The 72,089-nt window shown below is 36.8% G+C and overlaps 2 protein-coding genes and 2 pseudogenes across 14 annotated transcripts; 3 read left to right on the top strand and 1 right to left on the bottom strand.

Annotated features, from left to right (window-relative positions):
* The first annotated feature begins 25,979 nt into the window (after positions 1-25,979).
* On the top strand, positions 25,980-34,435 carry LOC121745030 (peroxisome biogenesis protein 1-like). Of its 13 annotated transcripts, XM_042138784.1 has the most exons (13): positions 25,980-26,168; positions 26,610-26,667; positions 27,001-27,147; positions 29,136-29,201; positions 29,299-29,419; positions 30,989-31,062; positions 31,166-31,361; positions 31,826-31,919; positions 32,016-32,272; positions 33,090-33,290; positions 33,734-33,879; positions 34,072-34,181; positions 34,294-34,435. In XM_042138784.1, exons 5-12 carry the CDS (start codon positions 29,405-29,407, stop codon positions 34,163-34,165), a joined length of 1,077 nt encoding a protein of 358 aa, XP_041994718.1. In that variant the 5' UTR covers positions 25,980-26,168; positions 26,610-26,667; positions 27,001-27,147; positions 29,136-29,201; positions 29,299-29,404; the 3' UTR covers positions 34,166-34,181; positions 34,294-34,435. The 13 variants fall into 13 exon arrangements, 9 of the variants coding, with proteins under 9 accessions (XP_041994718.1, XP_041994716.1, XP_041994715.1 ...); XM_042138782.1 differs by lacking the exon at positions 26,610-26,667; XM_042138781.1 differs by lacking the exons at positions 25,980-26,168; positions 26,610-26,667; positions 27,001-27,147 and adding an exon at positions 28,740-28,857 and having other exon boundaries at positions 28,926-29,201.
* On the top strand, positions 34,377-38,889 carry LOC121745029 (annotated as a pseudogene).
* A 2,918-nt stretch (positions 38,890-41,807) lies between these two features.
* LOC121745909 (metal transporter Nramp5-like) lies at positions 41,808-56,504 on the top strand. Its single transcript, XM_042139853.1, has 10 exons — positions 41,808-42,001; positions 42,103-42,181; positions 43,130-43,170; positions 44,000-44,032; positions 53,909-53,954; positions 54,098-54,202; positions 54,469-54,578; positions 55,406-55,587; positions 55,930-55,999; positions 56,310-56,504. The coding sequence occupies exons 1-10, from the start codon at positions 41,876-41,878 to the stop codon at positions 56,502-56,504; spliced, it is 987 nt and encodes a 328-aa protein (XP_041995787.1). The 5' UTR covers positions 41,808-41,875.
* Positions 56,505-67,655: 11,151 nt separating this feature from the next.
* Positions 67,656-70,560, bottom strand: LOC121742963 (annotated as a pseudogene).
* Positions 70,561-72,089: the final 1,529 nt, after the last annotated feature.

Below are 72,089 nucleotides of genomic sequence, written 5' to 3'. Positions count from 1 at the left end.
GCTCCGACATTTCAAGATTTGATTTGGTTCAACTTTCTTCATTCCCAAGATTAATTTTTTTTATTGTTTTGTTGTAATATTCTTCCACTATGCTCCGCCCGCAGTTCGGCTGCTATGCCGGCGTCGACAGTACTTAATTCAAGTATTTTGATCTTGTGTTTTTGTATAGATTTTGTTAAGTTCATGTTCTTTTTTCTTCGGTATTTATAGAGGAGAGAAATTTGGTATTGGAGTATTTGGGAAGCATTGCATTGTGTATTGAAGTATTTGGGAAGTTTTGCTTTGATTCTCGTCCATATGCAGCAGCTTTTTGATACTCCATTTTTATGACTTTTGCTTTTGTTTACAAATTAATTAATTAATTTAATCAATAAATGGTTTCCCTCCAAAAAGGGCAAAAGTGTCATTTCACCCAACTGGCACTTTAGATTAGTATAGATTATTGTTATTAAAGATCTATATATAGGTTGAGTCGTATGAATTATCAATACTTTTGGTAAATTGAATGTATTAATATTTTGTTTTGTATTTAATTCTTATTTAATGTTTTAATTTAAATGAATCGTTTACCTAACTGTTTTATAAATTATTGATCCATGTCAATATTTTAAATTTATTGTTATTAAATGTATAGAATATATAAAAAGTAGTAATAAGTTCATCTAAATTTGTCTAACATTGATTTGAAACCTATTTATTTATATTATAGAATTTGTATATAGAAAATATTTCATGAGATGTTATATTTCCACCTCTAGTATACTCTCTTTGAAATTATCTTATCTGTGGATAACATGAGTTTTAACGAGAAATTGGTAAAGTACGAGAGATTAGATAATGGAGAAAAAGAGAGTAAGAAACGAAGGATAAAAAATAGATAAAATATGAGTAAAAGTTTAAATTTTTTCAATGGTAATACTCCCTCCGTCCCATTAGAAATGAAACGTTTTCCTTTTTAGTTTGTCCCTTTAAAAATGAAACGTTTCCTAAAATTGAAACATCTCTATCTCTACTTATTCATCTCTCTTACTTTACTCTCTCTTCATTAACTCACAAAACAACACTACATAAAAACCCGTGCCGATTCCCAAATGTTGCATATTTAATGGGACGGAGGGAGTACTATTTTTTATTTTTTTGCACATCTTAAAATAATAAAATATGACTATTTTTCGTGAAGAGTAGTATTTTTTAATTATTATGATATGTTTGTTTGAGCATTAAATAATGATGTAATCTATCGATACATATATAAAGGGGGAGTTTTGGGGATATTTATGTAAATGTCATTTTAGTTAAAAAATACTACGAATAAAGATAAAATGTGTGATTAAAGGGTCTCTAAACATGATTAAATGTTAAAACGTATGATTATGAGAATTCTAATAACTAATAACGTATTTTTTTAATCAATGGAAGACAATGACCATTGGAATTATATTTAATTCAATAAAACCTATAATTGAGAACGGTTAAAAATTCCAATGCAATTTATTACTACTTTAATTTATAATAAATTAAATTAGGATCACTAAGAGTCAATAGAGGAGAATATAAAAGGGATTAGAATGCCAAAAGCTACTAAATTTTTTATAAATACCAATTCTCTTAATTAAAATTGTAATGACCATGGTGGGAAAAAAAGTGTTGTGATTCTCATGTGTTGCTGCATAAGACGTGCTATTGTCGTCATGAACTGAAAGGTTTCACGGCGAAAGTCCAGCAAATGCGTTGTTAAAGGAAGAAAGAAAATGAACATTATGTCTTAGAAGATTGAGCAGTTATCGAAAATAACAGATGAAGCATGGAGGAGTTGCTGGAAATTGCAGGCGATGAAATATAGAGAAGAAGATTGAGGAGGCAATGAAGGGTAGAGAAGATGATGGAGGGGGCGTCGCGATCGTGAGAAAGAGGGAGGCTATCAATATTTAACTAAATTAAGTAACTCATAATAGATATAGGTCAATTTTATAATTATTTTGCAATGGTAATTATTTTTAGCCCAGTTTATTTAATTTACATTTTTTAAATTTATTTTTGTTCAATTATTTGATTTTAAGAAGTTATTTATCGGGGCCTTCAGGGTTTAGCTATTTTATAATTTTTGGTTTCTTTTATCATATTTGGCTCAATATTCAATTTTTTAATTTGGAAAAAATAATTAATTTCTGTTTATAATAAATTGGTTTGGCACAATCTATCCCTATAATTATATATGGATTAATTATATTAAATATCATGTGTTATTGAGTATTTTAGTAGAGATAATTCAGTTGCAATCTATCCCTATAACTATCGAGTTCAAATACTCTGTACGTATTTGAATTTACAAAAAAAATGCTTCTATTCTTTACAATTTAATCACAAATTTTAAAATCGTATTCATGAATTCATTTAAAAACTATAAGTAATTATAGAATGATTACTTCATGAGTTGCGTTAATTGATTTTCTGGTACAATAATATTAATGAAAATTATAGTACTAATTTAAAATGATCAAATAAAAAATAAGCATGTGTCGAACAATAAATTTTAGAAAAAGAATCACATGTAATCAATACATATTTTTGGGAATTAGCTTGATCCGTCATTAATTTTGTCTCATTTATTCTCATATTTATAATAGTTACATATTGGGCTCAGTGAGGGATCTATGGAAGGTTTTGGATATGGGCTCCCCCGATTAGCTTTTTACTAATTAAATTGAACCCACAATTTAATACAAGCTTATATTGGAATATTACGAGCAGCCACTATAGAAGTAATATTGCACTCCCCATCCAAATCCGAAATTATAAGTAATCCGGGCTTCCTTTATGTTTGTCGTTTATTTCCCGCTCTTAAGATAGAAATGTCCATTAATTAATTAATGTCTGCTATGGACTTAAATAACTAACATCTTATTAATTCCAAGAGTGGACTTAGCAAGAAACACTTATTTATTATTCATGGAATAATTAAATTCCAACTGGTCAGTTTCAGAATAATAAAACCTTTTTCGAGCTCCTCTTGAGGACATTATCAAACCAGACTCACAGGGCGCGCGATTCAACATAATAGCAATCCCAGCACCGCTAGATATTAATTACCACTATCCAATATATTAAGATTATTGGGTTGCGAAAAGCCCGCACCATTTGATAAGTCAAAGTAGTGCATAATCAATAACGTATGTTGATTAAGAAATAGTTGTTTATCAAGACCTAGTCTTCCAGTAGATAGCATGAAGACATGTCTTGCTGTTAGATCCGTTCAGTGCTATACCACACTAATGTCATCTTATTTCAGTAAGCCTTAGAAAAATCGGACTGACATTGCAACCTTTCACAATAGGTAGCCAAAGCATATCTGGGTTGTGAAATTCTTATTTTTCTTTGTTCAGAACTGACCGTGTTACCCTAAAGTGGACAACGCACGCAACCGGTCTACTAAAACAAAGACATAGACTTTGTTTGCTTCTTATGCATTTAAATGTTTATAAAACATCTTATAAATGCACAAGCAAACACAATGTAATAATATTAGTGATTCTATTCGTGCGAGACTGCTCGAATAATACTGAATCGGGTTAAAAGTGGTTTGTAGAGTTTTTCGTATACAAGCAAGATTCTATTCGTGCTCATACGTGCTCGAAACATGCTTTTCAATATACTAAACCAAACAGGCTGCTACGGTGGATTCCGGGCAGCATCAAGTCGACACCGCAGCAGCGGTGGGAATACCGGAGCGGCAATCGGCGGCAGCGTGCACAGGGTTGCAGCCGCTGCGAAGCCGGCGTCGCAGCAGCAGCGACGATGACGCAGCAGCAGTGACGGGTGCGACGATGCAGCGACAGCAGCGTCGACATCGTGCAGTGCAGCGCCTGCGGAGTGACGTCGACGCAGCAGCGTCAGAGGCGTCAGGCTCGGCAGCTCGCGAGATGAGTGGGAGCCCAGCGGCGGCTGCGGTTCAGTGGGAGTACGATGACGCAAGATTAGGGTTTCCCTATGCGTGACGTTGTTTTGTCTAGTCTCGTGACTTCGCTTTCCAAATTTGATTAGGATTTTCAAAACCTTGGATTCAATTTTGGAAGTAATTCAAGATAAATTTGGAAATAAGATTTGAACATATCTTTTGTAGATTTTATATATTATATGAGATTTAATTATAATTTAAATCATGGATTAAATAGATTCTTTTCTTCTTTAATGGATTTATATGGATTTTATTCCTAGATGAATCCTAGTTATATTTGGAAAATAATAATCTAATTTTTTTTATCTATATCCTATGGATTTATTCCTAGACAAATCCTAGTTGGATTTAGATAATGAAAATATTATTTTATTCTTATCCTATGAATTTATATGAATTTATTCATTATTAAACTCTAGATGGATTTGGAGAGTAATAAAATAGTATTTTATTCTTATCCTATGAATTTATATAAATTTATTCATATATGAGTTCTAGATGAATGTGAATAAGTGATAATATAATATTATCTAATTCTATGGATTTATATGGATTTACTCCAATTAAATCCTAGATGGATTAGGAATAATATTAATATTAATTTGTTTTTATTCTATGGATTTGAATAGATTTAATTCTATTCAGACAGATCCTAGATGGATTAAAATAAACATTAATCCAAGTTATCCTTATCTTTTGGATTTATATCCTAGATAGATTAGGATATTAATTAATATATAAGAAAATCCTTATTTAATTGGATTTAGATAAATTTATTTATCTAAGAAATCCTAAGCAATGTTTGATATATTCTAGTTGTCTATTCTAAATATATTTGAGATTGATATAAATCTTGGTTGATAGGATTTTGTTTTTATCTTATGGATTATGATGGAATTGTTCCTATCTAGTAATATCTTAGTACGATTTAAATAATGATAATCCTAGATCAACATTATCTTGAATTGTAGGATTTGATTTTATCGAAATAAAATCTAGAATAATCCTAAATGGATTTAGATAGTTAACTCTATCTTGATAAAGTCCTAAATGAATTTGGATAATTATTATCCAAGATAAAAATTTAATTGTTTAATTGAATTTCTCTTGACTAGATTATATAATTGTCTATAATTATCATGTGAGTTTAAATGTCATGCATTAAATGAAATTATCTGTTTATTTAGTGTTTATCTATTTTAAGTTGATTATCCGCTTTATCTGCTTATGTGATAATTGTGCAAAAACCATATAAAATATCTAAGCCATAATTACAACAAGTGTGTTGTTGTCACGACCGCACTTTCTAAGGATAGGAAGCCCGGTTGATCGCGACTAGGGGAGGATGAAAGAAGCGGGGAAGAAAGGGGAAAACTGTGGCACAACTGAACTTGAACTGAAATGACTCGAATTTATCTATATTAGAGTGCGTGATACAAGAGAATATAATCTCGACTTTTACATTGCAACGGAAGAGTCAAGAGTAGATGACATCGTGTATGGAGACACGACGCATCCAAGTACTATTCAATTGAAGGATCTTCATTTGTCTATGCTCAACACCGCCGCCATCATCACTGCTCAACCTGCATATTTTTAAAACATATGCAGGGCTGAGTACTTGGTGTACTCAGTGGACACGTGCCGAAATATATTCTAACTGAAAAGAAACTGGTTTTGTCAAGCCACTACTGAGTGAGCTCGGGGTTTTAAGAAAAGTCCGAGAACACTAAATCATTTCCTTTTCCTTTATCAAAAGCAGTCTATTTTCCTGGAACATATGCCATATCTGAAACTGTGTGAACTGAGAATGTATGAGCTCATCCCCTTTACTAACCCGCATTCACTAACTCCTGGTGAACCGAAATTCACATAAACTCCTGGTGAACCGAAATTCACGAACTCCTGGTCTAGTAGGGACATCGCCCTCGCTAGACAATCAGATAGGCAACGTTCAAAACAAAACATGGCTTGACATAATTTTCAGAACTTCATTTTTCTCGTAAACATATTTGGAACAGAACTCATTTCTATCAGTCAAAACCGAACACGGATATCAACAAAGGTTACAGTTCATAAGCACCCGTAAAGCAACACATAATATCGCATACTATAAATCGCATCACTTTTCACTTTGTGTAAATAGCACTCATCACAAAGTACTGTTCATAAAAACTGTATGGTAACTGAAAGCCCACATAATCATATAGGATAGAAAGCCCATGTAAAACACTTCTCATAAAAACTGTATGGTAACTGAAAGCCCACGTAAATACTTTTCGTAAGAACTGTACAGTAAACAGAAAGCCCACCTCATTCGCTTAAAACTCCTTAACTTGAATTTTCCTGACTCCACCTTTAACTCGCGGAGATAGCCTTTTGAAAACAAACAACATACTAATAAGACTCAAGAAATTCTTATACTTATAGGAATGCATGCCCTAATTAATTTCTTTTATCCTTCGTTCATTTCTAAGAAAATTCTGGAACTTGCATATTAGTTAAATCAGGAAATTTATTTAATAGCATTTCTTTCTTAAACTTAATTATTTCTATGACTTGAGAATGTCGTTCTCCTTTTTCTTTCGGTTTCTTTTGCACCCCGTTCGCGTCCTCAAATTCCAACATTTTCTCTCTTTGGAAATTTAATACTCCCTCCCTCCTCCGTCCACAAAAAATAGATCGTTTTGTGTATGGCACGAGTTTTAATGTAGAATTGGTAAAGTAAAAGAGAAGGAAAAAAAAGTAAGAGAGAAGGAGAAAAAGTAAGAGAGAAGTGATATTAGTGGAATGTGGGGTAAAAAAGGAGGAGAAAAAAGTAAGAGAGAAGGATAAAAAGTAAGAGAGGATCTTTCCATAAATGATTGTAATTTATTTTTTGTGGACGGCCAAAAAAGGAAACTGTGATCTATTTTTTTTGGACGGAGGGAGTACTTTATTTGGAAATTAGATGATTAACCTTCAAGCTCGACTCCTCATTTAATTTCGTCCCAAACTGTATTTAAATAAATTCTGGCCCAAAGATGATTAATCTGAGATAACAAAATTAATCTGGCCCAATCATCTAATTACAACGCTGGGCAGCAGCCCACTCCTTAAATTAAATAAGCTCAAATACTAATATGTTTTTCATTTATCTCCTTGACCCAACTAGCAAATACAATCAGCCCAATGCTCCCTCCACTATCGATGCCTCTCAGGGGTGTCGAAACGGGTACCCGCGGGTACCCGCACCCGATTTTGCAGGTACCCAAACCCGAAAAATCCAATTTTTACCTACCCGAACCCAACCCGCAAGGGTAAACGGGTACCCCGAATACCCGCATCGGATACCCGAACCCGCAGTTGCAGCTACTCGTACCCGCTGAGTGCATGTTCGATATAATGAACCACTACAATATTTATATAGATTTTGTCTAATTAATTCTCACAACATGACGGATGTGGGATGAGCATTGTGGGAGTCACATTCATTCCATACAAGTTCACATTAATATTTAATTTAATATTGTACTATGATAAAAGTTTAGCTTTACTTATTTTCTTATTTCTTATTTCTTATTTCTTATTTCTTATTTCAATATGAATTAATTAATTAATTAATATATGGACAAATAATGGTGTAAATATGAACAAATAATGGTGTAAATAATTTCTTTATTTTAGGCTTTTTAGCACTATACTCCAGTAATAATAATACCAAGTAGAAACCATTCAATAAAAATAATTGTAAATATTCTATGCAAAAGAAAATTTCATTAAAATATTGCCAAATTGATATATAAATTTTTAGCAAATTTTAAAGCTTAATAAGAAATATTCTTAATTAATTTGGTTTACTATACCGAATTATTTTTGTTTATTTTATAATTCATATTAATGTTGGTTGATTGCTTGTATGATTTTTATCACAAAAATATGTATACGTATATGTATATATGTATGTAATCATAGAAGTGCACAATGTTTGTGGTTAGAAAATTCAACCATCAATTTCTCTCGGAAACATTGTGCTTATAATCATCTCTTCCAAAGATATCTCTTCCAAACATATTTCATTTTTGCATGAATTTTCAGTTGTCCCACATTGGAGGTGGAATGGATGGTTGTTTGAGTTTGTGTACTATAAGTATTATAGGGTGAGTGAATGCTAGGCTATTGGGTAAATAAAAGGTTCAAACAATAATGAGGTCGGGTATTGCGGGTTACTTGGGTATATACCCACTCGGGTGACGGGTATGCCTAATACCCGATATTTTCATGCATAGAGTACCCAATCCCAAACCCATACCCGATTTTTTCGGGTAGCGGGTGTTGATTTCTGGGGATTACAAGAGATAAAAGTCAGGCGTAATACAACCCAAAAGAAGGAATACAAAAGAGGAAACTGAACTAGAATGAGATTACAAATGTAAAAACGAAACAGTAACCGTGAATAGTGTTTGAGCCGAGTCGAGGAGGCCTCTTCCCGCAAGACGAGATACGCCCCGGTAGTGCTCTTCGGTTTGGCGTGTCGTCCCCAAAGGTAAAACGGCTACGTCTCTATTGATGCAGCACCGCAATCAGTAGAGCTCCGGCGAACTGGATGTAGGAGAGGGCAGAGCTTCGACAGAAAGACAATGCAGAGAGGGAGAGAGCTTATGCTGTAATGCTTGTGAATGATATATTGTAATGCATGGAGTGGCTAGCGTATTTATAGGCTCAGTCCACTGCTGTGGGTCAACAGCCATGAAGGCTCATCATGGCAGATTTGTAACCGCCGACGGTTACGAGCATGTGGCAGGAGTGTGCCATCCGTGTGTGGAGCGTGTGGATTTCTCACGTGGCAGCTGTGACTGTGCCTCGCTTGACGACATGTCAAGCCACTTGGATTGCTGACTCGGCGGTGGTCCAAAAAGAATAGTTTGGGCCAAGCCCAAGATCAAGATCAAGATCGAGATCGGGATCGGGCCCGGGCCCGGGCCCGAGGCCCGCGGCCCGCGAGCGCGAGCGCGAGCACGAGCACGTGCACGAGCACGTGCACGAGCACGGGCACGGGCACGGGCACGGGCTCGGGCTCGGGCGGGCGGCGGCGCGCGCGTGTGCGCGCGTGTGGGCTCTTTCACCCATCTTGGTCCACTATAATTATTAAGTAACATAAAGTCACTTAATTTATACACATTAAAAGATGTGTTAATCCTCCAATGTGGGATAATTAACACTAGTTAATTATTCCCTAAGCTCCAACTCCAAGCTTTAATAAAAGCTGATTATGCCCAACTTTAATCCACTATTTCTCACTCACCGGAAATCGGATTTGAGAAAGTGAATATACTACATTTATCTACGTAAAATGTAGATCGACGCTATGTCATTTAATTTCACAAAATTAAATGTCTCGTCACATTTATTATTTGGTCAAAATCCATTGACCGGGCATATTTAATACCATGATTTCTACAATCCCCCACATGAGTGGAAATAGCCGAATGCATATGCATGCAGACACAAGCTCAACCCTCGAGAGGTATATAAGCATAAGGATAGGTAGTTGTTGACTTTGAACCCTCCATAGTCGACACCATCGGATACACAGGCGGCTTAGTAGCGCGATGCTTTGAACTAATCCCCCACGTCGTGCACCGAGACAATGGTGTTAACGCTTAAACACCTCAACCTCATCCGTTCTCACGTTTTGTGTCCATTGCGGTCTTGGACACCACTTTGGATTCATAAGTGCATTTTTAATGAAGCGACCACACTTCGCACTTACATAGGTGATTCTTAGTCAAGTACCTTGCCATACTTGGTCTCTTTGAGAATTCCATCTCTTTGAGATCCTTAAGAACCATTAAAAGTCATAGACTTAGCCTTTACCACTAGGCAAGTTCTCTAACACTCTATTGCTCTCTAGGGAATAGATATAGTTGAGTGTTTCTCATGAACTCTCATAGCTTAGTTGTCCCTTTGAACCAAGTTCTTGGGATCTCCAGTCATCATGATTGGGTTACCACTATGATAATTCTTTAGTTTGTGGATTTCAAACCCATTCCCTCTAGCAACTTATTCATTTGATCACGGTTTAACCATTTGGTTAGCGGATCAGCTAGATTATCTATTGACTTCACATAGTCAATTGTAATCACCCCTGTTGTGATCAAATGTCTCACGGTGTTATGTCGTCGACGTATATGTCGAGACTTACCGTTATAGAAGCCATTGTTTGCCCTTCCAATAGCTGCTTGGCTATCGCAGTGGATCAACACTGGTGGCACTGGCTTAGACCAACATGGAATGTCTTCAAGGAAGTTCTTAAGCCACTCGGCTTCCTCACCAGCCTTATCCAAGGCAATGAACTCCGATTCCATTGTTGATCGGGCTATACAGGTCTGTTTTGTGGATTTCCACGATACAGCACCACCCCCAATAGTAAAGACATATCCACTTGTTGAAAGTGAGTCTCTATTATCGGATATCCAATTGGCATCACAGTACCCTTCAAGTACCGGGGGGTATCTCGAGAAGTGTAGCCTAAGATTTTGAGTGTGTTTTAAATATCTCAAAACCCTCACAAGAGCTCTCCAATGCTCTTTGCTTGGATTGCTCGTGTAACGACTCAACTTGTTCACGGCACAAGCAATGTCAGGTCGAGTGCAATTAGTCAAGTACATAATGCACCCGATGACCCGTGCATACTCTTCTTGTGCAACGGGCTCGCCTTTGTTTTTGCTCAAGTGAACGTCGAGTTCAATTGGAGTCTTAACCGGCGCGCCATCATAGGCTTTGAATTTATTCAATATCTTCTCAACATAATGTGATTGTGTTAAGATGATTCCATCATTCGTTCTTAGAATCTTCATTCCAAGAATTACATCGGCTAGACCCATGTCTTTCATGTCAAAATTTCTCTTTAACATGGCCTTTGTATCGTTAATTACTTGAGTGTTGCTACCCAAGATTAACATATCATCAACGTAGAGACACACTATAACATGACCGTTATTAGTGCTCTTGATGTAGACACATTTGTCGCACTCGTTGATTTTAAACCCATTTGATAACATCACATTATCAAACTTCAAGTGCCATTGCAATGGCGCTTGTTTCAATCCATATAGGGACTTTACGAGCTTGCATACCTTTTTCTCTTGTCCAGGTACTACAAACCCTTCGGGTTGTTCCATATAGATTTCATCTTCTAGTTCACCATTTAGAAACGCGGTCTTTACATCCATTTGATGAATCTCAAGATTGTGCAATGCAGCAATAGCGAGAAGCACTTGTATAGATGTAATCCTTGTTACAGGTGAATAGGTATCGAAGAAGTCATGTCCTTCCTTTTGTTTAAAACTCTTTACTACTAATCGGGCTTTATACTTATCAACTGTTCCATCGGCCTTAAACTTTCTTTTAAGAACCCATTTGCATCCTAAAGGTTTAGCACCTTCGAGCAAATCAACCAACACCCATGTGTGGTTTAGCAAAATTGAATCAATTTTGCTTTGAACAGCTTCTCTCTAATGCAGCCCGTCTGGGCCAGCAAAGGCTACTTTTATCGATGTTGGTTCTTCATCCAACATGAAAGCAATGTAGTCAGGACCAAAAGTTTTTGGTGTTCTGACTCTATTACCACGTCTTAGTACTGTATCTTTTGGATCGGGCCTTGCACGCTTGCGCGATTCAGGTTCCGCATCTACTGATTTAGAACTAGTGGCTTCTTCTTCCACTTGTTTAGAACTAGTGGCTTCTTCAATTCTTGTCTCAGAATTGGTTGAGACTTTTTCCTTGTCTTTGCAAGGAAATGTATTTTCGAGAAATACAGCATTCCTCGACTCAATTGTTGTTCCTACTGTGATAGTCGATATTTCAGACTTGTGAACAACAAATCGATATGCACTACTGTTAAGTGCATATCCAATGAAGATGCAATCAACCGTCTTAGGTCCGATTGTAACTTCTTTGGGCGGAGGAACCATCACCTTTGCCAAACACCCCCACACTTTGAGGTATTTGTAGGATGGCTTCCTTCCCTTCCACAACTCATAAGGAGTGACATCTTTTCCTTTGAGAGGGATCTTATTCAAGATATAGTTGGCTGTCAAAACAGCTTCCCCCCACATGTTATGTGGTAATCCTGAAGTTAGAAGCAGTGCATTCATCATCTCTTTTAGAGTTCAATTTTTGCGTTCTGCAACACCATTAGATTGTGGTGAATATGGAGCAGTTGTTTGATGAATTATACCACTTGCGTTGCATAACTCCTCAAACGGGGCTACATATTCGCCTCCTCTATCGCTTCGAATCATTTTGATTTTACAACCAAGTTGATTCTCAACTTCGTTCTTATAATTTTTGAACGCTTCTATTGCTTCATCTTTACTTCTTAAAAGATAAATGTAGCAATACCTTGTGCAATCATCTATGAAAGTGATAAAGTACTTTTTACCACCTCTTGTTTGCACCATCTTTAAATCACATACGTCCGTGTGAATTAATTCAAGGGGTTTTGTGCTTCGTTTAACCGAGTGAAACGGCAACTTAGTCATTTTTGCTTCAAGACAAATTTCACATTTATCTTGGGTATCCAATTCATTAGCCTTTAGTAAATCTAAATTCACTAATCTTTTAATAGCTTTTGAATTCACATGTCCCAATCTACAATGCCACAAATTTGAAGACTCAATCAAATAAGAGGAAGTAGATGCTTTATTCTTATTAGCCAGTGGCTTCGGAACACGCAGTGTTGCTACACTAAGCTTGAAAAGTCCGTCGGTTACATAACCTTTTCCGAGGGACTTCCCAAACTTATACAATGCAAACCTATCGGATTCAAATACAAGTTTAAAACCCTTATTCACTAGTATTGATCCTGAAACTAGGTTCTTCCGGATGTCCGGAACGTGCAGCGCATCCTTCAAGGTGATTGAGACGCCAGACGTCATCTTGAGGATTACATCACCAACTCCGAGGATTTCAGACGAGGCTTGATTCCCCATGTTTATCTTTCTCCCTTCAACGTTGTTGTAGGTGGAGAACATACTCCTATCTGCGCAAACATGTGCAGTAGCGCCGGTATCAATATACCAGCCACCCTTGTTGTTGTTAACAAGGTTGACCTCTTCAGTGACCACAGCAATGAGGTCGTTCTCATCCCAGTCCTTGAACTCCTTCTCAACGACGTGGGCAGACGGCTTCTTCTTCTTGCTGCGGCAGTCTTTAGCAAAGTGGCCTGGTTTGCCACACTTGTAGCAGTCGCTAGACATGCCCACCGGTTCCGGTTAACCGCCGAACCGGAACCGGCGGTTCCGGAACCGGAACCGGAACCGGCGCAATATTCCCGAACCGGAACCGGCGCAATTCGGTTCGCGGTCCGGTTCAGGTTCAAGATATTTCGAACCGGAACCGTCACCGAACCGGCGGTTCGGGACGGTTCGGAACCGGCGGTTAACCGTGGAACCGCCGGTTCCGGCGCTTAAATCGAGGCAGGGGGATGGGGGCCGGTGGTGATCTTCAAAAACGGTCGAAACCGCCGGTTTTTCGGCGGTTAACCGGAAAAACCGGCGGTTAACCGCCGGTTTAGTGGCTTTCGAGGCGGCGCGGAGCACGAGGCGACAATGGAGCAGCTTTTGCAGACGGTTCGTTGACCGAACCGGCGGTTTTATTTCGGAAACCGGCGGTTTTGGCCCGGAAACCGGCGGTTCCGCCGGTTCCGGCGGTTTTCCGCCAAAACCGCCGGTTTTGTGAAAATTCAAATTTTTTTTTTTTTTTTTAATTTCAAATTCGAATTCTTCCATTTTCCCCCTCATTTTTTTCTATAAATACCCCCCTCTATCCTCATTTACATTCACCCCACTCTTGTGTTAATAAGAGTTTCTCTCTTCAATCTCTCAATTCTCTCTCTTTGTCTCCAATTTCTCATTTGTGCTATTGTGCTTCCATTTAATTACGCAATTGCTACTCTTATTACGCATTGTTATACACTTATACAGTTATACTTGTTCCCGTAGTTCTATAAGTTGTCTTTCTTTCTCAATTACTAAAACAAAAAAAAATATATTATTCCATATTTCTACATTTCTACATACCATTCCAATATGTCTTCATCCCGAGAAGGTCGTGTTGATAAGGGAAAGGGAAAGGCCAAGAGGCCATCTCGGAGATCCGTTATTGATGAAATTTCTCAAATGAACATGGATGAGTGGCAGGTTAATATTTATTATCTACTAATTTCATTAATTTTGAATTACATTTCATTATTGTTCATAATTTTATTTTGTATTTACAATACAAATATTATTTTGTAGGCTCGAGAAGAGCAAGATGTGGCACATGCTATTGCTCTCTCTCGCTCTCAATACCAAGGCGATGCTTATGTTGGTACCGGTAGTGGTGCTCCCGGTCGCGGTGCCTATTCCCAACAAAGTCCAACCCCCGTGAATGTTGATGAAGACGATGATGATGATGATGATGACGACGAGGAGGAGGGGGAGGAGGTAGAAGAGGTTCAAGAAATGCCACCCCCACCACCACCAAGGAGTCGGCGTGGTCGTGGTCGTGGACGTGGACAACCTCCTCAACCTCCTAGACCAGCTGAAAGGTCTTTAACCTCAAACATCTTCGTGAAACATTTCAAGAGGGTACAAGATAGTAACGATCCAAACACTTATAATGTGTATTGCAACTATTGCGAAAACGTATACACATTCCGAAAGGGTGGAGGGTACGGTACATTTACCCGTCACCTGGAGAAAGCGCATCCGGTCGAGTTTGGTATCGCTCCAACCCAAACTCAACTCAACTTTCAACATGGAGTCGGAAGTGGGACGACGGGTTCATCCCAAACATCAGGTATGTGTAGCAATACTCTTTTGAAATATGATCACAAAAATGCTCTTAATGTGATGTCTAGATTTGCCGTTATGAAACATTTTCCATTCAATGCTTTTGATAACGATGCTTTTGAGTCGAGTATGCGGCAAGTATATAATGCCGCTGCAAGAAAATTGAGTCGAACTTCAATGACGCGAGCCGTTGTTCGACAATGCATGGAAAAGAAGGCGCAATTAGGTACGTTTATTATTAACTTAGGGCATAAAGTTTCTATTTGTTCTGATGTGTGGACTGATTGTTTTTGTAAAAATTCGTATATGGGCATCACGGTGCATTTCGTTGATCACAGTTGGACTTTAAACAAACGTTTGATTGCATTTCGGGAATTTCCCGCACCACACACTGCACAAGCAATTGCTCAATTGATCATTCAAGTTTTGAATGAATTTCAATTGATCAATAAAATTTTTTCTATTGGTTTTGACAATGCTAGCGCTAACACTGCTAGCATAGATGATTTAATCAGTGCATGTTCTCCTGTTATTGATGGTAAATATTTCCATGTGCGATGTATTGCCCATATTTTGAATTTGTGTGTTCAAGATGCCATCGATTTGTGGCAAAAGTATGTTGATCCTATTAGAACTGCTGTGAAGTTGATTCATAACAAAGCTCCTATTGGTAGAGCTTGGAAGAGATATTGTCATGGTAAGCAATGCAGGTACACCAACTTTCGTTTGGATGTTTCAACTCGGTGGAACTCGACATATGATATGTTGGAGTCGACTTTGAACCACATTGAGTATTTATGTGATTTTTTTAGAAGTTGTCCTCATGTTCCTTCTGATTTGATTTTGATACCCGCTTGTTGGGACCACAGCATGGATTTATTTCGATTATTCCGCGCTTTCAAAAATGCCACTGTTGAGTTATCCGGTGTTTATTATCCTACTTCTGTGCGCGTTTTGGAGCATTGCATGTATGTGGCAATTGGTTTTAAAACTTGTGTGAAAAATACTCAATTCGTTGAGTTGAAGGCTATTTTGTTTTACATGGTTGAAAAATGGTTAAAATATTTTTCACGTATTCCAAATGTGTTTTTGATTGCAAAATGCTTGGATCCAAAGTGGAAGTTGCATGGTGTTTATAAAATTTTAGACATGTACTATGGTTGTTTGCACGCTTTGGATTTTTCTCAACTCCGCGAAATGGGCTTGACAAGAGGAGAATGCTTCGAACTAAGTATTCCGGATGTTGATGAAATCAAACATAGGTTAGATAGTGCACTTCGTTCTCTCTACGGGGAATATGAAATGCGGTATAACACCGCTCACCAGGTACGTGCTCCTCCTAGTCCTTCTACATTTGATTTTGGTGGAGGGGATTTTTCCAATGTCATGATCGATCCCGACGTAGTATCACAATTGCAAGATCTATACGGTACTACAACCAATAGGACTAGAGCGACTAGTGAATTAGATATATATTTGGAATCGCGCTCTATTTTTCAAGATGCAGGTCCTCCTACTCAACAAATTGACGTCCTTAATTGGTGGGGAACACATGACAAAGAGTTTCCGATACTCTCCATCATGGCTAAGGAGATATTCGCCGTTCCCGCTTCCACCGTCGCCGTTGAACAAGCTTTTAGTGTCGGCGGTTGTGTCCTAGACGACAAAAGGAGCAATCTCTCCGCCAAGAACATGGAAGCCACTATGTTACTTGACGATTGGGCAAAGGCGGACATGAGAGCACAAGAGCCGGATTTCGACTTCCGTGTAGAGAGTGATGGTGAAGAATTTTCTTCCGATGGCGATGACGAGGTCAGAAGCGATAGCACTCAACATTAGCAATGAGTCGACGGGGGCGGTGAACGGCGAGCACTGCCGACCAAAAAGGTAAGCAAGGTAAGAGAACTACGTGGGCTTTGATTCCTCAATAAAATTGTGGATACGTAGGCACCTCAACTTAAATTTGAAAAGTTTAACTTCGAAAGTTTAAGTTGAGCTCAAGCCCTTTTCAATTTTTTTTTTCCCCCCTATTTCATAGATCATTCAGGATGCGGCTATGTTGTACTTGAAGATCATTAAAATATATTCCCCATTTGATAAATATCAAATGCGGAATATATTTTAATGATCTTCAAGTACAACTTAGCCGCATCCTGAATGATCTATGAAATCTTACCTTGGAATCAACCTTTTTTTCTTGCAAAATGTTGCCCATTTTCTAAGCAAACACATATCAGCACGCTATATACACATTGCTGCATTTCTAATAGGGGCAATTTGATCTTCCAAAACAATCAATGCATCTCGAACACACATAGTCAGAACATTATTCAAGCATCTAGCATGGAAAAAATCAGAACAAACTATCTATTAGTACTAATTTTTTCCATGCTAGATGCTTGAATAATATTCTGACTATGTGTGTTCGAGATGCATTGATTGCTTTGGAAGATCAAATTGCCCCTATTAGAAATGCAGCAATGTGTATATAGCGTGTTGATATGTGTTTGCTTAGAAAATGGGCAACATTTTGCAAGAAAAAAGGGTTGATCCCAAGGTAAGAGAACTACGTGGGCTTTGATTCCTCAATAAAATTGTGGATACGTAGGCAACTCAACTTAAATTTGAAAAGTTTAACTTTGAAAGTTTAAGTTGATCTCAAGCCCTTTTCAATTTTTCCTTTTTCCCCCCCATTTCATTTTTTTTTAAATTTACCTTCCGAGTCCGACGAGGCGACGAGCCGACGCCCGACGACACTTGTAAATTATATTACATTGTTGTATGTTGTTGTATTGTATACTTATGTATTGTAAATTGTAATGTATCGTTGTCCGTTACAACTCAAAATCAATAAAATTTATTTCATTTTCTCCTTATTCGTCTTATTTGTGCTTGAATTATGCATTGTCTTGTTCCGATTTGTTGTATAAAGCCAAATTTCAAATTTAAAAAAAAAATAATAATAATTGAACCGGCGAAACCGCCGGTTCAAAAACCGGAACCGCCAAAACCGCCGGAAAACCGGCGGTTCCGAACCGGAACCGGAACCGCCCGGTTTTCGAACCGGAACCGGAACCGGAACCGTGAAATAGCCTCACGGTCCGGTTCCGGTTCCGCTTCCGCCAAAACCGGAACCGGCGGTTCCGAACCGGAACCGCCGGTTTTCGAACCGTGGGCATCTCTAGCAGTCGCCTTCAAACTTCTTTGAAGGCTGCTTTCCCTTCCCTTTGTCATTTGGACGGTTTGGGCGAGGGCGTTTGTTGGAGGGTCCGCCCCGCTCCAACAGATTGGCCTTGGCTTCATTTGGGGCGAATCCCTTAGCCTTTTGATCACTTTTGCGCACGTCGGCCTCGATGCGCAACTTCACGATCAAGTCTTCAAGGGTCATCTGCTTTCGCTTGTGCTTGAGATAACTCTTGAAGTCCTTCCAACTTGGAGGGAGCTTGTCAATGATCGTGCACCTTAGGAATTTATCGGGCAAGGTCATCCCTTCAGCCACTAATGAGTGGATGATCATTTGGAGCTCTTGGACTTGCTCCATGACGGGTCGAGAGTCGACCATTTTGTAGTCCATAAACTTGGATGCTACAACTTGTTCCGTCCCTGCAGCATTATCTATGCTATACTTCTTTTCTAGGTTTTCCCACATTTGTTTAGATGTGGTTACATTGGAGTATACATTATAGAGGCTATCATCTAATGCACTTAAAATAAAATTTTTACATAGATAATCCCCTTTTCTCCAAGCTTCATAGTCCGCCATGACTTCGAGCCTAGTCTCTTGGTCGCTTGGCGCGGGCGGCTCGTTCTCCGTGAGGAAGTTGGCGACGCCCAATGTTGTCAAGTAGAACAACATCTTTTGATACCATCGCTTGAAGTCAGATCCTCCAAACTTTGGTGGCTTCTCGGCAGGTGGCATCATTCTTGGTGCCAAAGGTGCCGCAGTTGGTCCTTGGAATGAACCAATTCCGTTGCCCCCGAAGGAGCCAACAACGTGGTTGGGCATAGAGCCCCCACCATTCACGTTAGGCATAGAGCCCGCCATGGTCGTACCAGCCCCGAAGGGACTAGCACCCGCATGAGACCCGAAGGCCCCAGCATTCGTGTGAGACCCGAAGGCCCCAACACCCGTGTGAGACCCCGAAGGCCCCAGCACTCGATCCATTAAAGGACCCGAAGGAACCACTCAAAGTGGAACCAACCGACCCACTCGAAGTGGATCCACCAGTGAGCCCAAGGGGGTTAACGAACTCCCAAGGGGTTGTTGAGGAAGAAGGATAGCGCCCGGGAGTGGGCATCATCGTCGGAATCGACGACGTGTTGACAGGTCCAGTGGCCGCCATGGTTGAAGGAATGGCGGCGGTGGTGGCGGCAGCAGTGGTGTTAGATTCCGTCGACATCTCCAGCAAAGGTTTTAATTGTTTCGAAAGTTTTAGTTCAGTTTAGGAGGTCCAAATCCCTTCAAAGGCAAGTATATCTCGTCTTGCGATTGTTGGTTTCTGGGGAGGGAGAGAGCTTATGCTGGGTCAACAGCCATGAAGGCTCATCATGGCAGGCTCGTAACCGCCGACGGTTACGAGCGTGTGGCAGGAGTGTGCCATCCGTGTGTGGAGCGTGTGGATTTCTCACGTGGCAGCCGTGACTGTGCCTCGCTTGACGACGTGTCAAGCCACTTGGATTGCTGACTCGGCGGTGGTCCAAAAAGAATAGTTTGGGCCAAGCCCCAAGCCCAAAGACCGCCCAAAGACCAATTGCCAAGATCCAAGTCCAAGATCGAGATCGGGATCGGGCCCGGGCCCTGGCCCGAGGCCCGCAGCCCGTGACCGCGAGCGCGAGCACGTGCACGTGCACGAGCACGGGCACGGGCACGGGCACGGGCTCGGGCTCGGGCGGGCGGCGGCGCGCGCGTGTGGGCTCTTTCACCCATCTTGGTCCACTATAATTATTAAGTAACATAAAGTCACTTAATTTATACACATTAAAAGATGTGTTAATCCTCCAATGTGGGATAATTAACACTAGTTAATTATTCCCTAAGCTCCAACTCCAAGCTTTAATAAAAGCTAATTATGCCCAACTTTAATCCACTATTTCTCACTCACCGGAAATCGGATTTGAGAAAGTGAATATACTACATTTATCTACGTAAAATGGAGATCGACGCTATGTCATTTAATTTCACAAAATTAAATGTCTCGTCACATTTATTATTTGGTCAAAATCCATTGACCGGACATATTTAATACCATGATTTCTACAGCGGGTATCTAATACCCGGCGGATATTGGGTCGGGTTCGGAATAATCCGATACCCATCACACGTTTGGACAGCCCTAGCTAGAATTATGCGGTGTTGTTTTTCTTTGTTAATAAGTAATTCCAATTAGCCGGCGGAAAATGAAAAAGAAAAAATATGGTTTGTGTATATCCACCTAATTCTAGGTGAGGACTCTCCGGTCAGCATGAGGTCATAACTACACTATTAAAATTAATCTTAAGGAAAATACTTATTCATCATTCTTAATTTTAATTCGTTAAAAAAATCTCCTGCTATTACCTTATTCATTGGTTGTTATATCTTTTGAGTATACACAAAGTCTTATTTTTATAATTGAATCGAAACGTTTATACTTTTGGTTCTTCTTGTAGAAAAAATAGATAGTTAAGTTTAAACATCAATAAACTTGCTACTCGTTTGATAAAAAAGATGGTATATGAGCAGATATGTAAAACAAGATAAGAAATATAGGCTTCATGTCAAGATATGACTTCTTTTCATTGTTGTTTGATAGAAAAGAAATTAGCAAAATTTGTATAATATATTAAATAACATGGCTTAACTTGACAAATTGGTGGGTTACATAAGCATGGTTAAAGTTATAATTTTGGTAAGATTGGTTAGGGCCCTTGTCTTATATTGGGCTTTGAGTTAAGCTTAACTATGATACCAAACAATTAGAAATGCCTAATATAATACTATATCTTGGTATTACTAGTTTATCAAAGACGCTTGGTATTCTTATGTTATATGATGATAAAACTTGCAGTCTTGGTTTATGATCTATTTTTATGCAATGAAAATATTGCATAAAATACTCCTTTTGTCCCATTTTAAGTGGAGTTTATGATCATTATAAATCTGAACTCCTATTCGCGGACGAACTAAAATGAAAAAACGGGACTCCTATGTGCAGAAGGAGGAAGAACGTATCTCTTCCTTTAGATATGGATTTGGCATAGGAAAATTGAAGCGTAACACGTGTTGGTGAGTAATATTTAGCATGTTAAATACTCCCTTCGCCCACGAATATGAGTCCCATTTAAGAAAAATGGGTGGAAGAAAGTTAGTGGAATAGAAGTCTCACTTGTATATATTAGTTTTAAATGATGTGTGAGTGGAATGGGTTAGTGGAAAGTGAGGCCTCTATACCATTTATGATAATTATGAATCGGGACTCTTATTCGTGGACGGACTAAAATAGAAAAAAGAAACTCCTATTCGTGGACGGAGGGAGTAACTACTCATGATATGGGCTTCACCTTCAAATATGAAAAATATGCATAGTACTACCATTAAAATACTCCTTCTGTCCCATTTTAAGTGGAGTATTTCTATTTCGACACAGAATTTTATGTAATATTGTTTTACACTTTACTCTCTATTCATTTCTCTTATTTTACTCTCTCCACTTTAACCCTACCACATCAATTTTTTAAATTCCGTGTCCAATAAAAATGCCCCAACTATCTTGGAATAGAGGGATACTATATTTATATTCCCTTCATCCCACTCAAGATGTCCACCTTTCTCTTTTAGTGTATCCCATTCAAGATGTCTATTTTACATATTTATAAACAAATTCATTTCTCATTTTTCTTCATTAAAATATTTAACTACTCTCTCCGTCCCATTCAAGATGACCACATTTCCTTTTTTGTTTGTCCCAATCAAGATGGTCACTTTTCAATTTTGGAAATGACCTCCTCTCTGCTCATTAAAATATTTAACTACATTTTTTCTCTCTACTTTATTTCACCTAACAACACTTCCTAAAATCTCGTGCCACTCAAGAATGTGGCCATCATGAGTGGGACGGTAGGAGTACATTTTTTTTCTTTATTTACTCCACCTGACAAATCCTCCTAAAATCTCATACCAGCCAAGAATGTGTACATCATAATTAGAACAAAGGGAGTGAATATTCCCTCATTGCAATCAATCTGAAAATCAACTATTCACTGGATTGGATTGAGTATCTTGTGTATATCAATTCATCATAAGACAAATAATTCGGCATTTTCAACTTTTCAAAAAAATGGCCATATTAATTAACCAAGATTTTAATCACATTCAGCTAAGAATTTGTTTGTAGGGAGCTGGAATTATAGACAATAGCTAAGAAACTTGCCCCTACTTATTTTAACTAAAACTTTTTAGGGTTTAGGCAGCCAGCTTTAGGGTTTAGGCTGCCAGCTTTTTAGAAGCTATAAGTCACCGTCTTTTCAATATCAAAATTATTGACATGACGTCTCATATTTAATTATACAAAACTTTGATAAAGATGAATGATATTGGTTGGCTTTAGTGGTTCTTCATATTTTAACATATGATTTGGTAAAAATATCATTAAGATGGGCGGGAAAAATGAATGGGTCAAAACTGTAGCTTTATACATTTATAAAGTATAGATTATAGATTATAGACAAGGTTATGATACTATTTTTACAATTATTTACTATAAAAATTATAATCAGGGTCCTATTAGGTTGAGATTTTTTAGCTTAATTGAGAATTGAGATGCATTTTCAGTCACTCATTTCGAAATGTCAACTGCAAGTAGATTATGTCAACTAGGGGGTATTATCGTCATTTCATTTCAATAGCCATAATATCAAATGTCAACAACTCTATTAAAATGACAACAACTAAAAAATAACACTTATAATTCACATATCAATACCGAGAATATCAAATGTCAAAACTCTATTAAAATATCAACAACTAAAAACTAACACTTATAATTCACATATCAATACCCAGAATATCAAATGTCAACAACTCATATTAAAATGTCAACACCTAAAAAATAACACTTATAATTCACATATCAATAGCCAGAATATAAAATGTCAACAACTCTATTAAAATGTCAACAACTAAAAAACAACACTTATAATTCACATATCAATAGCCAGAATCTCAAATGTAACAACTCTATTAAAATGTCAACAACTAAAAAATAACACTTATAATTCACATATCAATAGCCAGAATATCAAATGTCAACAATTTATAGCAAAATTGAAATTTTGTTGTTGACATAATGTCTCAAATTGAAGGAAAAATGAAATAAAACCAACAAAATTTCAATTGTATCTAATGTTTATCACTATTCGGGGAAGACTTTATTACTGGTTACCCGCGACGGCATGGCGACATCTACAAATTTCACCGAGCTCATCTCCATCTGGCAGATCCTCACTGCGCCAAATAGCTTCTCCGGCCGCTCCTCCGGCAGCTTCTCACGACGTCAACGACGAATTCCTCGTCGGATTGACCAGATCTGAGAAAGCTAGAGAGTAAATCCTCCTATTCAAGCCTCGATCGCCGTCGCAGCTCTGATTCCTTCTCTCTCATGATTTTCTTCACAAATTCATGAACCTCATCGATTTTCCCCCTTAGCTTCTTCTCCTTCCCCAAACCTAGGGCGCGATTGATCTTTCAGAGAAAATGAATGTTCGGATTGAACCTCTCGTTGATCAAATTGAGAGTGTAATCGAACACCGACAAATTGCAACTATCAATCGCCATAACAGTTGAGGAATCGCCAGAATTTTCCGGCAAGCTCTCAAAAAACGCGTCGGTCATTGTCTCATCCGCCTTGGAGGAATTGAGCAAATCATCCACCGTAAAATGGACGACATTATTGTTGTTGCCATTATCCACCGACGAGAATTTAGCATAATCAGCCGCGAAGTACTCCATTACTGAAATTACAGATTAAAAAAATCACAGTTTCTCTGTGAAAAAAGAAGAGTAACGGTGGAGAGAGGAAAATGAGATAGAGGAATGGTGAGTTGAAAGTGAAGGAGAGAATGCTGAAATTACCATTATACCCTTTCATAATTAATTAATTCTAAAATTAATTTTATGTGGCAAATTCTGGACCACTCATTTAATAAAAATGAGTGGCTGATAATGCATCTCAATTCTCAATTAGGCTAAAAAATCTCAATTGATCACAATCCATCATGATAGTAATTTATTAAATAATATACCTCGACTATTTTGATCACAACCATCCAATTCAAGGATCCAATGGTTGTGATCTGTTTGAAGCCTAATACTAAAGAGTTGTGATGACCCTAATACAACCCGTAATACATATATATACACTTTACCAACAATTTAAGTAACAATTTAGAGTAAACACTGGAGAAATGTCTCCTTGATATATATCCGTTTTTTGATTTATCAAACGAATGGATATTTTTTTATTTACTTGATACATATATATCCGTTTTTTTACCGTTATTTTTAAAAAAATATTATTTTTTATCCCAAAATCATCTATAAATATCCACATTAATCATCCATTTTATACATCAAACTATCTCTCATTCATACTCGTCTCATAATTTTTCATACAACTCACACATTCATCTTCCTCTCTTCACTCAAACGCTCTCTCTAAGTTCAAAAATGGATCCGAACAATGTTGACCCGATCCTTGCGGAAGCGGAGCGCGAACAAGAATACTATCGACAATATTATGCCGCGTACGAAGCCTATGCAGCCGCCGCCGCCCCACCTCCTTGACCATCGAGATCAAAACGCCGCTACATCCCTCGTGATCGGGAGGGAGCCCACCAAAGTCTCGTGAACTACTATTTTTCCGACCAACCACGGTTCCTGGCGGATTACTTCCGTCGCCGTTTCCGCATGTCTAAACTCTTGTTTTTGCCTCAAATTTTTTTGCGTCAGCGTTCGTTCTGCTTTCGGTGAGGAATACGCCACCCACCACCGAAGATTGTCAACGGATACTTCATCTTCACGAAGCAGTACATGGATTTCCCGGCATGCTTGGCAGCATTGGAAGTGGAAGAATTGTCTAACTGCTTGGAGGGGGCAACACTTAAGCGGCCACAAAGGTGGGGCATAATGCTCATCCTTAAAGCGGTCGCCGACTTGAACGTGCTCTACTCTCCCCCCCTCTTCAAAGATCATTTAGAAGGTGTAGCACCGGTGATCAACTTCACGGTCAACGGCCATCCATACCACATGGGGTACTATCTCGCCGATGGTATCTACCAAAGGTGGCCGACTTTCGTGAAGACGCTCAACATGCTGCAAGACCCGAAACAAGTTCTTTTTTCGCAGCGTCAAGAGCCTGCTCGGAAAGACATCGAAAGAGCTTTTTGGGGTCCTTCAAGCCCGATTCAACATTGTAAAGGCCCCGAGTCGGATGTGGTAAGCAAACAATATTGCCGAAATTATGTACACGTGTATTATCTTGCACAACATGATTATAGACGACGAAGGACCGATGGCGGCCAACTTTTTCGATGAGGATGCAGCCGGAAGTTCAACTGCAAGGTCTCCCCCACGCCGAGGTGTGCATAGTACGTTGCGCGAGAGGAACGAAAAAAGAGTGGCAATGCACAAAACCAAAGCCCACATCGATCTACAAGAAGACCTAATCAAACACATTTGGATGAAAATCGGCAACAAGTAGTGGGTTTTAAAATTTTATGAATTTAATTTTGTAATTTTTAATTTTTAGGATTTTAATTATGTAATTTTTAAATTTTAAATGCATTTTTATATTATGGAAATGTTTTTAGTAATTGGAGTATTTAAATTAAATAATAGAATGGTGGGACCCTTGAATAGTGTAAGAGCGTGCTCTTAACAAGAGCACGGATGTGGGTGTTGTGCTCTTGCCAAAGAGTAGGAAATTAAAAATGAATAATGGTGGATCCAGACCCACATCATAATTTTAAATTGTATTAAAATTAAATTAATTATCAGTTTATAACATCAACATAATATTAATAATAATTCTATAAAAATAATTCGAAAATTTTAGTATTCCATTTAATACTTAAGTAATGTAAGAATTCTAAAACATGAAAATAGTACAACCTAGAAAAAGTTGAAAAATAGAATAAAAATTATTTATCCTTGTTTTCACGATTCAAATTACTTTTCTTTCTCTTTAGGGTTTAGATCTCTCTTTTTATCTGTACTTATTGCCGTTGAGCTCAAACAGATCTTCTTCAAAACGCACGTTCCTTTTTTCCTTTTCAATACAAAATTAAATCTCTTACTTCATCGCCTCTCCCATTCATATCATCTGATCCGAATCCAACGTTCCGATTCTGAATCGCAGGTGAAGTTTTTTATTTTTTATTTTTTATAGATAGAATAGAATCTAATTTCAAATTTGATGGTTTAGATATATTATTGTGTTAATTGATTCAATTCAATGGACATTGTAATTATTCTTGATTAAAATAAAAAAGAGCCGGACCAGAATTAGAAGCGAAACACAGAATCTTGAACTCAGATTAGTTCAGTTGTACAACAATGATGACTTGAAATGCATACACTACGAAGAGCATGAATAGTTCGAGCACCAGCTCGAGCTCTCGTCAGACAATACGAGAATGAGTATGGAGGGAGGGGGGTCTTGCTTTATGCATTAAAATGTAAAAGTTTTGAGTATTTGAATTAAACTTTATAAATGTAATCTCCTTTTATTACATTTTTAAATAAATTTATTTTTAAAGTATTAATATTTCAAAATAGTTTACTCTTAAATTAAATATAGGGGGCAATTTTTCACAACCGTACCTTCCTTCCTCTCGTCTCTCGATCTTTTGCACATGGTAAGTCACTCTTTTTCCTCATCTTCATCCTAAGGTTTTCTTATTTTTTAATCAAACTACTACTTGTCTGGAGAGTTTTTTTCCTAATTAAATTACTACTAGATTCATGATTCATGCAATTCTTCGTTTATGTTACTAGGGCTAATTTCATTGTCCTGAACCCTAGTTTATGAAAGGGAAATTTAATAATCCATGGCTTAGATATATTAATACTTTTTATGAAATTGATTTAAAGTCAGCTCTAATGTTTTCAAAATAGATCAATATGCATAACTTTTACTTGTGTATCTTCCAAAAATACTCAAAATTTTTATTATTGGCCATTGAGTGTAGATATATGCCTACCTTCGGATGGACTGGTCTCATCCTTTCCAAGTGACCTTGTAGGGAGCTATTTGAGAAGCTTAATCTACCATCTGTGACTGTCGGCCATTCTAACCCCCTCCACTTACACACTCTTTCAACTCAAATCAATCCAAGGTGATTCTTCTTTTTAATATTAAACAATATGTCTTTCAAAGACTTATCTGTTTGTTTAATAGCAACTCCCTTCAATAAGTTACCATGATATTTGCCGTCCTTGTGGAGTGCTCTCAGACCACGAATGATAGAGCCAAAAATGGACAAGATTCAATTGAAAGATGCCTTAGTCTCTAAAAAGAATTCAAGAAAAGTAATTTTACAGTTGTCTGATTCTAAAAAATTTAAACCCGATTGTTTATGAGAAACTATAAAGCTAAATAATTTGGGATCAGGTCCAACACATGTCTTCAAATACAGAATATGATTTAACACACCTGCACAAAATGAAAAATTAATAAATAATCATGCCTAAAGCTAAAGCTGTAAATTTAATAAAACTTCATTTGATTTGCTTTCATCAAGAAAACATGATAGACGGCCACAACTTCGTGTAAGAGTTCAGGTAGGGCTTTAATGACAAGTCTATGGATGACAACTTTTACGCTTTTGTCACCCATGGGAAGTTTGATCTACAAGTTGCATACAACATAATTATTATAATGTAAAATTTCTTGTAGTAGTTAGGTATACATATGTTAAATTGTACATACGTGCTCTATGCTATTTCATCCAAATACATATCTACTTTTTTAGTTAAATTCTCAGGCAAGCCATTCATGCTACTTTTTCAGTAGATATGTATTTGGCTTGCCTGGAAATTTAACTGTAAAAGTAGATATGTATTTGAGTGAATGGCTTGCCTGGGAATTAGATGGATTTAAGTCTAAGCCAGATGCTGTTAACCTTTATAGTAAACCAAATCGTTCTATAATTTGGTGGGAAAAGATCAAGCCGAATTTCGTGTCCATTTTTGGCTCTATCATTCGTGGTCTGAGAGCACTCCACAAGGACGGCAAATATCATGGTAACTTATTGAAGGGAGTTGCTATTAAACAAACCGATAAGTCTTTGAAAGGCATATTTAACATGGTTCAAGGTCCTACTGAGAGTTATCTCACGATTCAGACTCAAGACATCATCTGCCTTGATAGTTTAATTAGATGGGTGTTAATGTACCCATTTTTACAACAAGATCATGCTCTGCCCTTCCAAAATTTGTGGATGAATGTGAGCGCTTATGTTTCTTGCAACTAAATCACATGTAATGTTTGTTTCAGAATAATTTTAATATTTCAAATTTAAATATTTTCAAATATTAATTTTGTTAAAATTTTTATGCAAGATTAAAAATGAATTGCCCTTTGGTAATGAGTTAGCAAATTGAGATCTTAATATGGCTATTTTCTGGGATGAGATGGAGACAATACACTTTATGAAGAGTGTTCACCGCATGATTCAAGATATAAGGGGCTTAGAAACTCATCTTACTTGTTCGTTTACTCCAGATTGGAAAATACGGGTTCAAAACAGGCATATGCACAAGATCTTGAGGAATACTATTTACGAAGCTGTTGGGATTGACAAGGTCCGCTTTTGGCGCAATTGCATAGAGCACGTATGTACAATTTAACATATGTATACCTAATTACTACAAGAAATTTTACATTGTAATAATTATGTTGTATGCAACTTGTAGATCAAACTTCCCACGGGTAACAAAAGCGTAGAAGTTGTCATCCATAGACTTGTTATTAAAGCCCTACCTGAACTCTTACACGAAGTTGTGGCCGCCTATCATGTTTTCTTGATGAAAGCAAATCAAATGAAGTAAGTTTTATTAAATTTACAGCTTTAGCTTTAGGCATGATTATTTATTAATTTTTCATTTTGTGCAGGTGTGTTAAATCATATTCTGTATTTGAAGACGTGCGTTGGACCTGATCCCAAATTATTTAGCTTTATAGTTTCTCATAAAATTGTTTTTAGGGTTTAAATTTTTTAGAATCAGACAACTGTAAAATTACTGTTCTTGAATTCTTTTTAGAGACTAAGGCATCTTTCAATTGAATCTTGACTTTTATGTTGGTGTCATTTCCATAAAGAAGGGATCTTTGGTTTCCTCAAACGGAAGCTTCCATTTAGTTTTTCAGCATGCCGCAACCAACTTGAAGGTTAGTGTGTGATGATCTATTGCTTTCGCCAAGAGGGATGTAGCCATTCCTAAGGCTGTTCCTGACTCTGTCTCATAGAGCATGAATTTGCCTTCAGATAAATCAAACTCGTTCTCTAGTTCAATGGATGAATCCATGTGGTTCGGCTGCAGCAGCTGCCTTCAAGATCAAATACCCAGTGACTATTAAGAATATAATGGCTGATGAACACATGGATGGTATAACATTTCAGTTGTTTTCAGTTAATGTGGATCTTGTTGAGTATGATTTGTACTTTTAGCCCCCGTTCGGTTGCCCATATTCAGTCTCAAATTATATTAAACCCATGTTTGGTTGGTCATATTATACCTTTGACTCAATCTGAGATTGAATCCAGGATGAATAGTCAGGAGACAAGTAATCAGGGCTTGACCCCCCTACGACAAAATTAGTCCGTGTGTATAGATATTAACTTTCCATCTCTACCCTCTATAAATTCAATGAATTTGATATCCTCAACTGCCGTAGAACCAGATTTGGGAAGAAAGAGATTCAGATTTGGAGATAGAGTGAATCTTTGCATGATGGAGACTATAATACCTATGAACTTGCATTTGACAAAGGCTGTGTGAGCAACTTTTCTTCAAAAAGTTTAGACATGTTGCTAGAGAAGCTGCATCTGGGTGATATGTTATTCTCTCATGTTTCCCCTTCAGTATTTCCTGGAAATGTCATTTCTGCTTCAAGTTCTTCATTGGACTGGATGGGTACAGCTCCATCTGATGTAAATCACAGTAGGTATTTTTTTACCTAGTTACCTTTTCATTTCCATCATAATATAATTATGTATTCTACTGAAATTCCAGTATGGGATTAACATGTCTGTACATGTGTGAGACTACTGATGACTGCCTACTAGATCCCCAAGGAGGGGATTCGTTGCCTAGGTACTGGTTTGCTTATAATGATTTTCTTGCTATAGGACTGCCTAGAAAAAAAACTTTATAAAAGTGTTATGTGTTCAATCTTTTGTGATGGAATGGGTATTTTTTGTGGGATTCAAAAGTTACTGCTTAGGAGGTTTATACTCTATAGGAGACCATAAGATGAAAAACTTGCCATCAACCACTAAACTGTAACTGTATAGCTCTATTTAAAGCCCAAATAAGCTACAGGTAATGTATGTGATTAAGTTGCCTCTGAATTGAGTGAAGTCTAGAAAATTTGCATAGGTAAAGGTGCATATTCTCAAAGAAGGTTGTCACCTTAGACCACTAACTCCCATCACCATATCCATGTATCATCATAAGAATTATGTCAATTTCCTGATACAACTTTGGTTCCATAGGCCATTTGTTCATGGTTTGGCTACAGGAATATGTACTGTTCCTATTTTGATTTTTTGCTATTATATACTCCTATATTGTGAAATATTTCATCTAACTTGTTTAATAACCTTCAGGGTTGATCTCTTTGCTATCTCCTACTTCTGGAATGTTGTTCAGTATCTATAATCTGCCGTTGCCTGGGCATATTCTAATATGCGGACCTGCAGCAAGTCTCACCAAAACCAACTCATTTGAGGCCTTTTAAAGCAAATATTTTTCTAGAAGGATTTTTTTTTGGCATCTTTTGTCTGTATCTTTCTTAAAGAAATGTTGAATAGACTATATAAATATATATGCACCATGATAAAACAATGTCAACTTATCTATTAGGGAAAAATTAAAATATATAATTCTTGTTTCTGTTACCTTACCTTTATGAAGCCAGATTATTATCATGTGCTGGAAAATTTTGTTTTGTAGGGTTCTGGAAAAACATTATTGGCCAAAGTTTCTGCAAAATATATTGAAGGCTGTAATGATATTTTGGCACATGTGTAAGTATTTTCTGATTTAATCATACTTTATCATCAAGAATTTGGGTCTTACCTATCTCTAATTGATGCATGAATCTGATTGGATAAAGGTTCGCTTTTGCAGAGTCTTTGTGTCTTGTTCTAGGCTCACACTCTGGAGAAGCCTTCAACTATTCGTCAAGAACTTTCTAGCATGCACCTTCTGTCATCATCTGGATGATCTTGACAGCCTTGTTGCATCTTCCTCGGATCTGGAGGGGTCTCAACCTTCATCATCTTCTGCAGCATTCATTGAGTTTCTTGCTGATATATTAGATGAGGCAAGATGAATTTGTTATTTGAAATTCTCTCTCTCTCTCTCTCTTATGAATCTGATTGTTTGTTATTGTCTCTCTGAAACTGGGAGTTGACCCACTGATGCTTCATTTTTTGACCTAGAATAATTGTGATCTATATGTACAAAATATAGGTTAATTCATGTAAGTGAAAATATTTTAGTCCTTTTTGAGCTCCATGCATTGATCTTAACCCACCTCGTGCTTCCCTAGTAGGTAGGTTCACTCTCTCTCTCTCTGCATTTGCTCCATTTCAACTAGATGTCACATGTTTTTCCTCAAAATAAAGATACAGCATGTTACTTATCATTTGGTGTATCATGTTTAATAGTGTATGGTGATTCCTAATAATGAGTGAACAATGAACCACAATAGATGATGGCTATTTCCAGGTGGACACATTTCTTTTATATTTGACATAATGTTTTTTTATGCTCTCATGCTTGTAGGGAAAGCAAAGGAGCTTTTGTGGGACTGGTCCCATTGCATTCATTGCTACTGTGCAATCCCTGACTAATTTTCCACAGAGCTTGAGCTGTTCTGGTGTGTTATTCTGCATTAAGTGAAAATAATTGTTTTTCTTTGAATACTTGTTTTCTTTTATGACTTTATCTGACAACTAGAATTGATTGAATTCAGGACGGTTTGACTTTCATATCAATCTTCATGCACCTGCTGCTGCTGAACGGTCAGCTATATTGAAGCATGAGATGGAGAAACGATCATTGCAATGTTCTGATGATCTCCTGTCAGATATAGCATCAAAATGTGATGGATATGATGCTTATGATCTACCGGTGGCCATGCGAGACATCACTAAACCAGCTACCGAAGGTGGTCGCTCTGGTTGGGAAGATGTTGGTGGTCTTAATGACATTGGAAATGCTATTAAAGAGGTATTTTTCTGTAGGATATAGAGTTTGTATTCTTTCAATCGTCCATCTCAAAAACTGACACCAGTTTTGTGTGACTATTTTCTTTTAGATGATACTAATAAGTTGAGATCTTTTATCGATGATATTTCCTTATAAAAGCAGTAAAAAACAACCTCCCAATTGTGTAACATAGTAGTGTTGAATATTTCTTCCAAGTGTTCTCATCCATTGGACTTTGACAATTGACATTAATTTTCAGCTAGCTTCTCATCTGAGTTTGCTCTTCTCGAATTGCATGTAAACTGGTTCAATGATCTTAAATTGGTATAGTAGACCAGAAACAGCTATGTCCAATATAATAATATAACACTGATGTTTTCAAGTTTCTCATTAGCAGTGAATTAAATGTCATTTTTCATGGCTGATATTGACCTGGATTGTGGTTTTGAAGATCTTTAACCTAACAAAACACATCTTGAATTTACTACTGGACTTTAATTAACAAGAAGAAGGGAAAAAGAGTTATTTGTCTGGAAGAAGCAGAATTCTGTGCATGTTTTGAATTTTTCAGTGGCGTCCTGTTATTATTTGTTCTACTGTAGAAACCTCTTCACTGCCTTTATGCTTAAATTCTTCAATCCTGCAAATAACTTTCTGAATCTTCTTGCTCTTTATCTAAAACAAATTATTCTTTCTCGCATTTCTGTAATTTCCATGCTGGATCTGGCTTTTGTGCTGTTCTGTTAAAAACATATGGATGTTAATTATTTGAGGCTGTAACTTCACATTGTACATATTGGCCATAGATTGATTAATGGTGTATTGTATTTTGTATCAGATGATTGAGCTACCTTCAAAATATCCCAACATATTTGCACAAGCACCATTAAGATTGCGATCCAATGTTCTCTTATATGGTCCTCCTGGTTGTGGGAAAACACATATTGTTGGTGCAGCTGCTGCAGCATGTTCACTACGGTTCATCTCAGTGAAAGGGCCCGAATTGCTTAACAAGTATATTGGTGCTTCTGCACAAGCTGTAAGATATGAGCTACCTTGTATAGATTTCATTTTCTACTTTTGGAGACAATATGCATCTATATTTTGTCTTTTTAATTTCTCCTACTATAGGTAATCTGTTGTGATAGCTTGTTAGTTTTCATTTCGCCTCCTCGAATACGACTTCATACCTTATGGAGTAATTTGTAATTGTTAGCATGCATGTTACCAAGTGCATCATCCATTGGGTACAAATACAATACTGGAAGAGGCTTGAACTTGATACCATTATTCGAAATCTGGATCTAGTCCATTACTGTGGTGGTGTGCACTAGAATGTCAATAAATATAGGGCCTTTATATAGTCTAGTTTTCCTTTAGCAGTCTACGTTTTGATTTGTTGGATTATGATACCCGGGCAACTAGACATCCAAAGGGCCGGGCCTGCTTATACCGGTGTAACTGATAAGAGTTGTCAATCAGGTCAGTTCCTTCATCCAGCTCAACCTAATATTTCTTTTGCTGTTCCGCCTCAGCTACCAATACCTTCGTCACATTATATGCCAGTTTCTAACAGAATTGGATGGTGTTGAAGTCTTGACTGGTGTATTTGTTTTTGCTGCTACTAGGTAAGTTTTGCTCTTCAGAAGTTATCTGAATATGTTGATGAAATGAACTTTTTCAGTGCAGAATCGAATGACCTGTTTCCTTTCCTTTCTCTCCCTCAATGAAAATGATATATAAATAATCTGAAAAGTTACTATCACTTAGAAGCTTCATTTTGATACTATTTTGGTAACACATTGCCTGCTGAAAACCAGTCGACCAGCTTTGCTCGATGCTGCACTTCTACGGCCTGGACCGACTTTTATTTTGAGATTTTCCATCACACCAGGAGAGGCTAGAGATTCTTAAGGTCCTCTCAAGAAAGGTACGCACCTTCATCGGGGTGTAAGAAGTTTTAAGTGGTTCTGAAATACATCTGGACCATAAGAATTCGTGTTTGCACAACTAACTAATGTCTAATCCGGGAACCACTGCAGTTACCAATGGATGGTGATGTCGACTTGGATCACGTAGCTCAAATGACTGAAGGCTTCAGTGGAGCTGACCTTCAAGCGCTTCTCTCAGCACAACTAAAAAGATGCACGTAATCACAAATGCTCTATTGAAGTCCATCGCGTCCAATGCTATCAGAAGCTGAGAAGCGAAGGTTGTATGATATCTACAGCCAGTTTCTTGATTCAAAACGATCAGCCGCTGCACAGGTCTTCTTTTTCTCTCTCTTCCTACTCATCTCTAACCATGACATCAAGTGTAATCTTATACGTGCTTGTGAACTATGTGCAGTCGAGGGAAGCAAAAGGTTAACGTGTGTACTCGTGTTTGGGGGAGCAAGCTGCTTAGGTATGTATCCAAGATTCTGATATACAAAGGGTATTGGCGGCGCGAGCACTACATGCCGAGTTTTAAAAATACGGAGTTCAATTTTAGATCGATTGAATTCATTCTTTCTAAAATCAACTAAAATTAACTAATAATAATTTATGTGTTGCCTTATAATGAATTATGTGTTGGTTCGACAGTATGACATTAAGATTGAGTTTTATATATATCACAACCCTATTCATTGATCGCTACCCTATATATATTTTATTAGGGCTGGGTATTAACCGACCATATTTCAGCCCCAAAACAAGAACCGGCACCGGCACCGAAAAAAATCGGTTAGTTCGGTTAAAACCGACAGGTTAAAAAATAGAAATCGAATTTACTTAAAATTTTTTACTAAGCTTGCCGTTCTCGAGAGTTGAACTTAGATACAACCAATCATCGAATCAACGGATTGATCTAAAACTTTGTTCCATTTTTCTTCCTTTTATAATGGCATATTCTCTCCCTTCTTTTGTTGTTAGTGTGGGACAATGGTAAACATAAACTAGCTTAAGAAACTTTACTTATAATTGTAAAAATTTTGGCTAAATTATCTTTTCTATATAATTATTTAATAGCTAGGAACTTGTACAAATATTTAACAGTTGTAAATTTGTAATCTATTAATCTCGGCTAAATTTGTAATTGACAAAGAAGCCTATTGAGATTTATTTAATCTCAGTTTTATATCTACTGTACTAATATTTATACAAAGAAAATAGAAAAGGAAATTTTAAAAATGAAAAGGAAATTAACAAGTAGGGCTGAAATTATTGCCAACATATCATAAAATAAAATAAAAATAAATTTATAAAGTATAGTATAAAGCAATCGTGTTAATCTATTAGTAGTAGTAGTTTTGTTCCATGTTTTTCCCTCTGGCAAATTAAGTAATTTTGCATATTGTGAATTGATAGTCGACCGAAGCAAGTGAAGGATGTTGTGCACCAAGAAGAGGTCGTCCGAGTTCTTACCAACACTTTGGAAACCACTAATGTAAAATTTCTCGCTTTTTTCTTGCCTTTCTATTTTGAAAATTTTCCCCTCTTAATTTAAAATTTTTTTTTCTGGTGTTGTTTGATTAAATTTCCAGTGTCCGCACATGCTATTCTATGGGCCTCCTGGTACGGGGAAAACGACTACAGCTCTAGCCATTGCTCACCAGCTTTATGGGTAATGTAATTTGATGAAAGCTTGTGAAAGTTTTTTGTATAATTGAGCGAATTATGAGTTACAGAGAGAAAATAGAAGTGTATATATTGAGAATAACATATCTGCAAAGTTACATTATCTCTTAATTGATGTTTGATGTTGTTAAGAGTATCAGTATTAGGTGAGTTTGTATAGTCTGGTGTTTTTGACTTGAGGTCTAGCATGTAATGTGGAGATAATTAGGGAAAATGGGGATATATTGGTAATTGAAAACAATGTTGTGCTATTTCCTTACATTTTTTCGCTGCATACGGTTGTTTTGATGTGAAATTGTGAATTTCCTGAACTAAATCAGTCTTTCTCTATAGGCTCGAGTTATACAGGTCTAGAGTACTGGAGCTTAATGCTAGTGATGATTGTGGGATAAACGTTGTTCGTACGAAAATTAAGAATTTTGCTGCTGTTGCTGTTGGCTCTGAACGTCAAGGGTAGTAATACATTATATGTTTTCAAATGAAGCTTATATCTTATCTCTATGATGCTCTTCCCTTATTAACATTTTAATGCCTTTCTTGTTGATTGTAGTGGTTATCCTTGCCCACCTTACAAGATTATAATTCTTGATGAGGCAGATTCGATGACTGAAGATGCCCAGGCGAGTGTGCTGGTTCTGCCTGTATTGTGTTGTATTATGGATATGTTGGTGAGTATTTGATTTATGGCTTCGCAGAATGCCTTGCGACGCACTATGGAGACATACTCTAAAGTTACAAGATTCTTCTTCATTTGTAACTACTAATGCAGGTAGAGATTTGGCAATCCCTTTTGTATCTGAGTTGCATATTGTTTTCATATCAAATATTTTTCTCGGTGATAAATGTTGAGACTATAACTACCGCTAGTAGCTATGTTGCTCGGTTTCTGTTACAACACATGTCTCAAGTATTTCCATTTAAAAACATCTTTGCATGTTGTTTCTTGTATCTATCTGTAATTTTCTTGTAGTATGATTCATTAATATTATATATTGATAGCCCCCTGACACTAATAGAAAAGAGAGAAGAGGATGCACACTATTGTTCTTTGCAAGCAAATACAAAGGCCCATCTCTGTGCTAGAGGAAAATGTTGTCAAATGTTTAACATGGATAACAGTCTTTGATTGGATCATGATATGTTACTAAATCTTTAAATTCTCGGAACTGCAAGTTTTTTTGAGATGAAATTTAATATTCTCTGAACTGACTTTAGGAATGATTTGATTTATACAGAATTATCGAACCCCTTGCGTCAAGGTGTGCGAAGTTTAGATTCAAACCACTTACAGAAGAAATTATGACATCTCGCATTCTGTATATCTGCAATGAGGAAGGTCTTAACTTGGATTCAGAGGTTTGGTTTGTCAAACTTGACATCTGAGGCTTGTTTCAATGCATTTTTGCATGTTCATGTGATTATTCTTTTTAGATCAGTTTATAATTAATGTTTCATTTAGGCACTTTCAACCTTAAGTTCTATCTCTCAAGGTGATCTGCGTCGTGCTATAACATATCTACAAGTAAGACTTAGCTGAGATTTTCAAAATTTTTAAGATGCCTGTATTTTAGCATGTTAAATAGTTCTAATTGTTTTCAGGAAACTACATGATACATTATTTTTCCCTGTTTTATGTTTTGCCAGAAATCTTAGGACCAATAATTTGTGGATGTAATGGTGATTCAAGACACTGCATCGAATACTGAAAACCAAAAACAAGGAAAATAACCCGTAGAACAATAAAATATAGAGACATGTGGAAAAGTATACAAACATAGTACAGAAAATTAGTAGGCATTACTTAACAAAGCACAAAGCCAGACTATGTCACATAAAATGTGGGATACCGAGCATTTCGGAAATTTAAATAGTACTGACCCATAGATACTTTACTGTTAAGTTGGATACCAAAGGAAAGGGGATGCTTGAACCTGTAATTTGTCATTGTTTTGTTACATATTTCTGAGCACTTTATCTCAGTTTTCATATTCCCTTTTTGTACAGGGTGCTGCTCGCTTATTCGGATCCTCAATTTCATCTAAGGACTTAATCAGCGTGTCTGGTGTAAGTTGCACTACAGAATTTGTGAATGATGACTTAGATGATTTGTCATGTTCTGAGACTAGAAGTGCTTGCTTCTGATCATGTGCAAGTGTGCATTTAATGGTTTTGACACCGATGTGTTTCTCTGTTTTGGTTGAGTCACCTCAAGGCTTAGGCTTATATGTTCATGATATTGCTGAATATCAGTGATCAAGGGACAAATTATGCGTTTTAAACTATTTATGCCATTTTTATCTAATTAAAAACTGATAACACGTCCTTGGTCAGGTCATCCCCGATGGTGTTATGCAGGCTCTCTTTACAGCTTGCAAAAGTGGTGATTTCGACATAGCTGATAAAGAAGTAAAAAATGTGATTGCTGAAGCTTCTCAGATGCTCAATCATGTACGGCCTGATACTCTATTCAACACTGTTTTATTGTGTTTCTTCCTGCTGAATATGCTGACATGTTCGTGTTACAGTTGTTTGATGTAGTTGTCGAATCAGACGAAATACCAGATGACCAGAAAGCAAGAATGTGCAAGAAATTTGGAGAGGCAGATAAGGTAAAAAAAAAAGCTGGTATTTCTATGTTTTCATGCATTTTTTGCTGTGGTGTCCGATCAAGAGCTGATTTAACTCATTCTCGTGTTGCATTTGCAGTGTCTTGTAGACGGAGCAGACGAGTATTTGCAACTGTTGGATGTGGCCAGCAATATCATGCGTGCGTTAAATAACAGGAATTCCCTTTCGGAAGCTAGGCGCCTGCTCCTCCGTTGAGACGTCTACTTTTTGCCCAACTACATACACCACAATGTTTCACCCGTTGTCAAACTACGTCGTTTAGGACCACTGATTGTTTAAGCAATGTAGGCATTCAGTTTAATTCTCACTGGAATTTTTTCTCAAAGTGAAAAATGAATTCTATGTAAGCAAAATTTGTGGTTAATGTGCAAAGCGGGAACCTTGTCAACATTATCGCGTCAAGATGGACTTAAACCTGGGACCTTTGGTTTCACGCATTAGGCATCCTATCTCAATATTAGAATTTGGCTACTCTTTCGCAACCTTTTGCATTATATCGCAAACCGTGAAAACACTTCAATTATAGTAGTATTCCCTCCGTTCGTAAAATATTGTTTACATTTGACTGGCGCGAGTTTTAAGAAATGTGAAGAAAAGTGAGTGAAAAAAGTTAGTAGAATGTGGGTTATACATTTATATATTAGTTTTATAATAGAATACGAGTGTAATGAGTTAGTGGAAAGTGGACTCCATTTATCGAAAATGGAGAAAAGCAAAATGGACAACATTTTATGGACGAATCGAAATGGTAAAAGTGGATAATTTTTCACGAACGGACGGAGTACTATATTCCAATATTATAACAATATTCTCATCAAGTATTTAAAGAAATTATGGATTCTGTTCGGAATTTTAATACTCACGTAGACTATCTATATCCAACAACAATTGCATGTGATAAAATCAATAAAACATAGGATATGATTGAAGCGGTGAAGCTGCAATAAATTTGTCATTCTGAATATGTCGTTTTGCCTTAAAAAAATTATAGAATAAAAATGATTTAAGCGGTGAAGCATCAATAAATTTGTCAATCTGCCTCAAAAGATAATGTAAAAATGATTGAACGGTCCAGCCTCAATAAATTTTATCTAAGATTTAAGAGTTAGGATTTAGGATAAGTATGGGCATTTGAGGTGCAATTTTACCCGTGTATTATTACGATAGCAAACGAAATCCATATAAATAAAGGACTGTAAAAATGATTTTGAAAATATCCATTTATTTATTTTTAACAAAACTCAATACTCAACTCATTATTGATAAGAGAGGAATGAACAATGTTTCATGATCGCAGTTATCAATAAATTAGTAATAACTTGGTTGGCCTGGCCCCTCCGATAATCACTAACGCTTATAGCCTTCGTTAATCGTTATGTACATCCACGACGCACTAAAAAAAATCGGATATAGATACTTTTTAATGCTATTAATGACATTAAATTGTGTGCTTATTTATACTACCAACGTTTCATAAAGTATTCTTATTGTTAGTGTTCCAACTAAAACTAGATGACACAAATAGAAGCGTCCTAAAAAATCAAAAGATTAAGATAATTTGTCCTCAATTTAAGGACGCTTTCTTTTGCATCCTAAATTATGATTATTAAAAAAAAATTAAAATGCTAGTAATTGCGTTTCAATTTTTGTGTCCCTAAAAGATGTTTTTTGTAGTGACGATTGGCTAATGGATCGGGACAAGGAGGTATGGGGGTTTGTGTGAGGCTTTCGAGGCACGGGTCCAGGATCCCCTCTCAACCAATCGCGTCACGCCTCTCAAGTTAGGTGGGCACGTGCGCGATGACACATGTGAGGAGTGAGATGATGCATCCGCTGTAGCTGTGACTAATTTATTTTTGAGTGAACTACAAAATAGGTATTCAGACAAAATAGTGATATCTTTTTTAAGTAAGGGGGAAGGGGAATAATGAAGTATAGCTAAGAAAAGAAATAGTATTAAATTAATGATAAAAATGAAAAACCTTATAAATAAATTACATTGAAGATGGAATATCTAGATGGTACGAAGGTACATTGAAGCCTACATTTTAGAATTGAATGACATAGTTTTGTAGAGTGTCAAACGTTTTGTGTATATTTTCAAGATTATTAAATAAGTTGACCTTTAACTATGAGTTTAATATAATTGAAGTCGAGTTTGGGATATTCAAAAACCTATAATTGTAGATATATGAACTCTAGGGAAGGGTTATATTGTTAACTCAATACTTAATTGCTAACTATAACTAAATAATAGTAGTCATTAGATATTCAAATTAAAGGTCTGGATCATCAGCTTCAGAATGTCAATACGGTTAACAAAAAACTTCAATAGGGTATTAATGTCAATTTACAACAAATTAATTGTAACTAACTTTTGAAAAATATCTCATAACTTTTAAAACGCATATAACTTTCTCGATTTAAATTATTTTTTCATATAACATATATCAAATTAAAGATAATTTCATAAGGATTCTAACGAGATCTCACTTGCATATGGTCAGATGTCAAAATTTGAAATTTTTTTATTTTTTCATACTGGAACAAATGTGAACATAGTATATGAGTATGTCAATATAATACATGTAAAATGTCAATATAAGCAATGTGTTGACATTCTCAAAGCATTGTGTTGATATTTTCGAAACACTATATTGACATTATCATCCAAAATCTTAATTTGGTAGTTTTTTTTTTTATTTTTTTCAATTTAATTAATAAAAACAAAAATTACACTTGGAAAATTTTAGACCACAAGATTTCTAAAATTCTATGGTCTTTGAATAACACTATTGTTGGGGGGTTCAAGTTTTGAATCTATAATATATTTATTTTGCTATTTCTTCACAAACTCTTGTTTTGTTTTGTAGGAATAATAAATATTGAATGTTTATTAACAATATACCTGAAACAAATAGTAGTACCAGTATTAGTTTTAATTTTTAATTTTATTAGTGTTTAAACACTAGATATACTACCAAACGAGTCCCGAGTGAATAAATAAAAGACAACACGCTACCTCTCATCCCTTTGTTAATTAGCTACGGCAAGTTTCATGACACACTTCGATTTTTACCACAATCTTGAATTTTGCTTAAGAAGCTTGACCCCTAACTAGAGTAAATCCAAGAGCCTTTGTCCAATTTAATCACGATTACAATAATACTAATTTAATTAATTAGCAACGTCTCCTTTTTGTGACGAATATTATTTTGGTGGATATATAGCTTCCATTAAACAAAGGTAGCTATTACGAGTGGAATTAAATGAGAGGTTCTTGGGACAGGCAATATGCAAGATTCCTCGAATATAAATAAAAGGGTTTATTACATAAATTTTCCCTAAAGAAAAAACACACATTTATTGCTACAATATGGCAAGCTTGCAGCAGCAGCAGGGCAGTGGCGGTGGGAACACCAACCGTGTTGTCGCGGTTGCGCAGACGCCGCCTGCCGCCGCCGGAAACAAAGAATTTGATCAGGAAGATCAATTTCAACAGGTATAAATATTCATAAATTATGGATTTTATTCAAGAATTTTATTGTAGGTTTTTTTTCATTAAAAAGGGAAAAAGAATTTATTGGATTATTTAAAATTTAGGAACCTGGGTGGAAAAAATTCTTGAAGCATGTTGGACCTGGTTTCTTGGTCTCGTTGGCATACCTTGATCCGGGAAATTATAAGCTCTATTGGTCTCATTCTCTCTCGTGTCCACGACATAATGTCTCAGAGTTCTTTATTTCAGTACGTTGACGATAAAAAATCTCTTTTATTTTTTTCTTTAGTACAGTATTAAGTTTATCATAGTCTGGCGATCTCGTAGCTTTCAGAAATGACTAATTATAGCATAATTTTGACATTTTTCCATTACAACAAAAAAATCGTTAAGGGCGCTTTTTAATGCAATTAAGGATGCTACTTTGTTTATACACGTACCACCAACGCTTTAAAAAGCGTTCTTATTGTTGGTGTCCAACTAAAATTAGAGGACACAAATGGAAACATCCTAAAAAAAATAAAAGATTAAGTTAATTTGTTATTAATTTAAGGACACTTTCTTTTGCGTCCTAAATTGTTGTTTTGTCATTAATTTAAGGACGCTTTCTTTTGCATCCTAAACTGTTGTTATTTTTTAAAACTTTTCAATACAAGTAATTGCGTCTCAATTTTTGTGTCCTTAAAAGATAAGTTTTTTGCAGTGTCCTCACTTGTCCCACGGTTCTTTGAGTTAGGGAAAACCATGTAAGATTTGGTAGACAAAAAATTATGTGTACAAAACGTTTTGGTTAAGTAAACGGCTTCATTTAATATACTTAGTCAATTATATCTTTAATTTTCACACATACACACTATATTAATAAACATAAATATAGATGTTGAATTTTTTTCCTATGAGAAAATTGAAAAAAAAGGTCATATAATTAGTCATTATTTAATGTTACAAGATTGACCAGGAGAAAAAATTCATAGTCAAGATTTTTTCTCATTGACCATGGCAATTTACTTAACTTTTTCGCAATTTTTAAAACTTGCACTAGATCAAAGTGAGACAATATGTCGTGTACAAATGGAGTAATTAATACATATTTGTGGCAGTAATGCTGCTGATTAATTATCTTAATTGCAGTGGAAACTGATTTGCAGGCGGGAGCAAACCACGGCTATGAAGTAATTAGCTAAACCCATACACACTTTTGTTGATTTCTTATAATCTCATTTAATTTAATGTAAACTGCAAACGCACTTCTAATTACTCACATAAATGTGACAGTTTTAGTACTAACTACTATGAATATTTAATTTTTTTCAAATGAATTTCATAACTTTCGGCTCCTAGAATATTCGGAAGTTTTGAATTTGCGGTTCTCCTATATTTTTGACCCCAAAGAATTAGTCTTTATACGGAATTTTTAATTCTTCTGCAATGATTCCATGAATGTTAAAAATCAATCCTTTTTAACGAATATTCAGAAAATGGTCACAAAACCAATCACCAATACCCGCCCATTTTTTTTGGCTTTGCATATGGAAAGTGAAAATAAATGGCCACTATTCGTGAACTTTTTCGACACAAGCAACGGCATGTAAATGCGCTTCTTGTGCAAGTACTGGCGTTGTGAGCCGTTGAGTATGTCGTGCTTGCATACTGCAGTGTAGAAGAGCACGTCACTTATTACCCAATTAGAATCCAGCATGTAATAATTTAAGAAAGTCAATTTTTTATAGTAGATTTCTTTTTTTAATGAATTTATTAAATTTTAATGAAATGAGAAAGATAAGTGGTGTAAATGTTGCTTGAAGATTGAATTTCTTTGAACTCAGGGTGTTCGATTTGATATTTTTTGTCCTATGATGAATTTTAGCAAAATGATTACACTATAACACTAGAAATTAAGCCTATTTGTTGTCCTATATTGAATTTTGGCAAAATGATTATACATTAAAAGAAATTAAACCATTTTACACCTAATATTTAATTATATTTACATATGTACAGCTGTTGTGGGTAATACTTATCAGATTGGTGTTTGCTCTTATTTTTTTTTATGAATAAGTAAAATAAAAATGAACCAAACCAAACCAAACCAAACGTTTACATCATACACTCGGGCATACCCGAGAGAAATACAAGTGAAAAGTCACAAGTCGGCTAATACAAAGTGACAAGGTAAAGACCAAGAGGCAAGAAGCAAGGGGCCAGGCCCTAATTCGATCGAACGCAGTTCGAAACACTCATCGAAACCCAGAGTGGGCGGGCCTCATTAAAACCCCTTGGGGATAAAACCCAATGGGATAAAACTCTCCAAGGGAAAAAAGAGTACCCTGAAGAGTGACTCAAAGTGTGCCGAAAAACAAAAGACCAAAACATGTGAACTCCATCATCTGCCTAGAAGGTGGAGGAGAACCTGATCGTGTGGAAAACGTGAGTACAAGATGCTGTAGATAGCTTCTTTGATCTCAAAGATGTGTTAGGTTTAGTATACTGAAAAGCATGTTTCGAGCGAGTTCGCACGAATAGAATCTTGCTTGTGTACGAAAAAACTCTACAATTCACTTTTAACCCGATTCAGTATCATTCGAGCAGTTTGCACGAATAGAATCAATATATTATTACATAGTGTTTGCTTGTGCGTTTATAAGATGTTTTATAAACATTTAAATGCATAAGAAGTAAACAAAGCCTAAGTCTTTTGCTTAGTAGACTGGTTGTGGGAGTCGTCCACTTTAAGGTAACTACAGTCGGTTCTATGCAATGCTTTGCAAAAGAAAAAGAAGAATTTCACAACCTAGATAGGCTTTGGCTACCTATCGTGAACGGTTGCAATGTCAGTCCGATTATTTCTAAGCCTTATTGAAATAAGATGACTTTGGTGTGGTATAGCACTAAATGGATCTAACAGCAAGACGTGTCTTTATGCTATCTACTGAAAGACTAGGTCTTGATAAATATCTATTTCTTAATCTACATATGTTAGCATTGAGCATACGGTATTGAGTATCTACTGCCTTGACTTACCAAAGGTGCGGGTTTTTATCACCCAACGATCCAGGTATATTGGGTAGTGGTGATCATTATCTAGCGGTGCTAGGATTGCTATTATGTTGAAACGTGCGCGAGGTGAGTCTCGTTTGATAATGTCCTCAAGAGGAGCTTGAACAAGGTTTTATTATTCGGAAACTGGCCAGTTGGAGTTTTATTACTCTAGGAATAATAAATAAGTGTTTCTTGCTAAGTCTACTCTTGGAATTAATAAGATGTTAATTAATTAAGTCCATAGCAGACTTTAATTAATTAATGGACATTTCTATCTTAAGCGCGGGAAATAAATAATAAACAAAGTGGAAATCCGAATTACTTGTAAATTCGGATTTGGATGGGGAGTTCAATATTACGTCTGTAGTGGCTGCTTGTAATATTCCAATATAAGCTTGTATTAAATTGTGGGCTCAATTTAATTAGTAAAAAGCTAATTGGGGAATCCCATATCCAAAGCCTTCCATAGATCCCTGAATGGGCCCAATATGAACTATTATAAATAGGAGAATAAATGAGACATAAATTAATTAATTTTCAGTATGAAAATTTCGTCCACTTCTATTATTATGAAGAGGACGATTTTTTCAAAAATTTCACCTCCGTGAGTTCTTCAGCTCCTTCTCCGTGAGAAAGTTCTGTCTTCTTTATTCGAGTCCTAGTGTTTCGATAAGATCAGCCCACCCTGATGTCGGAATACAGTTCGGGACACCAGTCAGAAGATCTGTGGTCTAGTATTGAAGATCATCGTGGAGAAGGCGCAAGCAATCGACGATTCTTTAGAGAATCAAATCGGTAACTCTATACCGTAGAATTCATGTTTAAGATTTATATTCTATGAGCATGAATTATTTGCGTTCTAGCATGCAATTTTGTGTTAACATGTGAATTGATTAATCCCATAATCTGTCAAATAGATCCTACGTCTGATTTATTTGTTTGTACAAGTCTTCCGCTGTGCAAGCGGCTCCAAACCCCAACAATTGGTATCAGAGCCAATTTTTTGGTCTGATTATGTGGATTAATTTCATGTTATGTGAATTGCACGAACGTATCTGTTTTTCGTTGCTTGTTATATGATTTATAATATGCATAGTTCGAAAAGCTAGAATATTTTCGTTGATAGCTGCGTGATCTGCCCAAATTCAACGAATTGGGAGAATTATTTCTCCAGAACCCAACTTTATAATTCATCCACCATGTCTTTGATTTATTCTTGGGGCGCCGCAAATTTTTGACAATTACATGATCTTGGACGGTGGAAAACAATTCGCCTTCGTGAATGGAATGATTCTCGTCATGTTTCACGGGAAGGACACGGGTGTTTCTGTTCGGAATGGCTAGGAAGTCTTCTAGCAAAAGGCGGCGTGGGCAGATCAGTTAGGTGGAAAAGGCAGCTGTTGTCGCAGCCACTACAGAGACGACGACGTCGCTCAAGTGACGACGATGCAGCTGCAGGCCGGTTGTGCAACGAACAGCGGTGGTTCTTGGCTGCCGGGGGCGTCGCAGCACCGCGCAGCAGCAGGTCGCCGGCGGAGACAGTTTTTCGAGTGGGAGCCCATCTTGGGCAGATCCCGGGCTCGGAGGAAGCTGTCGTCGCAGCAGCTGAGCGGCGTGCGTGCAGCAGCGATGGAGCAGTGGCTGAGACGTGGCAGTGGGGAAACGAGGCAGCAGCAGCACCATCAAGGTGGCTGCGCAGCAGCAGCGGCGATCGGGCAGCGGCGGGTGCGACGACGCAGCGACAACAGCGTTGGTATCCCGCAGTGCAACGCCAGCAATCCGACGATGACGCGCTCCAGCAGCCGAGGACGGCGGTCTGCCATGAGCGGCGCCGGCGGCTACGGAGAGTAGCAGCTGTGATTCGAGTGGGAGCCCTTCGCGGGCAGTTTCCCGGACTCGAGTACGACGACGCAAGATTAGGGTTTGCCCTATGCGCGACGCTCGCGCGGGTCCCACCCGCGCGACGTCGCATCACCTCGATTCCGTGACTTCGCTTTCCAATTTTGATTAGGGTTTTCAAATCCTTGGATTCAATTTTGGAAATAATTCAAGATTAATATGGAAATAAGATTTGAATATATCTTTTGAGGATTTTATATATTATATGAGATTTGATTATGAATCAAATCTTGGATTAATTAGATTCTTTCCTTATTTAATGGATTCATATGGATTTTATTCCTAGATTAATCCTAGTTATATTTGGAAAATAATTATCTAATATTTATCTATATCTTATGGATTTATATGGATTTATTCCTAGATGAATCCTAGATGGATTTAGATAATGACAATATTATTTTATTCTTATCCTATGAATTTATATGAATTTATTCATAGATAAATTCTAGATGGATTTGGATAGTGATAATATAATATTTTATTCTTATCTTATAGATTTATATGGAATTATTCCTAGGTAAATCTTAGATAGATTTGAATAATTACAATATAATATTATCTAATTCTATGGATTTATATGGATTTATTCCAAGATAAATCCTAGATGATTATGATAAATATTTATATTAATTTATTTTATCCTATTGATTTGAATAGATTTAATTAAGACAAATCTTAGATGGATTAAAATAAACATTAATCCAAGTTATCCTTATCTTTTGGATTTATATCCTAGACAGATTAGGATAAAGATAATATATAAGAAAATCCTTATTTAATTAGATTTAGATAAACTTATTTATCTAAGAAATCCTAAGTAATATATGATATATTCTAGATGTCTATTCTAAATAGAATTAAGATTTGTATAAATCTTGGTTGATTGGATTTTATTTATCTTATGGATTATGATGGAATCGTTTCTATCTAGTAATATCCTAGCATGATTTAAATAAAGACAATCCTAGATCAACGTTATCTTGAATTGAAGGATTTGATTTTATCGAAATAAAATCTAGAATAATCCTAAGTGGATTTAGATAGTTAACACTATCTTGATAAATCCTAAATGAATTTGGATAATTATTATCCAAGATAAATCTTAAATAATTTCTGTTAATTATGCAGCGTGTTTAAATGCCATGCATTAAATAGAATTATCTGTTTATTTGGTGTTTATCTATTTTAAGTGGATTATCTGCCTTATCTGTTTATGTGATAATTATGCAAAAACCATATAAAATATCTAAGCGATAATTACAACAAGTGCGTTGTATATGGTCTCCATCAATTGGTCTGCAATTTATGAAGCTTTTTTCTAATATTATCGCCACCTGCTCTGTGGGGACAATAATCCTAAGAAATAGCGAGTTCATGAGGGCGGACTTCTAAAAAAAATAAATAGTATGAACTAGAATGTGGTTTCCAATATTATCGCCACCTGCTCTATGGGGACAATAATCCTAAGAAACTGCGAGATTCAGAAGTTCACACAGGATTTATGAGATAGCTTGATCTTGTTAGCAGCAAATGAGCATTGTTATGGGAGTGTGTTGTAGAAATGAGACTCTGTAATGCTAAATTCGGTGGTCTTACTTAGGCAACATTAGGCGGCCATGCCACTCTGTGGTCTTTGGACTATTCGTCGGTGTTGTGACCAGTAAAATTGTAAGATTTTAATACGTATTGACTTCCTCTGGAGGGTACAAAATTTTAATTTTACTATTGCAAGATACATAATTGTTTTGTGGTTATTTGCGATTATGTAATGAGCATAAGTATGTGATAATAAGTTTATATGTCAAATCTACATTATGTCATTCATATTTTGTCTGCTATCCTTAAAGAAATGAACTCGAATGCCAAAATTATGTAGACTGGAAATTAAAATGGATAAGATTCTCACCGCTAAACTTGGAGTTTATACTCAATGATTCATGTCCTCTATTTCCTCGACATAATTTCACGAAGATTGTTCGAGAATGCTTTTTGCATGTACTTGACAAGTTCTTTAAGGAATAAGGTCAAGCTATTTTCTTTTAAGTAGCACGGCAAGTCTTGGTTAGTGACGATGAAAGGTGGATATCAATAGAATCTGTCAAGATGATTCGATTGGAATATCCTAAAGGGACAGAATATTTTGAGGAATCTTTTGATCACTCAAATAGTTTCTGACTCAGGTCATCGCCCAGAGTAATAAGAAATGACTAAAAGAAGGTTTAACCGAAAAGTAGAAAACCTTCAGAATATTAGTCGTTATATTACTGTTAGAGAAAAGTAACATGATTGATGACAAATTCATCAAGGCTGCAGTTTTCCTAAGTCCTAGTTCATTTGAACAAAAGACTAGATGTGGAAATGGAAGAGCCTGATTAGTCATCAAAGTTTGTTTAAAGCGAGTAAAGATGCTTTGTAAGTTGAATTGACCTCTTGTAAAGAAGGACAATGACTTACATGACAATGCAACTTCTAAGTAAGAGATCTTGATCCAGTTAGGCTTTTGTTGCAGTGGGAGCTTATAATGCTCAATTATTGTTTTATGGTTGATGATTAAGGCATCGTAGTATTGAAACAATATAAGTGCAAAAAGATTGAGTATGAAATAACACATCAACTTCTTAAACAATGAATGATAAAGTATTTATGGCTTTTTAGTCTTAAGGCCAAGAAAATACTTAGCTATTGTTCAAACTGATCTAGACTATCAAGATTTTAACAATTTGTTTGTTAAATAGCTTGAAAGTCGAGAATGTCTATTCGATGCACTATGAGTTAGAATCATTTGATTCAGAATAATTATAGAAGTGCAAACGTAGAAAGACTAACAAGTCTCAATGATTTACACCAATAAGAAGACGAGCAAAGCTTTATGATCAGTAGTGAGAGTCTAATCTCCATTAACGAATCCAAGCATTTTTTCAAAGAATGGGATAGTTATGTAAGAAGGAATCAAAGTCTTTCTAAGACAAGTTTGATCAAGTGATGAGTTGTACTCATGAAAATCTTATCATTGATGGGATAAGCGTTAGATATAACGAGATACACCTTAAAGAAACTACCATCATCAGTACCTTCTACAAAACACGAGTTGTGGACTAGAGTGACTCTAGTCTAGCACATCTCAAGGTGTAATGTTGTTCCAACGAATGTTGGAAAGGTATCCAAGTAATTGGAGTTGAGTACTGAGGTATGTTTTAAGGTTGTCCCAAATGATGTAAGGTTATAAGTTCTGTAATCTTCAAAGATATAATTCTTGTATGAAGATCAAGAATGGAACTAAAAGCCTAACAGCGTGATAACTCTCAGGACATAGAGAGATATCGGATTTTCCATATTACCAAAGAGTCATACCATTAGAAACTTTTGCACTAATAAAATCAACTTCAACACCTAAGATTGTTAGAACCATGTCGTAGTGGGAGCGTTCCCAGGAACATGACAAGTTCATGGGTCTAAGAGTGTCAAAAGACTCGGTCTTAGATTAACTTGAACATAATCCCTTTAACTACAATGTATAATTGGTTCATTTGGATATTCATCCTTGGAAATGTGATAGATTCCAAACTACAATCTTCGATAGACAACATGTTTTACAAGACTTGCAATACTACCTACAGGCTGTGTCAGTTAGTGGGAGCTAGTACATTTGCAAGTGTAAATATGGATCTCAAATGGCTAGACAGTGACAATGGGCTATGCCCAAAGAGAAATATCATCTTCTCGTTGTTTTTGTGCCAAGATTTGTTCGATCCTATTGTCTATCAGCACTCACATAATTAGAATGTATGTAACATGATTGTCAAGACAACTTTCTATTAATAGAAGCCTTGAAGAAATAATCTACATGGAACATCCTAATAGGTATGTAATAGAGGACAAGAAACACATGATTGGAGGCTTATGAAGACCTTTGTGGTCTTAGGCAAGCATCTAAATCAGAGATAAGTGTTTTGTCGAGATTGTCAAATGTTTGGAATTTGACATGTGCTCTTTAAGTGTGTAGTATGCACAAGGAAGTTGAAAGTGCATTAAATATGGTATTATTGGTACTCTACGATGATGAAATCTATAAAAGTTGCAAACAACTAAGATTGACATCTAGTGTAGGAAACTGGTTGTCTACCCAGTTTAAGATAAAGGATTTAAGAGAAACTAATTACATTCTAAGCATCTAAGTCTTTAAGATTGCTAGAAAGAATGTTGAGATTCTCTTAGGAATCCTATATCTATACATAGCTTGGAACATTTTAGCATTGGAAATTCCATGAAAAGGTTGTTACCTTTCAAGATGGAATTGTCTTGTCTCTAGACAAGTGTCGTTTGACGCTTAGTGAGAACAAGAATTATGAGACTAGTTCTGCAGATAGATATCTCATGTATGCTATGATGTGTACTAAGTTTGATATTAGTTGTGCTTTAGCATAGCAAATATATATCATATTAACCGTGGCAAAGGACTTTGATTGAGGTAATGAATATACCATAGTACTTGAGAAAGACTAATCGCTATATTCTAGTTTACCAGTCATTCATGTAATGTCCTTGGGGTTACACTGACTAAGTCTTATGGCTAATCAGTGATCGAGTAAGTCATCCTCAGTTTATGTGTTTACATTAGGAGTATACTCCTAGTAGCTTTGATCGTAAGTTTGAGTATACCTATGAGTATTTTTACTCTAGCAAAGGCTAACTCAAGAGGAACACGAGATCATAAGCTAAACAATCACATAGAGATGAAATTAATTAAAGATCAAGTACGCAGCAAAGACATAGTGACGCAAAAGATATTATCAGAGAACAACCGAGCAGATTTTTCACAGAAAAATGCCTTTGTGGCAACATGTTTCAAACATGATGTGAAATGAATGGTAGTTCGATATATCTAGCTCCAATACCTGCTTTTTGTATAAGTGGGAGAGTTTTTGACAGTGGGTATACTCGAAAGCATGTTTTGAGTATAAGTGGGAGATTGTTAGGTTTAGTATACTGAAAAGCATGTTTCGAGCGAGTTCGGACGAATAGAATCTTGCTTGTGTACGAAAAAACTCTACAATTCACTTTTAACCCGATTCAGTATCATTCGAGCAGTTTGCACGAATAGAATCAATATATTATTACATAGTGTTTGCTTGTGCGTTTATAAGATGTTTTATAAACATTTAAATGCATAAGAAGTAAACAAAGCCTAAGTCTTTTGCTTAGTAGACTGGTTGTGGGCGTCGTCCACTTTAAGGTAACTACAGTCGGTTCTATGCAATGCTTTGCAAAAGAAAAAGAAGAATTTCACAACCTAGATAGGCTTTGGCTACCTATCGTGAACGGTTGCAATGTCAGTCCGATTATTTCTAAGCCTTATTGAAATAAGATGACGTTGGTGTGGTATAGCACTAAATGGATCTAACAGCAAGACGTGTCTTTATGCTATATACTGAAAGACTAGGTCTTGATAAATATCTATTTCTTAATCTACATATGTTAGCATTGAGCATACGGTATTGAGTATCTACTGCCTTGACTTACCAAGGTGCGGGTTTTTCGTCACCCAACGATCCAGGTATATTGGGTAGTGGTGATCATTATCTAACGGTGCTAGGATTGCTATTATGTTGAAACGTGCGCGAGGTGAGTCTCGTTTGATAATGTCCTCAAGAGGAGCTTGAACAAGGTTTTATTATTCGGAAACTGGCCAGTTGGAGTTTTATTACTCTAGGAATAATAAATAAGTGTTTCTTGCTAAGTCTACTCTTGGAATTAATAAGATGTTAATTAATTAAGTCCATAGCAGACTTTAATTAATTAATGAACATTTCTATCTTAAGCGCGGGAAATAAATAATAAACAAAGTTGAAACCCGAATTACTTGTAATTTCGGATTTGGATGGGGAGTTCAATATTACGTCTGTAGTGGCTGCTTGTAATATTCCAATATAAGCTTGTATTAAATTGTGGGCTCAATTTAATTAGTAAAAAGCTAATTGGGGAATCCCATATCCAAAGCCTTCCATAGATCCCTGACTGGGCCCAATATGAACTATTATAAATAGGAGAATAAATGAGACAGAAATTAATTAATTTTCAGTATGAAAATTTCGTCCACTTCTATTATTATGAAGAGGACGATTTTTTCAAAAATTTCTCCTCCGTGAGTTCTTCAGCTCCTTCTCCGTGAGAAAGTTCTGTCTTCTTTATTCGAGTCCTAGTGTTTTGATAAGATCAGCCCACCCTGATGTCGGAATACAGTTCGGGATACCAGTCAGAAGATCTGTGGTCTAGTATTGAAGATCATCGTGGAGAAGGCGCAAGCAATCGACGATTCTTTAGAGAATCAAATCAGTAACTCTAAACCGTAGAATTCATGTTTAGGATTTATATTCTATGAGCATGAATTATTTGCGTTCTAGCATGTAATTTTGTGTTAACATGTGAATTGATTAATCCCATAATCTGTCAAATAGATCCTACGTCTGATTTATTTGTTTGTACAAGTCTTCCGCTGTACAAGGGGCTCCAAACCCCAACAAGATGACCCTCGCTGCGTCCCATGCTTTCCTATCGAAGATAATCTTATTCCGTGTCCTCCAAATGATCGACCATGAAGCCATAAGAGCAATCCTCTTTGCCGTTTGAACAATCTGAGATCCTCGAATCTGCCGTCCTGCCCATTTGATGACGCTCCTAATTGTCGTCGATCTCCTCGCAATGCCAAGCCAAAGCATAATCTTTCCCCAAACTGTCCAAGTCTTTGTGCACTTGAAAAAGATATGGTCTGCTGATTCCTCCTCTCGGTGACAAAGCTGACAAGTAGGGTCCATATTCTCCAAGAAGTGTAAGCGATCTCGTGTGGAAAGGCGTCCTCGAAGCGCGAGCCAAGTAAAGAACGGGTACTTAGGAGGGACAAAGTCCTTCCAGACATACTTAGCCCAGAATCGTCTCTCACCTCTCGGCCTAAACCAATCATATGCCTCATAGACCCTTATAACTCAATCACTAGCAGCAAATCTAGGAGTCAGCACTGGTACATGTACATTTTTATTATATACACACACATATGTTTAATGTTTTAACATTATATGACTAAATTACTTTTATTAATTTATTTTTAATATATTGAACAACTACATATAAATTTGGTTAAATTTATTTTTCATGTAAATATAGGCAAATATTTAGCGGAGCATTGCAAGGCTGAGTATCCAATATTCGTCAAATTATGCTTGTGGATTCTAGCTGAGCTTGTTGTCATCACTGCCGACATCCCAGAAGGTTTTATCTATTAGCAATGAAAGATTCAAAACATAATTTTTAATAATAAAATAAAATACTAAAAATTAAATATAATATCCAAATATGTTTAAGTAAATTTTTGATTTAACGTCTTCTTTAAAGAAAAATTATGTAGATCAAAATATAGACCAATGATTGAGTATTATTGTACACATCACAACTAACTTTGATGGAGTTGTTCATAAATATTATAAGTAGTAAATATTTTAAGTGCAAAATTGTTTGTACTAATTAAAATTGTTTTTTGACCGTGATTAAAATTGCTCTGAACATCTTATTTAAGATACCAGTTTGGGTTGGGGTTCTCTGCACCTGGTGCAGTACTCTACTCTTGCTCGGTCTACAAAAATATGGTGTAAGTCTTGAATCTACATTTAAAAATTAAGTTTATCTTCTATACTAAACATAAATTAATTAATTCACGCTTTGCTTAAATATCTAGACTTCAAGTCTTCAATCACTCCACTACAAATTTATTTCAAGTTTTTTAAGATTTACCATAGTCAACAACTAATCAGCAAGATGACAATGGAGATGATGATAGCATTTTCTTTATGAAAATGGTTCGGATAATTAGTTGGTAACATTACTTATTTATCTCAAATTATTCTCGTAATTGGAGAATAAGTATATTAGAATCACGCAGACTTAACAACTAATTACCCCACATATTAAATTTGTTTTGGAGATCCCTCTTTACCTAAATGATAATGTTTTTTGTCCTCATTTTAAACAGCTATGCTTTGATCGAATCTACATATTAATTCTATTGTTCACAACTACTGCATATCGAATATATACAGCCTGTTTATCTTCTCTTTTTAGCAACTTGCTTTTTTTAATAGTATTAACTAACCAGATATATTTCTTATTTTTAGAAAATGAAATAAAAGATTGCAAGTGCATTTAAATAATTCTATAAAATAGGTGTAGTAAGGTATAAAATCAATTCTATTATTCCGCGTATTTGAAATCCTTCTATACTAAACCTGAAAAAAACCTTTGATATATGCCACTCGAATATACATAAAGAAAAATAAATTACCATCATGTAAAATATATGTAATACAAAAACATAAAAAGGTGCAAGTCAAGTACTTTTTTAATTACTATTTTTTAATAAATAGTACTCCGGCTAATCCTAAGTAATACTAATATTTTTTTTTGTTTAATAAAAAACAGGTTAGGAAGCTGGAATTTTTAATAACAATATTAGTATTCATAATGGCAGCATGTTTCTTCGGAGAATTAAGCTATGTGAAACCTCCGGCTAAAGAAGTGATGAAGGGAATGTTTGTTCCTAAGTTAAAAGGCCAAGGCGCCACCGGGGACGCCATCGCGTTGCTCGGCGCACTCGTTATGCCATATGTTCCTTTCTATATTTATATCTTATTTTCTAACGATCTAATACATGTTGAGGCTGCCTCAACAATTATGAAAAATTTCTAAAGATGTTTTATCCATTTTATGCTAAAAGTATTTTTTTAAATATTAGTATTATTTAATTAGTTAAATTTAATAATTAGGAATTTATTCCTCTTTCATACTGTATTATATAAATACGAAAAAATATTACAAGAAATATTTAGAGGTTTGTTAAATTTTTATAAATTTAATTTAATTTTTGTTTTTGGTATCAAGAGAAAGTTGTTGTTTTCACTTTATTAAGTCTCGCAATTGATAAATTATTTCATTTTTTGTTGCAGGCATAATCATTTTCTTCATTCTGCTCTAGTGTTGTCGAGAAAGATACCTAATTCTGTTCGTGGCATTAATGTAAGTAAATATGTGGTGGATATTTTGCAATATGTCGAAACCATTTGTTCAGAAATGAAAGCACATGTTTAATTATATTTTCTGAAAAATATTAACTAAAATGAGTCAATGAATTAATTGGGCAGGAAGTAACTACTTTTGGTTTGGCAGGCTATTGTCCTAGTACCAATATTCAACTTGTCTGCTTGATTGTATAGTGTTAGACTTTGGGTATTAAATTTAGAGTGCTAAACATGTCTATGGAGTATCATTTTTATGTTGACGAATTTATTAATTTTGTATTTCTAATTAAATACTTTTATTATTTCAGGATGCTTGTCGATACTTCTTGATTGAGAGTGGATTTGCGCTTTTTGTAGCCTTTTTGATTAATGTGGCCGTTATTTCCGTGTCTGGTAATGTTTGCTTAGCAGATGATCTCTCAAGTGAAAACGAAGATAGCTGTAGCGACTTAACACTAAATTCAGCATCCTTCCTCCTCAAGGTAAACTTATTCAATTCTTAATGTTTTAAAAAATAGAGTAAATTGCTGAAAAAAATTCTTGCAATTTGGTTAAACTATGGCTCTCATACAACTTTAAAAATCATAAAGTTTGACACGAAATACTTTGGTGATACTAAATCTGATATGAAAACTTGAAAATCAAATGTGAACATAATCAAGGATAACTTAAAGAATATTATCTAGCCCGAAACCCGAGCTTTTAGGGTTATGGTCGAACTTTTATAACCCGAGATACAATATTTCTTTACGAACAATGAGAATTGTAGTTAACAATGGTACAATTAAAAAGTCATTATACCCATCAAATGGAATTTCTTGATGACGTTAGTAGTTGGGTCTTATTCTCTAAACTTGGTTTTGGAGATTAATGTTTTCCTCTTGATTGGAGAAAATTGAGAAGGTGTAGGGATCAGATTACTCGGGGTTCACTAATTACCGGGACCTCTTTTTATATGACAGAGACTGAGATGGCTAATCTCAGAAGGTACAAGCCAAGTACAACACCAAATATTACAAACAAGAACAATTCAGGGAGTACAAGAATTGGTAGACTAAACCCTAATCTATTACAAGACTTAACCTCTTGCAATAGTACCAGACTTCTCACCACAATTCACCTGCACACTCAAGAAATCAGTTAGTAATATAAGGAACAGATCCAGAATGGATCTAAAACTGTAAACACAAAAACAGAACACAAGGAACAGAGAAATGGCTCAGGTCGCAACCACGACTACACCAGGGCCAAGGACCTCCTCCGTCCTATCCAACAAGTCACAAGGGAGCACCGTGGAACCAATCTAAACCCCGAGCTAGGATTACCCGACTGCTACCACTTACAGCCACCTCACGCCACAGATCTGACTCAATCACAGCCACAAGGCCTCAAGAACCCTCGGATCTCACGGATCTAAGAAACCAACCGATAAACCTCCCAGAAATCACAGAGGGACAAACTCAACCGTTTGAACTCACTCAAATCTCCAGATCAACGCAGAGGTTGAGAGATAACACTCGATCCTCACCAAAAAGAAGAGATCGAAGCCATCGGAGAAGAAAATCGGCCAGAGTTTCAGAGAGAGAGAGAGTTTCTTAGAGAGAAGGCAGAGCGAAAGCTCGAGAAGAGAGAGAGAGAATAGTGAATCGAATGAGTGAGTGAAGCGTTGAGAGTCGATTAAAGACTCAGAGAAAACACACCTCACAATCCAACGGCTCAGCGCTATAATCCGGGTGAAGATGACACGTGGCAGCCATCGGGTAATCGCTCCATAAGTAATGGGCCAAGAAGAGCTGGACTCATTACACTTAGAACGGGCCATCAATTAAAATGGCCCAGCCGAATTAATTCCAAGCCCAAAAGGTGATCCATAATTCCACAGAAGGAAATTGCAAAAAGTTGTAGAGGAATGCCTTTATCAATTGTTGTAGTGGGAGGTATTTTGAAAAATATAGAACACACACAAGAATGTTGGGAATCAATAACATAACTTCAGTAGTAAAGACAACAATAAGCAATGCTTGAGATTGCTGAAAATGACCTACTATAATATTTTAGTCTACTTAAAGCCAGTGGCGGACCTATCAAGAGCCTTGGGGTCCCATGAAACCCCCAACTATTTCAGGATTTATGTTATATATATTCATTGTATTTAGCTCAAGTGGTTAGCTACTAGGCTTAGCAATTTCATTGCCTAAGGTCGATTCCCATCAAGCTCCTTTTGACTTTTGTATTTCAATTTGTCTTTTTGCTATTCTTTGTGATGTTTGTTACTATTTTTCTTAAGCTATTATGCACAAACAAAGTTTATGTTTTGTACTTCTACATGACTAACTTATCTAAAAAATTATTCATAATTAATACTAATATTAAATGCACAAATATGCCAAGACTCTAGTTTTCATATCATTTAAATATTTTTATCTCATTCATCTCTTTTGCATCTTTATAATGTCACAATTTTCGGCAACACCGATATTTAAAAAATATCCTAGAATTGGATCCCCCAACATCAAAATTCTGCGTCCACCACTGCTTAAAGCCATGTTTGTTATCCATGGACATGTTTGAGGAAGATGGTGCAATTTTGATCTCAACGCCCACGAAGCTTTGGGCTTGTGAATGATTTCTTAGATGATGATTGGGAAATGATTTTTAAAGGACTTAGTCAACATGTTGTTCAATAATATTATGATTGTTGGTTGCATTGTGCTTGTTCAATAATGTTGTGATTGTTGGTTCCATATTATCTCAAAAGGTTATGAATTAATTATCTATAATATTATATACAGTTTTATTAATTATTTATTTACACCCTGTCTTAAGTTACTTACAAGTTAATTACACAATTGGTATGTATAACGATGGGCAAGTATATGAAAAATCAATACTAAAATTTTACAATGTATTAAAAAATTACTAGTACTATATATTTTAAAAAACAACGATTTAACAGAAATTATATTTTCTTAGAAGTGAATTTGATAATCTTAGTTATATATTATTTCCCAATAGAATGTGATAGATAGTATATGCTAAGAATTTGTGTCCAATTTTCATGTTTTCCCTTTACTTCATTTCATTATTGAATAAGATTATAAAAATTATAGTATCTGACATGGAGTATATAAATGCCTTTCTTTCATATTTTTCTTCTGTAACGGCAACACAACAAAGGGCTCTTTCTGTGTCAAATCGGCTTAGGGCACTGAATCGCCTTACTACGCTCACCTCCGCCGCCGAACTTGGTACGAGCTGGTTTTAATTGTCTTTAATTAACCTTTAAGTGGCTTAATTTCTGGAAATTCACTCTCTGTTTTTCTACTATGAGTTGTTCTTCATTCAATTGAAGATTTGTACTGACTGATTATCCATGAATTGATCATTCTCTGTGCTTTCGTTTGGTTGGTTCTGGTATTGTGTGGTTGTAGAGACAATGTCGTATTTGATTTAGTTTAAATATTTCATTCTGATTTAGGTTAAATCTGTTAGATATTTCTGTGTTGATGCTACTGTGACCATATCTCTAACACTGAGTTCATAACACAAATTTGTGTAGTTGAATAAAAATCTTCTCAATTTGGTAGGCTGATTCCTATTTTGCCATATATTTAGGAAAATGTGGTAACATTTTTAAGTTTTGGTTAATAGGAATTTCTTCATTTAGGAGAAACTGAATTGATTTATTCCAAGGAATGGAACCCGAGAATTTACATCTGAGAATGGTGATAGCATATAATGTGTATGATGACCCGGATATATCTTTCATGCAAGGCGAGACTTCCATGTCCAATGTCTTATTAGAAGATTGTCTTTTCAAGATAAGCTGCTTACACATGGACTATGATACTTATATGGCTCATAGAGGATTCAATAGAATCGAGAAATCGAATACCTTGGAGATGAAGTTTTTTCGACTCAGAAATCCCGTTCCTACTCCCGCAACCCAAATTTCAGCATCTTCTCCCAAATCACAAAGTCCGCCTTCCTCCCCTAGATTCCACAATCCCATATCCAATCCACCCGTGCACGACACACCTACACCAATAGATATAGAGGACAACTACAGTAGAGCTACTGTAATGGTGGAAGACCTGGAAGCTATAGAGAAGGGGGAGGATGTTGAGCAGCCTATTGCTCACCCATCCGAGGACACTTCTAGACCTACCTCAAGGCTGGAGGAGGAGAACGTCGAGCTGCCAGTCGAGGAAACTGGTCGCCTTGACTCGAGGCTGGAGGGGGCAGAAGTCGAGCTGCTAGTCGAGGGGACTGGTAGACCTGGCCCTAGGCAAGAAGAAGGCGTCCATGCCTTCAATATCCCGTCACCACTGAGTGGCGGAGGCTCTAACTCCGACGACATGGTGGTCCATCAACCCCTCCCCAGCAACATCTTGCTTCAGAGCAGGGGGCAGACTGGAACCTCTTGCAGACGTTCGATGATGAACCCATCCTCGAGAGGGAGGAGGGGCAATTACACAGAAGGCCGCGCCGTGTGCGGACCCTTATAGACGAAGAAGAGGCTGTGGATGACAGCTAGTTAAGGATGGAGAAAAAGAGGAAGGGGAAAGAGCTAGCCCAGCCTTCCTCCAAGAGAACACGCCCTATCAACAAGGGGATATTCATTCGGGAAGCTGACCAAGCAGCTCCCTCACTGCCGCGCGATAATGACGAAAGCAGTGAGACTGGAGAGCCTGAACTACACTGGACCAGGACCTCCAAGCGAAGCATGGAGAGGAGGCCTTAGCCAGCCGCTGCTGTGAACTACTCCAAACAATCTGTGGTTCTGACCGCGAATCTCCTCAAGCGAATGCTTGAATTCGACAACCTGAAATAGCAAGAAGAGGTTAATTAGAGGGTTACAAAGCTGAAACGACTCAAGTCCGAGAATAAGCTCCACCAGCGCACCTTGGAGAAGATAGGGGTAGAGGAGAAATTTACCGAGTATATCACCGGGATATGCTTTGAGTGGTTGCTGGATATCGATGCAACCCCTGTTCCCGAGGCTCTAGCCAAGGAGTTCTTTACCTCCTTCCGGTTCACTGGAGAGACCAACCTCGATGCCAGGAGCATCACATTAAGGGTATTTGGCCACCCACAACGAATGTGCCTCAATGATTCTCCATTCGTATGAGACTCTATAACAATGATCAGGTGGCCAACGGAGAGTGGTTTGGGCGCGACATAGGCCTCCCAAGCAAGAAGGCTGACTTTGACCAGCAGGAGTCTGGCAAGCAATCAGCCACGACCGTGCTCCAGCTTTCAATGCATCTGAGTCCCGGGGGAACCACATTGCAGACCCTGCCCTCCGCATTGCTCAAGTCTATCTTGGTTGCAATCTATTGGGCCAAGCCAACACTACCGCAATGATTACTTTGGCTGAACTTTACTTTATGTGGTGCATGACGGAGTAGCGGAAGGTCCATCTGGGGTTCTGGCTAGCCTACTCGATCAATCAGATCGCTACACGCCCGACACGCCACCTGAATGTGTGCCATCTCCTTGGCGGCTACCTACGGAGGAACTGGAACTTGGAGAACCAAGAGAGTGTCAGGCGCCCCCTTCATTGCCCTTCCCCTGAACTTTTTGACATCAATTTTTTTTTCAGAATACAAGTTTTAGAGAAGGGAAGCCAGGGGATATTCCATTTCTACACTATCGGCCAGCGTGAGCAGTCAAGAGGCCAGCTGGAAACAAGACAGAGGCATACTGAACGCCCAGCCAGCCCAAGCAAGCATCAAAGGACACAACTGGCGATAGTGGCCCCCAAGGGTCGAGCAAACAGAGGAGGCCGCCCAGAAAGACACTGACTGGAAGCTGCGCATTGAGCAGATGATGGCGCAGCTGGTGGAGAACTCCCAAGCCTACTTGGTTCAGATGACCCGGATTGGCACTGTCATGGAAAGGCTGCTGGAGTCAGTGCGTGATCCAACCAGTTCCTTAGTGCGACAACCCATCACAAGGCACCCACCACCTCCCTCTACTCGCTCCCCTCAAGCAAGGCATGCCACTACTGCAACCAAGCCCACCTCTACTCAAGCTGCCCAGCCACCAAGGAAGAAATAGCAGTAACATCTTACCCCAACTCATTTCAATTTTTGAAACAATCTCTGTTTTTATTTTTGTTTTTTTAGGTTTGTAATTACCATGTTTTTATCCATTTCACATTTAGCCCAGTGCCTGGTCTAAGTGTGAGAAGTTTATGGATTTATTGTTCTTTTTCTTGACTGAGTGTTTTTGTTTTACTCTTGTTTTTCTTATTTTCGGCATGATTTTGATTTGGGCACTATCTCCCACTTAGCCCAGTGTTTGGTCTAAGTGTGAGAAGTTTTACTTAGTTTTTGATATACATGTGCCGTTGCCTAACCCTTTTTCCACTTCACCAAGCCGCTCGAGGGCGAGCTATAATGCAGTGGGAGGGGGGAGAGTTAGCCTAATTGAAATCACACATGTCAGATTTAAAAACCAAACAAACAGATAGAATTAATTAGGGCAGCATGCATGAAATTGAGTAAATGAAAGATATGAATGTCTGGGGAAGAGTTAGAAAAAGGATACAACATGTTTACATGTGAAAACTTAATTGCTCTCAACTTGATCAGTTTGGATAACGTAAGTATGATGGAAATGCTCAATTTAAATCCTTCTGTAAAGCCTCTCTAAAATGTGAGTTATTAGCCAAAGTAGAACACTTTATACTATTTTTACAAAAAAAAAGAGAGGCTACCTTTTGATATTTAGATGAAAATTGCACAAGTAGTAAGGACTAAAGGCATTAGGATTTAACCATTTGAGCCACTTTTTCCTTCGTTTCTCAAACCCGCCTCATCAAACAAGGAACCCCCTAGTAAACCAAGTTGAGCCTGTATATACTTTTACCCGTCTTTTGAAACCTAAAACCCACATTTTTACATTTTATAAGCACATGAGAAAAACGGGTCGAAAGATGGACTATTTCAAAAGGAAAGAGAATAGCGATAGAGGGGTCGAAATAAATGGGTAGCCAGGTTGATCAAGTTAATCAGTTAGGTTGATTAAGAAAAAAAAAGTTGAAAAGGGCAGGAAAGAAGTTTGTAACCTGACCCAGTAAGTCGATAGTTAAGAAATAAGCCAGGAAGTTAAAGGCTAAGGTCGCTTGACCAAGTGAGCTGCCAAGTGGCAAAGAAGTAAACTCAGCTTGATCTTGTAAAGTTGTTCAGATCTTGGTCTCTTGACTCATGTGCTTTTCATTTTTCTTCTTCCAGTTTATATTTTTAAATTTTAACCTAGAACCCCTAGGACCTTACCTAAACACATTACTACCCTAAGCCCCATTACAACCAAAACAGAGACCTTAAGGAACTATCTTGTGCAGTCAGACTCGAGGTATTAAATCTGTAGCAATTACTGAGTGAACAGTACTAACATCTCTAGTGAGAAATGAGTGACTGAGTGAATCCAACAGTTGGTTTAAATTTGAGCTACTTGACGAACTCACACCTTGATCAAGTGAACGTGAAAGGATGGAAACAAAAGCTGCTGGCAAATGGATTGACCTCAACCTCGGGTATGATTGTTGGAAGTTTATTCGGTTTTATGCATCTATGTGAATATGTGTCTATGTTTTAAGTCTTGTGTTTTGTTTCTTCTTCTTTTACTTTCTTGAAACGAGAAACCATGCCTGAAATTTGTTTTATTCTCTTTTTCTTTTCTTTTTCTTTATACTTGAGGACAAGTATGTTTTAAGTGTGAGCAGTTTGATAAGGCCTATTTCAGGCTTCGGTTAAGAGGGTAAAATGTAGGCTACTTGATCAGTTTCACGCGGAAATCGAGTGTTAATTGTGCAGAAATGCCGCTTGACCAAGGACAACAAGACCAAACTGATCATGTTGGCTCAGAAGGCGAAAAAGACTCAAAATAGTGTGGGTTGATCAAGGTGATGTGCAAGCAGTTAGTTGGGGACCACTACATTGCAGAAGAGGACACGTATAGCCGATGCTGTGGAAAGCGATCCTCAATCGATTATCAAGGACCACTGCGAAACAGAAAGGGGACACGTATAAGCTGACTCGACGGATAAGACGTGCAATTCCAGCAAAAGACTAAGATTCTCTGCCAAAGTTATTATCACAACTGGAAGTTGTTATGAAAAGTCTATAAATAGAGGACGCATCACCATAGAGAAGGGCTTTTTTTCTTTGTTCCTTTTATCTTCTTTTTAGTTCCGCTTTTTTTAGGAGTTACGTTCCAGTTTCGTTTAGAGAGTTAGTAATGGTTAGCTAGAGAGTAAGAAGGAGTGTGACAGAAGGGAGCGCGACAGAGAAACACAGATCTGTTCGGCGCAGTTTCAGTTTCCGACCGAGGACCTTTTGGATTTATCGCTTTCTTACATTTCAAGTCTAGTCACTTAGTTAAATTTTGTGTTTGTTACGAAGTTGAAAAATCGTTCTTGTTTTGTATTTTGCACTTTCCAAGTTCTGTTCTGAATACTGTTTCGAATCAAAGTTATTTGTTTTCAGAAATCTCGTCGACTTTCTAGCTTAGTTTCAGTTTTAAATTCTCAGATCCAATGTTTGAACTTGCATAATGTTGATTGGAAAAGTATTTCGTAGATTCGTAGCATGCCTAAGTAGTTAAGTCATTTATTTCAGTTTGTTGCTTACCTGATCAGTTCACTGTTTCCAGCATGATATGTCACTTGATCAAGTAGATAGTTTACATTCTGCCTAGCTTAATCCAGTAGTTTAAAAGTAAAAAAAAACTCTCAACTTAAAGCGTGGCCGCAGCCAAAACCCTGTTCACTAAACACACACTCAATGCACCAGCTTCTACGTGGGATCGACCCCGTACTTGCCTCTTACTGTTTAAAGTAGGTTGCATGTTAGGGAGTTATAAATAGTTTTGAAAGAGAGATGAGCGCCCTGATCAAGTCGCAACGACAATTGCAAACTGATCCACCCGACCGGTTATATTTTTATATTACTTGATCATCGACTATCTTCTACTTATCAGCATGTCTAATAGAACTATGAAGCACACTGAGTGTTGCAATAATTAAATGAACAATTATATAAAGCTCTCTATGATGATTAACCAAGAACGACAGAGAAGGAACATAAACTGTAGAGTGGAAGCGTACCTTGATCTATATTGAATTGAACGGTAGAATTATTTTGCATCGACTATGGATCTTCTAAACTATCAAATACGTTCTTCACAATAGTGTGTATTGTCTTATATGAAGCACACATGTTTTAAGAAATGTTAAGAAAAGTGGCGGAAGAAAGTTAGTGGAATAAAGGTCTCACTTGTATATATATTAGTTTAAATGATATGCGAGTGGAATTAGTTAGTGGGTGGTGGGACCTCTTTACCGTTTATAGTAATTATGAACCGGGACTCTTATTTGCGGACGGACCAAAATGGAAAAATGAGATTCCTGTACGCGGACAGAGGGAGTATTTAACTATTCCATCAAAATTGATAACATTAAATAGTAACACTAATATTGATTATTTTACTAATTTATCATATTACTCAAGATCAATGCATTTTCACATCTTCGTAACATAGAGTGGTGGGATAGAGGAAAGATTCCTCTTTTTGAGGATACTCCTAGAAACATATCTAGTGGAGACGTGGTGTGTTCCATAGTTCATAAGATTAGGGCACATGGCTACAACCACGATGTCGAGGTTCAAAGCCCTCCTTGCCGACAACCGATAAAAAGGATAGTACGTTCCCACTCCGGGTTGGAAAATAATGATCGGGATAGCATAGTTAAATCTATGGAATTTGGGTGTCAGTCTGTCAAATACTCCTCCCGTTCTACGATAGTGGATGCATTTTTTTTCAGCACGCGATCTAAGAAAATTTGTGTTAAGTGAGTTATGTAAAGGAAGAATAAAGTAGGAAATGAAAAGGTAGAGAGATGAAGAGAAAGTAAAGTACGTGAAAAGAAATATGTTGACTTTTACTATAGAGGAAAATGACTCCACTACTATAGAACTCACCAAAATGGCAAAATGACTCCAATACTATAGAACAAAGGGAGTAGTACTTACCACGAATAACGGAATCAATACATATAGTATGCTTCTGACCTATCAATGTGTGGTTTTGTTTTACGCATTGCAACTCTTTTATTAGTAGGAACATATTTCATCATTATTAATGATGTGGTGTGTAACCAAAAACTTAAAAAATAACTAGATACCTCCTCCGTTCAAGAAATATTATCCGACTCCTCCGTTCAAGAAATATTATCCACATTTGACTCGGCGTGGGTTATCATTATTAGTAATGTAGTTAGACTTACAAAATTAGAAAATTCATTGAAACGAACTAAAAAGTAGTAGTACTAAATAATTTATAATCGTTAGGGAAGAGTATAAAATATGAGTTCATTCCATGATCATCTCACCAGTATAGCATTGATTCACATTTATTGGCAGAGTTAAAAGTTTATTTGTAAAATGTAACTCAATATAATACTAGTGTACTTATAAATTACTACTAATATCTTAGTGGGGTTTTTATAGACCAATTTTCTTTTGTCGTCTTCCAGTGTTACTTTTTTTAATTAACTTTTCCATAAGTAGCATGCGAATTGATCTTTATAAATTATACCCTTTCCGTCTCTAACTTAATTGTCATTCTTTTCCATTTCAGTTCGTTCCAACTTAATTGTCACATCTCATTTTTACCATAAATGGTAAGTAGGTCCCACATTCCACTAACTCACTTCATTCACATTTTATTATACAATTAATATAAAAAAGTGGGTCTCACATTCCACTAACTTCTCCAACCAACTTTTCTTAACATTTCTTAAAATGCCCACTCTAAGAGTGATAATTAAATTGGGACGAAGGGAGTAACAGTTATAATGCCAAATTCTTTAATAAATATACCAAAAACTAACTTTTACCAGGATGGCTAAAGTCAAGTGTGCTTCCAAGTCCCTGTCTCACTGTCATGGAATTAAAAATAATATCAACTAAAACGGGGAACACCATTTAGGAGGTCTACATAACATTCATTGTTGACTAAAATTGATTCAAAATAAATCTGATACTAAGATCCGATTTATAGTAGGAGACGAAATGAAGTAGCGTAAAAAATATGTTTTGCAACAAAATCAGGAGTTTAAGAATAGTATGTTAAATGGATGGTGAATAAAGTAAGAAAGATAAATAGAGTTTTTTGGGTTAAAAATTGAAATGACTCAATTATATTGAAACTTCCCAACTATAAAAATAACTCTATTGATATGGAACGGAGGGAATAACTACTTATTTTTATATCAACTTTCGGCGAACAATTGTTGGGACATTATGTAGCCTTAAATTAAGCTTTAAACGATATAACTGCATTAACATTAATATGAATTTATAAGTAAGTTTTCAAAAAATAGCTAACTAAATAAAAAACCATTTTTAAATTAATAAAAAAGAAAGCCATTGGAATGTGTAATGAGATTTCCAAGCCCATTTAGCAATGGGCCTCAATCCATCCAAAGGCATGATGGTCTATGAAAGGAGCGTTTAGCTTATTAAGCACAACAAACACTACTTTTTTTTTTTCGTTTCAAGGTCATAAATTCGTAAATATATACCCACAATTTCATATTGCCGTCGTTTTTGTTTTATTTTATTAAGGTGAGATTTTGTTTTTCATTTTTAGTTGGGAAGATTCCTTTCATTTTCTGGTCATCATATTCATATACATACACATCAAATTCTTAACACACCACACTGATGCCAGGAGCTTTACTGAACTGGTTCTGTTCACATCGTTAGATATTGTGGAGGATCACAATCTTCGGGGCTCATATCAAGAACAAACCAACCTTCCTACTTCCTCCCCAAGCGCATAATTTCCATGACTTAGACAAGCACCTAGTAAAGATGCTAGCAGGCTTCCACTACAATCCTGATGCCCCATAGTCTTCACAATCTCATACGCCTCCTCCAAGCGCCCGCTCCTACCTAGAAGATCCACCATGCACGAGTAATGCTCCGTCCCTGCCATAACCCCATCGTGTATCATACTGCCCAACACCATCCTACCTTGCTCAACTCTACCAGCATATGACTACAAGCTGATAAAACGCTTATACATGTAATTCTATCGGGTTTCAAACCTAGAAGCCTCATCTCCGAGTAGAGACTCAGAGCATCCTCGCAATGGCCGTGCAGTCCGTACCCATTTATCATTACGCTCCAGGAGACGCTGTCCTTGTGTGGTAGCGAGTCGAAAAGCCTCCTAGCTGAAGCGATGCTCCCGGTTTTTGCATACATATCAATCAAGGAGTTGACAAGTGCCACATCTCTGTCAAACCCTTCTTTTACAAGATGAGCCAAGAGTGAGTTTGAGATGTTCATGTTCTTGAGGTGGAGACAAGCTGAGATGAGGTTCTGGATTGTGATCTCATCTGGCTCTATCCTGCTACGGAGCAGCTCACAGAAGAAGGAAAACACAGTATTAACCTTCTCCAATATTATATTTGCAGATATAATGCTATTCCATAAAGAAATACTCATCTTATCTCCAATATGAAACAGAATCAAGCAAGATTTTGAGATCTTGAATCTAGCATACATGATCATAAGAGATGTAACAAGAGGAGTTTCGAGTGAAATCCCTCTCCTAACGATATAACCATGGACTGATTTACCTTGATGAACGCCCTCACACGCAGGCAACACGTTCAACAAAGTTACATAACTCGGCATTTGAATATCCTCCTTTATCATATCCCTAAACAATTCAAGGGCATCCTTTTGCAAGCCATGAACACGATAGCCAGTTAGCATAGCATTCCAAGAGACCACATTTTTCTGTGGCATATCATCGAAGAACAGCCATGCAGCATCAAGCTCTCCACAATTGATATACATGCTCACAAGAGCATTACCTAAGGAAACATCGCTTGCCAGAGCAGTTCGGACAGCATAGCCATGAATAATAGAACCAAAAGGTGAGCTTTGATACACATGGAAAGAGGGAAGGATGCTTATCAAGGTAACCAAGTCAAAGTTGCATCGTTCTTCCCTCATGTGATGGAATAAAAGCATTGCTCTCTCTAAATCTCCCTCGGCTACACATCCAGATATCATCGTGTTCCAAGTGACAACATTTTTGAGAGTCATCCTATCGAATATCCTGAAAGAGCATATCATCTCAGACCTATCAACGTAAAATGCCAACAATGCGTTCACCACATTGAGATTCCCATCAAACCCCTCCTAACAACAAAAGCATGTGCAGATTTTCCAGCCATGGCCACCTTGAGCTGAGAGCACGACTTGAGGAGGCTAATAACCGAGATTCCATCCGGATCAAAGCCATCCTCCTGCATGAGACGAAATGCCTCTAAACTCTGCTCATAAAAGCCATGGCCAGCATAGGCTGAAACCATTGAATTCCACAATATTAGGCTCCTTACTCTTGTGCCACGAAAAAGGAACTCAGCTGAATCCATATCCCCTAATTTGGCATATACGGACACAAAAGCTGAGACGATAGAGCATTCTTTCTTGAATCCGAACTTAACCACACAACTATGGAAAGCCCCCACACACTCGAGACTCTCACATTGGGGGAGCAAAGACACAAATGTCACCTTATCTGGCTTCATCTCATCAACGAGCATTCTCTGAAACACAGCAACAGCATTTTCTTGAACATGATTTCGCATGTAAGCAAATATCATAGCATTCCAAATTGCAACATCTTTTCTTGTTGAAGCATCAAAAATATCTCTAGAAGCCAACAAATCCCCACAATTAGCATACATTGAGATTAAAGCAGGTAGTAAAGATTCCTCCTCTATGCAGCCAAGTTTGTAAGACAATCCATGAAGACTGACACCAACACGATCAGCTTCGATGCGTGAGCAGACTGGAAAAGTAGTCACGAGCGTGCTAGCATTCGGCTTCACACCAGCGATAATCATGTCCCTGAAAACCCTAATCATCTCATAATCAAAGCCATTAACAGAATACCCAGAAATCATCGCATTCCAAACGATCAAGTCTGGTTGAGGAATTTCATCAACCACCTTACGAGCATTCCGAATTTCCCCAAATCCATTTTCCAGAGTAACGGAATGCATCAAACTACCGAACCAAACATCGCGCAGAGCAGCGCATGATTTGATCACAAAAGGGAAAGTGTATTTATCCGAGGAAGATCCAGAATTTCTACAATTCTTGTACAGTAAAATCACATCTTCGAACAAGCCATTGTCGCATAAGGTCCGGATGAGTAAATTCTGCAGGTAAAGGCTCGGTTTTTGGATGATTCTGAATGGCTGAAGAGCTAAATCAGGGGAACGCAGATGGCAGCAGTGGTTGATGAAGTGATCAATTAATGATTGGTTTCCCATTAATCCACGCAATATTAGGATTGAATTCAAGGCCTTCAAGTCTTGGCTTTTCCGGCAGAATGGTAATAGGGAGAGAAATTGAGCTGCGAAAGATGAAGTTTTGTGAAGTGAGCGGTTAAACATTGAGAGGTGAGATTTCAGAGAAGAGTGCCGCCATGCACTTTTCTTTTCCATTTCAATGTTTAACTAATTTTTCCTCTTATAAATAACACAACTTTTAATGTCATTGTAATTTATGAGAATTTGCCTCCATTATGATGTGCAAACAAATGAGTATATGCATACCAAAATTTAGAAGAAATAATATTCATTTAAATCGATAATTAAATTATGTTCAGTCTTACTATTAAATATGGAGGAAATCATAAAGTTCCAATTTCTTCATTAGTATGCAAAATACTATTTTTTGTGATTGATTATCAAATGGATGTTGTTTAATTAGAATAAGAGAAGAAAGAAAAGGATAATAAAATAAATATTTGTTTTAATAAAACGTCATTTCAAGCCTCTCAAAAGGAAGGGCGTCATTTTATATACAGATGGGACAGTTGAAACTTCGTGATATCTATCATATTCTGTTTTCAATCTTTATGGAATTCACCATAATCTAACCAAATTCCATGATATATGAGATATTATCCCATTTTATAACTAGGATTTTTCCTTTTGTCTTTATGGTAAATGGTCGATTTGTCATATTGTGTGGGCTGTTGATTTAAAAATGGCCCACCACCTACCATTGAGTAACCATTGTTACAATTTTGGGAAAATGTATTGGGAAAAAAATTTGGTGATTGAAATATAAAAGTGACAATCGAAAATTACATGTTCGTTACCAAATTTACACGATTATTCAAAATTATACATTGATTACTCAATCGACATGTAATTTTTGTTGCCACACCAACTGATAAGGCTCATTTCATGCATTGGTTTAAGGGTGAAATACATGCTACTTGATCGGTTTATCGCGCAAAACAAGTGTTAAATGTGCAGAAATACCACTTAACCAAGGCAACAAGGCCGAACTGATCAAGCAAGTACAAAAGGCGATAAAGGCCAAGAATCGGGGGAGTTGATCAAGGGGGAGCGATCAAGCAGTTAGGTGGGGACCGCTGGCTTCTAGAAGAAGAACATGTGAGGAAATGAGCTGGTTATAGCGCACCATTCTATTATCAAGGACGACGTTCTAGAAGGGGGCACGTGCTGGAATATGAGACGCAAGGACGGAGCTGAGTCACGAATCTATTACCAAAAATCGTCGTCAATCTAGAAGAACAGCACGTAGCAATCAATGAGTCGCTCACTCTCAGAATAAGCGAATATTCCCTGTCAAGATCGTTATCCAGCCTGCGGCCGAATCGAGCTTATAAATAGAGGGTGTGCGACCACAAGAAGGCATCCGAGACTTTACTTTCCGTCTAGTTTAGCTTAGTTATTTAGTTTAGTTCAGCTCTCTAGCTTAGTTTAGTTCAGTTCTCTAGCTTAGTTAGATAGCTTAGTTTAAAGGGCGACCGAAAGGGAGTGCTGCAGAATACTCATTTCTGTTAGCGTTATCTTAAGTTTCCCGCTGAGATTTTTCTCAGTTTTTACCACTTTCTTAGATTCCAAAGTGTTAGCTTAGTTTAAATTTCACGTTGTACTCAGCTTTTAGTTTAATCAAAGTTATTTTCGCTTTTAATCCGCGCATTTACTTTTCTGTTATTACCTGCAATTCACT

The sequence above is a fragment of the Salvia splendens genome, chromosome 8, assembly GCF_004379255.2.
Source record: "Salvia splendens isolate huo1 chromosome 8, SspV2, whole genome shotgun sequence".
Classification (NCBI taxonomy): Eukaryota; Viridiplantae; Streptophyta; class Magnoliopsida; order Lamiales; family Lamiaceae; genus Salvia; species Salvia splendens.
The sequence above is the reverse complement of the archived record's forward strand: the minus strand, read 5'-3'. Positions and strand labels throughout refer to the sequence as shown.

Bases quoted from the DNA above. Each gene is read 5' to 3' on its own strand.
- LOC121745030 (XM_042138782.1), top strand. The intron at 31,063-31,165 runs GTAAGTATTTTC...TCGCTTTTGCAG, and splicing joins AATGATATTTTGGCACATGT to AGTCTTTGTGTCTTGTTCTA. The intron at 31,920-32,015 runs GTGTGTTATTCT...GATTGAATTCAG, and splicing joins ACAGAGCTTGAGCTGTTCTG to GACGGTTTGACTTTCATATC.
- LOC121745909 (XM_042139853.1), top strand. From the start codon at position 41,876: ATGGCAAGCTTGCAGCAGCAGCAGGGCAGTGGCGGTGGGAACACCAAC. The intron at 42,002-42,102 runs GTATAAATATTC...TTTAAAATTTAG, and splicing joins AGGAAGATCAATTTCAACAG to GAACCTGGGTGGAAAAAATT. The intron at 55,588-55,929 runs ATATGTTCCTTT...TTTTTGTTGCAG, and splicing joins CTCGGCGCACTCGTTATGCC to GCATAATCATTTTCTTCATT.